Below are 65,146 nucleotides of genomic sequence, written 5' to 3'. Positions count from 1 at the left end.
ATAGTGATGACTTGGTTTTCATGTTTTTTATTATTATTATAATTGTTATTTCCAATGTTTTTGTTTGTTTAATATGAGCGCCTTGAGTCATGATCAATTAGAAAGTGCGCATTAGAAATACTTATTATTATTACTAATGTTAATTTGGCACATGACAAATCAAACAGTAAATGGAAGACACTGGTAAAGCTTAACATAGCCACCTTTAGGCGAAGGAATTAAGGTGAAAACCCATCAAAGTCATCGACACGGCCGTGCATTTCACCAACATTTCTACAGTGACACCTCTGGGAGTATTATACTGTTGAAGCCATGAGTCTGACTTTAATTCATGCTCAATATGTAACATACATGTACACACTGTACAGTAATATTTTATGTACCACAACAATATTAAAGCCTGTGTATAGCTTTGGTAAAGGGTCAATAATGTGATTGATAATCGAATATCATCTAATATGACAGTCTTACTGAAGCGTAGAGACCGTTAGATATTTTTCCAACTGCACTTCTCTGAGAAAATTTCAAATATTCAAATCTTGGATATATAGCGCCCTCTCTCGGCGATGCTTGTTTTAAATTAAAAAAAAGGGCATTCAAGCACTTATCTTATAAATTTAGTGATTAGATATCCAAAAGTTACAGACAAAGAACATATCTTGAAAGTTTCAGCCCATTCCATGGTTTGGAATAGGATTTAATTGAAAGACAAAAACACACAGATATTTTAATTTGATCGGGTGACCCGATCAAGTTAAATTTCCATGTAAAATCGCAAAATTTATCCTGTAAAACACATTATCATTTCATATCCTCCACATCATAACTGTTAAAGGGCATATACATTCATATTAGCTAGCAATGAATTGGAATAGTGATAGGTGCATTTTGGTGGATTTACCAAAACTATACACAAGCTATATTAAGTCACACTTGTACATTTTGGAAATCGACCCTGTCGATTTTGGTTTTTAATACGGATGTAGGCATTCATTGGAAATCCTTGAGGTTTGTGCCTAACTATAAACAAATAGACCCGTATTCTGTAGTCAGTTTTAGCTTAGACCATGGTCTAACTCTGCTAAAATCATGGAAAGCCGAAAATGTCAAAGTTTGTACTTACATTGAATATTTCTTATGATTAACATGCGCTTTCCTCGCTCGTCATGGTGGATAAAGCTATCTTATTCATCCTTCCGAAACAGTAAAGAATGATTTGAGAGAAAAATGAGCTGATACATTGAAATTATACTGATATAGATTTATGACATTATCGGCTATCCATGAATAAACCACAACTTTAAACCCGACCGCAAAATACGGACCATGATATTCACAGTACTTGTATACATGTACATGTATGTAAATGTGCATTGTGAATACAGAACAGCACAGTATACACATCGTGCCTCACTATAACAGTTTAGTACTATATTATGCATTTGCTGATGTGGTTTACGGTACACCATGTGGAGTGTTATAGAAAAAGTCGATAGAAGAAGAGAAGTGGATAGGCGAGAAAGTGGAGATTTGAGAGTAGAGTATTCTTTCTTGAAAATAGTCCTAAAAAGGACTGTAAACCAGAAGGAATGTTGAGTGAGAACAGCTTGATTAGTAGAGCTGATGAGATGCTGGCTTGAGTCGGCGAGTAGAGATGATGAGTAGTAGAGAGACTCAATGTTTCGGACAGGTTGACTGTCCGTATTCAGGAGAAAGAATACTCTACTCTCAAATCTCCACTTTCTCGCCTATCCACTTCTTCTCTTCTATCCACTGTTTCTATAACACTCCACATGGTGTACCGTAAACCACTCCATCAGCAATTGTACATGCCACCATGCAAACCTTCAAACAACATCTATATTTGCTGATTTGGTTTACGGTACACCATGTGGAGTGTTATAGAAGCAGTGGATAGAAGAAGGGAAGGAAGTGGATAGGCGAGAAAGTGGAGATTTGAGAGTAGAGTATTCTTTCTTGAAAATAGTCCTAAAAAGGACTGTAAACCAGAAGGAATGTTGAGTGAGAACAGCTTGATTAGTAGAGCTGATGAGATGCTGGCTTGAGTCGGCGAGTAGAGATGATGAGTAGTAGAGAGACTCAATGTTTCGGACAGGTTGACTGTCCGTCTTCAGGAGAAAGAATACTCTACTATCAAATCTCCACTTTCTCGCCTATCCACTTCTTCTCTTCTATCCACTGTTTCTATAACACTCCACATGGTGTACCGTAAACCACTCCATCAGCAATTGTACATGCCACCATGCAAACCTTCAAACAACTTCTATATTATGCATGTATGTAAATCTGTATTATGATGAAAGTGCACTATATGTATGTGCCTAACTCTAACAGTGTAATATCTGTGTCTGTATGTACATGTATATATATACAGTGCGTCCCAGAATAAACGAAACCGAGATTTAGCGATCATTTTTCATAACTTAATCATAAATAGAATAGACAAATTACCTACCAATTTAAAGCTGAGAATCTCCTCTTTCATCTGATATTACTTAGGTTATTTCTTATTCATGCATGAGTGAGCAAAAACAATTTGAAGAAAGGATACCAAAAACTCATTTGGCGGGGGTATCTGGGTTTCAAAAAGAAAACAACATTTCTGAAAAGTTCAATATCTGCTCTTTAATTTGGTGCCTAAATTACAGAAAATGGTCAAGAAATAAAAAAGTTCTGGTCATTTGAAATAAGGCTTGTATTTCCATAATTTCATGAGATAAACGTGTTTTCACCGGTTTCCCAGAGAAGCTTTCGCTTGGTGAACAAAAGATTTAATGCATGGCTGATCGTCAACAAAACAGAGTGTCGAGTGAGTTTGAAAGCCAGCCTGGAGAACCTCTTCATTTTATGAAATTATTGAAATTCAAGCCTTATTTCAAATGACCAGAACTTTGTTATTTCTTGACCATTTTCTGTAATTTAGGTGTCAAATTAAAGAGGAGATATCGAACTTTTCAAAAATGTGGTTTTCTTTTTGAAATCCAGATACCCCCCGCCAAATGAGTTTTTGGTATCCTTTTTCAAATTGTTTTTGCTCACTCATGCGTGAATGAGAAATAATCTAAGTAATATCAGATGAAAGGGGAGATTCTAAGCTTTAAATTGGTAGGTCATTTGTCTATTTTATTTATGATAAAGTAATGATAAATGATCGCTAAATCTCGGTTTCGTTTTTTCTGGGACGCACTGTATATACATATATATATATATATATATATATATATATATATATATGATGAAAGTGCACTATATGTATGTGCCTAACTCTAACAGTGTAATATCTGTGTCTGTATGTACATGTGTATATATATATATACTGTATGCACACATGGCAGAAGTTCAGTGAAATTAAATTAATGAATACTTGATGGTGGTGTATTCCACTGATATTGATTGTTTTACTAAATACTATGGCAGATGTATTGTGGCTGCAAAATGACGGGAATATCAGTACTTTTTCCTTGATTCAAAAGCTTGTGATTTTTATTAATTGTGTGCTGCAAATCATTCTTCAGAGAATTATTGTATTGAAATCATGAAATTGTACAATGTAGTAGTCGGCTGTTGAATGCAGTGAAAATACGAAGAATTTATATTGCTTTTGTACGTATTTACATGTAAATGTATCTTATATTTAATACGTGTATATGTCAAGTATTTGAAAATGGTTTTGAGAGATTAATGCCTCACGCAACTTCTGGCCGGAATACTTATGTTCTTATATGACTAGTTACATGTACGTTGAAGTTTGGGAAACGACCGCTGCTCAGATCTGAACTGCGGTTTTATACCCCTGATTTGAAAAGCCTCGTTAGAGGATCTGAGATATTTTATTTCAAGCGCTATCAACCCTGTATTGCCCGATAATCACTCTTAACATATCACATTCGCAGGCAAGCATTGAGCCAGGGTGAGATGATAAATAGCAGCTGTGATATTACGTAAGAGCAGCTCTGCCCGTAGTAGGCCCTTCGGAATGAAATTATTGTACATGTATTTGGTATTTAATCACATTTTTATAGGCATATTGTATTTTGAAATCCAATGTTTGTTTTCAATTTTGAATTGAAGAAAATCTGCAGGTCACAGCATTGATTACCTAAATCATTGGAGTGATTAAATGTATCTTTTAAACAAAATGTCAGAATTATCTTTCATTCCATTGTACTCAGGACGAAAACCTTGAATATTTGACTCAAATCTTTGTGGCTTTCAATTCTTGAAAATTTGTACTGTTCGATATATAAACACCATTTTACTATTATGAACTGATGTAAATTCTTATTTATCTAGTTACGTTCAATATGATTTCAATTTTGATTTTTAAGAAGCCGAGTCATACATTATTTTCTTGATTAGAAATGTTCATATTGTACTCATATATTAACAGTACATGAAATACATGTATGACATGAATTTCGTATTTGTATTTATAAATTATCAAGTAGAAATGTACATGTGCTATCTATAGGATGTCCTTTTGCATGTTCAAATACTAACTTCTTTCTGTGGCTTTGATATATCTTGAAGACTCAAACTCCTTTGTAATTTGAAGGACTGACTGCTTTAATTATATTTGTATATTTTATTGTTTACATCTCATAAGTCAGGGGAAAGTTTCATGAAAGGACTAATTGAGTGTTTTATGTGAGTTTCCATAGCAACAGTAAAAACATGCTTCTCTATCTGCAAGTCAGAACCAAGTAAAGTTTTCAGATTTGTCAACTTGTCAAACCACAAATGTTGATGAAACAACGCTCTCTGAGGGGAGCATTTGATGAAAGGATTTTTCAAATATCTGACAAAGTTTGTTTTATCCCACAGTTACCATAGCAACTTTGCTCCTCAGGCTAATCATAATCAAGGAGAGTTGTTGGATTTGATAACTTGTGAGACAACAGATTTCCATAAAATGCTTTCCAGGGGAGCGTTTCATGAAAGGACTTGTCGGACGTTTTATCCGACAAGTCTTGTTTTATCCAACAGTTACCACAGCAACAGTGCCTCTCAGCCAATCAAAATCAGGGAAAGATGTCAGAACTGACAACTTGTCGGATGAAAATATTGATGAAATGCTCCCCTGGTTTTTTAAATCTCATATTATTTCCATTGAACTTTTTTTTTTTCTAGGCAGGCTTGATTTCCTAAATTATGAAAAATGCAACTCAAATTTATTTTCCTTTATCAGGAGACTTATGTAATTTCCCTTTTCAAACTTTTAAAAATGCAACTTTTTCTTTATCAGGAGAGCTGTTTTTTTCACAATATGGTATATACATTTTATTTGTGCATGAAGCTACACCTAAATCCTATACATTTGATATTACATATGTATAATTTGTAAAATTACAATCATTTATGTGAAGGCTTAGAATCAAATTGTATAGGCTCGAAATTATTTTGATTTTTTTTTATTTTTCCATTACTGTATGTCTTTAATAATCAAGTGTGCCATCCATCAATATATTATTTGTATTCCTTAAAAATAACTTAAAAATAAAACTATCCAGCATTTTTATAACTTCATACAGGAAGATTTAAGGCCCTGTTCAAATTAATCCCTTTAGGTCATATTATGAAGTACAGAGAATGAGTTCATCAAATACTGTACTGTACAATGCGGCCCAGAAAAAAAGAAAACGGTAGTACCACTTTCCATTATTTTAAATCAGCATGAATTATGAACTTATGATGGGCTTCAAATAAAAGAAGAGAAGTATATCTTTCCATTCATGTAAATCTCAAACAAATTTATGATCATGACAGCAAAATATTAAAATGAATAACGGTTTCTTTTCTTTTTGAGATGCGCTGGATAACCAAATATTTTAGCAGACAGATATGTTCACACTTTTTTTTATATACGGTATATAATCAGTTTGCATCAGGGTTTATGTACGATGGAAAACAGTGCCAGGTTCATTTTACATGACTGTAAAGTTTAGCATTGTAGGACTTGCAAAGATATTGATAATACAACTCTGCTAAAAAGAAATAAGATGGCAGTCTTTGCCAATCTTTCAATTGCTATAAACAATTTTCTTATGCTTCATAGAAGTGGTACATGTACATGTATTTAGAGCTTATGGTTTGAACAAAGTAAAGTGACATAGGGCTTATAATGCACAGATCAAAATATCAATGGGTTAGTAATAAATTTTGTTTTTATTTAGATGGTAATGACTTATGTATATAAGAGTGGATATTGATTTATATCATGCATGTACATGTACTAATATTTTATCTGTCCAATAATTTTATACACATGTATGTGTTATGCATTGTATTAGATATACATGGAGCTTTCATTTATATTCATTTTTTGTATTTTCCTATTTAGAATTATACATACCAGTGTATTATTTTTTCTATAGAGGCATGTTGATGCAGTATTTTGATTTTCTATCCTTTATTTTTTTATACTTAAGAAGTTATTTTTTCGGGGATGGGAATAAACATGGACATAGAAAATGGCAGTTCTTGACATTCCAAAAGCTTGCCTGAGGCTCTACCAAGTACATGTGTAGCAACAGGTAATACTCTTGTGGTAAAACAGGATTCAGAGTATAGTTAATATATTAGGACCAGAAGTTTGATCAAACATTAAATTTCTACAAAAGCTGTATTTTTTCCACAATTTCTGTATTTTTTATTACACAAACTGATCTTTTTCCTTAAACAAGGTTTGTATCCCCTAGTCATTCTCATGGCGCATTTAAAACGTGAATTAAGTTTTTGTTACAATTAGTGCTTTTGATGATATACATTATTAATAAGAGTCAATAATAATTTAAGTTATACAAACATAGTAGTACATATAAATATATATGCCTTGAACAAAGACTAACAATTTATAGCAACTCTTGAACTTGTGTGCCTTCAGACCTGCATGTACAATGAAGTGCTAGTGAAAATTAGAGTACTGTATATATTTATAATAACATAATCTATTTGATAATGGTAATGTACAATTTAGATCAGTACTTTTATTTAATGATTTTATTCCTAACGTCGTAGGGAAAAGAGAATGGAAATTGATAGTATTCGATTTTGATGTACATGTATTTGTGCCTTTAACATGTTTAATGATACATGTATTGGTTATTAGCTAAATTGGAAATGCATTTGTCCAATCATAGTCACTTGGGTCAAAGAGCTAGTTTGTTTAACATTTGATGAAAACTCACTTTTTCTTATTTATCCAACTAGAAAATATGGAAAATAAACTATTGATTACATTCTGGTTTGCGTTAGCTGCAGCTCGTCTTTAAAGACCTTATAATTGTTAATATGGTGTCCCATCACCGAAAATAACATTTCAAAACCGTTCCTTTGAAGACCAACTTCTTTGTCTCTATGGGGGGGGGGTTCATTGTATTATTTTTGTATGTTTTATAACTAGAGACCACCGTTATTTACATGTAAAGTGTATTTATACTCAGACGGTTTGTATCCAATGATTCAATGTTCAATATTTATGAGATTTGTAAAAATTTATTATGATCCTGTGAAATTATTCTGTGAGAATTCAACCATATATTTTTTATATTCAATTTTGATTATTATTGTATTGCATTGGGATTAAATGCAAACCTTTCTCAACAAAATGATGTGTACTTTGAATTGTTTTTTTTTATTTTTTGTCATTTCAAAGATTTAATTAAAGGAGGTGTAGAAAATGTAAGGACAACACAAGAAAAGAACTCAATGTAAACGAATGCACAATTCAGCATTTAATCCAACATACAGTACTAGGAAACAAAACGTATATCTATCTGAATCTAATTCCTATTTTTGTTTACATCACATATCAACACATACTGTATCAAACAAATTTACTTGCTGGTCCATGTTTACACTCAAGTTTACTCAAGTAAACTATTTACTATTTACAGTACATGATTATGCTACTAGTTGACCAATATTATAGACTTTTTATAGAGCTTTATAGGCAGTGTATCTACATACGTACATGTATCTTATCACATATCAGTACATTGATGTTAACTTATCAATCATATTCAATAGCCATTCTAATCTCATCACAAAAAAATGTGCCTTACAATATCGATTATATTAAACATAATATAGACTTTTTTAAAGATTAGATATGCAGTTTATCTTTTTATTACACATTTCAATAAATAAAACTAATCAATCATATTCAATAACCATTCTATACATTACATGTATAGATTATAAAAAAAAAAACGCCAAGTCAATGTTTGAAAAATTGTCACACTCATGATCATTTGTACACAGATCATTTCAAATGTTAGCAGAGAGTCCATGCTTAATAACTTTTCTCCTTCCTTAAGATATCATAGTTGATACATGTATCACATTTACCTAGAGATTAAATCTCTCAAATTTATTTTCCATTCCTTAGGTCAATTTTTTTCAAACAAATGCCAATCTACTAGTATATGGAGTAGGATCATAATACCATATTTCTTGCATATAAACTTCTTAGCATGATTATTATCTATAAGAAATAAAAACATTTATGTTATTCTCTTATCAGTACTTATTTATTCTCTATACATACATGTAAAATAGTTTATACACGTAGGTCTATTAAAATGTTAATCAAAATATTAGTTTCTATTATATACATATGCATAATTCTAAAGCTTTTGAAGACAAATATTCTTTGTACATGTATATACAATGAATCTGCAAATATTTCATTAAAATATTTCATAAAATCATTTCATCATCAAAACTAAAATAGATATGAAACATATCTAATTCATGTCAATTGTCATTATTAAGTCTTTGCTAATTATAGAAGATAATTAACGTTATGAAAGCTCTATGTAGTTTATATATTGATGATTAACTTTAACATAAAAACAAAATTTTATAGACTTGGAAAGCTTGAAGATCTATAAGAATGAGCAAAAACCTTGCCCTGGTACAAATCAAAACTAATTACTTTAATAACTCAAAGATATTAAAAGTCATAAAATCAATAAAAATATAACACAAGCATTGTCCAATCAGTAGAGTACTATACTGGAGGTAAAATATTTTTAAATAGTTGACAGTTAAATACATAAAAAAGACTTAGGGTCTCATTACATAAAAGGAATACAATACAGTAAATTTGTAATTGTTGAAGAGTTCAGTAGCTAACCAAAATCAATGATCCAATGGTATATGTAATGATACCATAGCCGGTAAACTGTTTTATAAAACGGGATTTAGATGTTTATAATGATTCCACCGTCTTGAAATACATGTAAGGGCGGCGCCACAGGGGGGGGGGGGCAAAGAGTTCGCAGTGTACAAAAGTACAGTCTACAATTCCACTGGGTGAAACAGATTAGTTTTGGCTTCACTATCAAAGCAACTAATATACAAATGTACATGTGCAGACATAAATCCATGCATACATTCTTTAAACACACTTATATGCATAAGAATCAATCAATCACTCATGTAATAAAAATTGGATTGTGCCTACAACTACATGTAGTTATATTTATCTTTCTCTTTTTAATTATATGAAAGAATCACAGATGCACATGTACACTGTCCTAGTACAAGAAATACTTTTGAACCTGCAACTACGCATACCTTCTTAACTTTTAAAGCTTGTATAGAAAAGGATGGAAATGAAAGAGGGATATAAAATCAAGGTGATCGTTTTAACCTGAAATATGGAATGATAGCGTGTCCTGAGTTTGCTTTTGGATGATTCCTCATTCCTTGCTGACACATATTTTGTTTCATCAAATTTCTATGACAATTTCGGTATCAGCCAATGAAGTATCTCAATTTAAGTAGACTGGAACAGTGATAATTGTTTATTTACAATTTTTATGACATGTTACCAGGACCCAGTCTAAGAAAGAATTGTGGTACATTAAAATCAGACTTAAATTTAAATCGATTTCAATTTGTATTTCTTCAGGGGACCGTTTCATGAATGTTGTCAGCACTGACAAACTGACTTTCTTCGACAATGTCTATAGTAATAGTCAGAGGCTAGTGCCTTTCAGCCAATCAAACCCAAAGATTTCAGTGAAATTGTCAGCACTGACAGTTTAGTCAGTGCTGACAAATTTCATGAAAACGCCCCCCATGAGTTTTGCAAGAAAATATTTGCAATCAATTGCAAATATTCTGTTGCAATTTTACAACAGTCGGATAAAACGTCTGACAAGTCCTTCATGAAACACTCCCCAGAATGACACCCACTGTTAGTATTATAAAAAAAATATATTTTAAAAATGTAGGATTTTCACACAATGTGGATCTTAGCAGAATATGTTTCATTTATACTTCAAATTTTGAATGACAACAGGCATGAAGTCAAATGGATTATGAATCAAACACAAACAAGATACTCAAAACATAAGTATTTTTCTTGGCACAATCACACCTTATCCATAAAAACAAATTTGATTCATCGCTTAGATTTCATGAAAGGCAGCAACTATGTCCACATAATTTTCATCTCAAAGGAGTTGTCAACGTTAATTTGCTGAAATATACATTTCCTTATGCATTTACAAGAAAATGGCATCTGCAAAATGTTTCAAGATTTGGTCAGGATTCAAATTTGTAATTGGTTTTCAGGGCGAGTTCGGAAAAGATGGCCTGCAGGCCATGGTCATTTATTAAAGCCTCCATCGCACTTATTCCGAATTAAGCAGAATTGGCCGGAATGAAAGGACTATTGTTCGACCACCAGTTGGTCATTTAAATCTACTTCGAACACCGTTCGAAAATACCCCTCAAATGTTTTGAACATGACCAAAATCTTCGGGACAGCCAAAAGAAATGACAAAAATATTTCGAATGCACTCAGAATGCAGTCAGAATATTTAGAATGCGCCGAGAATGTCCAAGAATGTAGCACGAATTATCAATCTGACTCCATTGCGGTTCATTTTTACTAGTATATGATGATTCACCTGGTCAATATACTGAATTTCAACTCCAGTTTGGTGAATTCATATTAAAGTTCCTCCCAAAAATTTCTAGATGTTTAAAATATTTTTTCGTTCCAGCTTCTGCTTGATTCCTGCTGATTCCTAATAAGTGTGATGGGGGCTTTAGATCTTTGCACAACCAGGCTACCCAACTTGATATAAACATTGAATATTACGTTTTATTGTGCAATGGTAATTCCTTACGGTAGAACCTGCGAGCGGAATTCCTCGTTGCGTTGCTCCTTCATGGCGATCCTGATATCCTTGCGCTCTTGGTTCTGCCGCTCGATGTTGCGAAAGTGCGACCTCCTGCTCAACTCTTTGTTGCGCATCTGCAGGTCTCGTGCGGCCTCCTGCTCGCGGCGCTCGCACAGTCGCTCAACGTGCTGCTGGGAACGCTCTTCCTGTCGCTGAAGTCTAACCTCCTATGGAATCAAACAAAGTTTTCGTAAAATGTTTATTCCCATTTTCTCACTGCAATCTTTGGCCTAATTTGTCATCAGACCCAGCTGCCATTATGATCTGCAAGACCAACCAAACATTTATTAAAGTTTCTTGTTTTTATTTATTCACTGTCATCTATTATCAATTTACAGCTGAAAAAAAATTATTATCAACTTTGTTCATCAAGTGCAGGATTTGAGCCAATGCACCAATGTAGTGAAGAGCTTTAGTATAATGGTTTTACTACTGAACCACAAGCAACTGATGGCATAAAAAATTAGTGTTCTAAAGGCTTTATTTAATTTAATTTCATTTATTTCCATTAAAAACATAAGTAAAGCAAATAAATATAAAATTTAAGAGTACAAAATTGGAAGGGCCCAAGAAAAGCACAGCTTGCAAGTATGCGGCCCTGTACAATATAAACAACTACATAAATCTTATACAATTTTTATACCTCCACTCAAAAGAAATCCTATACCTCCACTTTGTTGTTCATTTTTCGACATCCCACATGTAGGTAGGATCCTTGCCAATTTGAGCACTGCTGCTAAAATAATTATTGGCAATTTTTGGAAAAATTAAATGATTTCAAATCCCTATTTAATGGACAAACAAATAGTGATTGCCTAAAAGCATTATAGGTGTACATGGTGTAATATTGATAAGCAGCCATACCAAAAATAGTTTATCAATTTAATCATTACACAGTGTGAAACAAGTGAATGTGAATGGTTACCTCTTTATGCCGAATCGCATCCCGTAAATCTTGGTCTTTTTGTCTCTGAACGTCCATTCTCTTCTCGTTCCTGGCCCTCAATGCATCGATCCTCTTCTGCTCTCGCGAGTCGTTCTGTACCGCCAACTCCTTCTGACGTTTCGAAATAGTCCCACTAACTGCACTCTTTGCGGCTTGAACCTGCTCCATCTTGGCCTCACTGTCCATTTGACGTTGGACATCGCGCCGGGTCACGTCAGCTGCGTACTGTCTGTGGAAGTAAAAAATAATAAATGCTATTTCATTGAATGAGAGATGAAGGCACTGTATCAAACATCCCGTGGACTGATATTACTTTCAAAAGTGGGTTCACAATAGCTCATATCTGTAAAGCGTTTACAGACATTGTTTCAATATGTTCAGCACTATGATAAAACCGAAATATTGATATTACACTATCATAACAGATTGTGAAATTGTGAAAAATACACACAAGTTAAGCTTAAGATATCTTTAATTTTAAAGAACCTGTCTGAAGTTGTATCTAAAATACAGCATCTCGAGAAAGAGATATAAGATATCAGAATAAACAAATATGTTCATGGTCAAAGAATATACATTTAATTACAAAGTAAACTAGCCATACACATGCAAATAGCAAAGGAAATTAGACACCATTAAGAAATAATAATTATTCATACTGGTGATAAAGACATAAGACAAGCATGCATACATGTCTATATGATACCATGTGTACGTACATGTATTGTGATAGCATGCAAGACATATTAAAGCAAAAAAAAAAACTAATAATAGGACAATAACAATAGAATGAAACCTTTTATTTGTATTCAAAGACTGAATTAAAAAGCTAAAAAAAACATAGAGGCTTACTCTCTATCAACAACATTGAAAGAATCAAATATTTTATTTTCACTGTTATTTTTTAATAATAATTGTTAGAAGTGAGAATCCGCAATTCTTCATATGATTTGCTTTGAAATATAAATTCCTTGGGGAGTGTTACATAAAGCGACTTTTTGTCAGTGATTTTTCCTGATTAATTTGCTCTGAGCCAATCAGATGCAGGAATTTCAGAAGCTTATAACAAGTCAAAAAAAACAAATGACTAGCTGTCTCATGAAACGCTCCCAGCCCTACCTCTGCATAGGTCTAGAGTTAGTCCCCTCATGGTTCTAAGATTTAAACAGATAAGCCTGTATTCTCAAGTCGAGTTTATCATGTGCCATTATGGGAAGCTAAAAAATGTCAAACATTTTTTCACATCATAAATTTCTCATGTAAACTGTGATTTTTCCTGATATGCTTGAACGGTGAATGAATTTCGTTTATTGTTCTATTTATATTTTTTTGGCTGCATGTATTTTATGTATTATGGATTCATGTCATGATTTAATACATGCGTCCCCAACGATAAAGAACATTTCTACGTGTTTTGCTGAATTAGTGCCTTTTGATTTGAATGTATTTTCATGTGAATTTTGTAAGGGTTCTGCAATTCGGCTTTTCAGCAGCTATTCACTGTAGATACCCTAATTGTTGTAATAAACTGTTTTAAATAAATTAAAAAATATTAAATAAGTTTGGGAGGTTAGGTTTTATATTTGGCTTAATGTGAAGATTTTCCATCAGAGCGATTGTCGCCAGAGCAAATGTCATGAAACCCTAGTTAAACCAGAGTTCAGAATCACAGGCCAGAGAATACAAGGAACCAATAGGAAGGTCCCCGTCGTACAAAGATTACGATTGATCCTATCAATCTCAAATATATGGAAATCCATAAATGTCGTAATTTTTTCTTCAGAAAATTTGCTCAATGACTTATGAAAACAAAGAGACGCATACTGATTTTTTAAATTTTTTTTTGTATGAATACACATCATTTCTTGAAAATAATTTGAAGAAACATGTATTTTAGATGTTGATGCTGCTGGCCTTCCATAATTGTGATTGTCGGATTAATTGCAACTCTTTGTAAGACGGGGCCCCAGATCTCTATAAAACTCTACTAACCAAGCTGCCACCTAGCCCAAGTGACACAACATTTGTTCAGGTCCTAATATCTCAGAGGGCATAGGGTTAGAGTTAGGATTGTAATAGAGTTTTTAGTTCAGAATAATGTAAAGATAAGGAGGCTTATTTAGTTTGGGAGGTTAGGTTTTATATATGGCTTAACGTGCAGATTTTCCATCAGAGCGATTGTCGCCAGAGCAATTGTCGCTGGAGCAAGTTGCCACGAGGGGTCATGGAACCCTAGTGAGCCTGATACCCATTCATCCATAACCCACTCTGTCTGATGCATTGTCAAATCAACTGTTTGTGAACCAAATTTTAATTTGACAAAGTGCAAACAGTAAGTAGATGATGTGGAAATACAACCAACTGGGCATTAGTCTAAATGAGAATTACATGTACATGTACACCAAGTGGGTATTACACCAAGCGAAGGCTAGACCAATGGTAACTAGACCAAATTCATAGACCACATTGGGGTTTGTCCTTGTCCATTAGACTTTCTGAAAAGCAGACCAGGGGGTGTTTCACAAAGATTTAAGTATGACTTAAGTCGCACTTAAATGCCGACGCGTACATGATATGCAACGCGCTATCTTATTGATAGTTACGCATTAGTACATGTCCTCATGACACGATCTGACCAATGCAGTTAAGCCTTTCATACTGTACGCAACTCGGTATTTAAGTGCGACTGTAAGTCATACAAATCTTTGTGAAACACCCCCAGATGCTTGTAGACCAAAAGAATATCAACAGCCCTGCAAAGAGTTAGTGCCTACATGAACCTGGTTCTAAGATCTAAACAGACAGAATACAAGAAAGACTAAAGCAGATCTCTATAGATCTCTTCTATTTCAGGGAACAGTTATAAAGTCTCTTTTTTCTGCTTACTGGTACATGCTTGCTTCCGTGTTTATTGTCAAGGATTTTTCAAAGCTACATGTGTGAGTACTGCATAGGAAGCAGAAAGATTCGAGATGGAAAAAAAAGACACGTAGAGCAATCACAAAGAAATGGTGACCTAACATGTACACCTCCAACATTTACACTTGTTTTAATTCATGGACGATATAGAGCAATTCCGTAAAATAATCAACCGTTTTGTACATCCGACCCTGTTTTTCTCAATTCTTGCTTCACTTCATAAACTGACCAAGTTATGGCCATTTGAGGGTATCGCAGACTGTCATAAGAACCAGAAATCAGAGACAGAAAATTTCATGAAGGTCTCACATCCATGGGGACGTACATATTTTATAGAGTTGCCCTGTAGAGTTAGTGTGGGCGGGGTGGTATCTAACTGAGAGACCAGTGCAGCTACAGTAGTCAAAGTAGCAGATTCTGTATCAACCAACAGGTTTCAGAAGGTTCATAAATGGTTGTAAGAAAAGTCTGAAAACAGATTTCTTGTCGCAAAGAATTTTTGGACAATATCAAAGATTTCAACAATTTCTTTGGGAATCCATCTTTTCTGAAAACAGTTGCTAATAATTTTGCAAATCAGTCATACATGTACATGTACGTACATGTAAGCCTTTTCAAACAATTTTCTAAATTCAATTCATACTATCAAATGAAAAGCAGCTATGGAGAACAAAAACGTATAGAATATCTTGAACAATTCAGAAAGTAATAACATTTTTACAGATCTCAAACCAACCAATTTCTAAGTTTAAGAAAATCATACCTGCATCGTTCATCCCTGGCTTCCCTCATTTTATTTTCTTGTTGGCCTTTCATATACCAGGTATACTCTCTTTTGACAGTCTGCATCCGTCGGAACTCGATATAACTCTTCTCTTTTGCTTCCCGTATCTGGTCCCTTGTTCCTGAACAAAATAAAGGATATCATTCACGATAAGATTATTAGTCAGAGGCTAAAATTAATTTCACATGTATATATAATCTTATTTGGCAGAAAAAATGTAGGCCTACTGTCTTTTCTCTGTGTGGTCGAATCAATAAAGTTTCTGGAATATGTTGTATCACTTTCAACACAATATATATCTTTCACTATCTATCACGATCTTTATTTCCTTAACTCTGCTTTAAAAAACACCTTAGCAATTATATTATACAAATAACGCACGTAAGCGCGTGCATGCAGGGCCAAATAATGAACGATGTGGGAGAAGAGCCAACCATTTTGGCGAGATGAGCACAGAGTTCATTATTTAGGTCCTCTATACTCAAGAATGCGTGTATTGTTTGTTTTATATGACCACCTCAAACATGTTACTTAGTTGCCCCGATCGCTATATTTGATCTAAATTCTAGATGATTCCAGCGCTCACACTATCCTGCACTCTGATGTCAGAGTGCAGGATAGTGCATTTGGTGTGACGTCAGAGTACAGGATAGTGCATTTTGGATGCAATGGTGCAATTTGCTGAATATCATGTGATCCGATTTGGACCAATCAGATTACAGAACAATCTTGGCAGTTGTATAATTTGTATCACCTCCATCAACAATAATTTTCCACTTCTCATCTTTACACTTAAAAATTTGAAACCAAGTAAAAATATTCAAAAGATTCTTACCGACAGCATCGGCAACAGTTTTTCCCGGTTTCTGTCGCTGGGCCTGGGGTGGTGGGGGGCGGGGCTGTTTATTCTCCCATTCAATCATGGCCCTGTCGCTCCGCACCTGGGAGTGGTTCACCTGTAGAGGGAGCAATTGGGATACATAACTAAATACCAGTCGGTGGGAATGTCCACATCCTATATATGCCATATATTTCACCCAAATAAATAATTTGTTTTGAATGAATGAAGATATGCGAGGTGCTGTGGCCGGGTGGTCTAAGATGTCCTACTACACCATGAAAGTCTTGGGTATGATTGCAAGCATGGCCCTTGACCATGGCATTTTTAAAATCTACATTGCTCTTTTTATCTTGCATTAAATAAATGAACATGCTTGATTCATTATGGGTACCAATGTGTACACATGCTTAAAAGAAAGGAAGATAGGTTTTAGACCAAAAGTGTATTGAACCCTATCTTGCAGTGGAGGCAATTTCGGGGAAAACTGCCACCTAGTATTTTTTTTAAGTAATGGAAAAAAGAAAAAGAAGGGAGAAAGGAAGAAAGAAAGCTTTAAAAAAAGAGAGATATAGGCCATGAAATTCTATGAAACCCCTCTACTTCAATGGAGAAAATACATAATTTTTACGTCCCTGTCCCCCCTACCCCCCCCCCCCATGAATATACCCTGCCACCATCCCTGTGAATATGGGATAACGTTAATTACCGGAGTAAAGACTGCTGATCTATTGAAGTGACCCTGATCTTCATGGTATGCCGGCTGCAGCTTGGCTTCCATCGGAGCCTCGAGGGCGGTATCACGGAAGGGGCCAACGTGAGCTGTGCGAGGGCGTGGCCTCCGCATCTCCCACTCCACCTGGGCGCGGTCGGTCCGGACAGGTGAGTGGTCATCATCAACCTGAAGAATGAATTTATTAAAATAAAATCTCGTCAAACCTAGTCCTGAATGAAAAATGACACCAAGCGACTCCAACATACTATTTGCAAAGCTTTCAAACTTCACATGTTTGGTGCCTGCTTGGAGCACTTTTGCCCATTAACCATAATCTAGCTCAGCTATTTTTTTAGCTTAAATCCCCGGGAAAAAATTGAATGATTTCTGTCAAAGTGTTAATGAAAGCAAAAGAATCACTCATTTTAGAATTTTAGCTGAAAATACATTTTGTATTGACCTGTTCATAAAATCATGTCTTTGAGCTATCTGACATGCACTTACATACAATGTAATGTTGCATAATTTCTAAACCATGTACCTGGGCAAAAAAAATTTGATCTCAAAAGCTTTGCGAGACTTGGAAGTAAAAACTCAGTGAATGGCATGGTGAAAAAAAATATACGCAGTAGATTTACCCCGAAATATGTTGAGGGTGCAGAAGGCCCCCACCCCACCCTCAGTAAGCTTGGTTAAATGTGAATATTTTACTTTGCATTTTTACTTTCGCAATCTTGCACAACCTCCCCCAATTGCATGCCCCATTAAAAACCAGGCTTCATGAGTGGTGATTATATCAGGGTCAAATATTCGAGTTAAGTACAGTTGGAGCCAAAATCTAAAGAGATTGAGTGGTATCTACCCCAACCCCCCCCACCAAAAAAACAAAACAACAAAATCTACTCTCTTACCGGTGTAAACATGGATGATTTATTCACGGGAGCGTAGACATCTTTATCTTCAAAGACATACGACGACTGAGGAGATGAGTGTAGCTTAGCATCCTTAGATGCTTCCAACGTCATGTCTCGGAATGGACCGACCAGCTCCTGATGCGTGCTTCGAGGCTGCTGCATTCGCCTCCAATACTTCCACTGCGGTCTGGAGCCAACCTCAGCCTTGGCGGACTTCGGTCGTCGCATCCCTTTACGGTAGAGCAGCGAGGAGTCTGTTCCCACGGATGTGTCTCTGAGGGACATTGTCTGAATCCCTGCATCTGCGATGAGCAATTCAGAAAATAAAAAGAGTTGGGGAATAGTTAGTATAAGTTGGCTGCTTAGAAAGATGCCTTGAGCTTTCCTTTGAGGACGATGGCTCCCATTCATGGGGAATATGACATCAATAATAACATAGTTAATGTGATATTTTATCCAGGGTAGCCCCTTCAGTTCAGTAGCTTTCAACAAATAGTCAATAAAATCATTATTTGTTTTGTGAAACACTCCCCTGATCTTCGACAAATATGGCAGCTACATGTTGTTGTATTCATTAATCATTCTTTCAATTCAATTTATTTCATTTTCAACAGAACAAAGTAAAGTGGTCTAAATAATTACAATGAACTTATACCTACAATATAAATTGAGGCATATATGATTTTTTTTCTAGAAGTAAAGCAAAACATAGTATCATATATAAGCAAATATCATAAACATAAAAAAAAGTTCTGAGAAAATGGAGGGATCCACTAAAAAGCAGTACTTGTAAATAATTATTAGACAATTAGCCCTCTCTCTAAAAAAATTATAATCCATATCAACCAGCACAGCATTATTGAACTGATACAGAATGATTAGAAAACATACCTATCAAGGAAGAAATCTCTCGTTTTGATTCTTCAATCTTCTGCTTCATTTCCTCCACCTCCCTCTCCAGTTTCTCCTCTTCCGTTTTAAACTCTTCCAAATCCTGTTCAGTCTTGATGGAGCTGATCCCGCTGTCCAACCCAAAGCTGTCATCGTTGAAAGACACACTCTTCTGCAGGGTTGAGGTCTTCGGGGACTTGGCGCTGGCGTGGGCGTCGCCCCCCTCTTTAAGGATGCCACTCCCCATCATCTTATTGTCCATGAGCTGCTTCATGACCTTGACGTTCAGCTCCTGCCGGGTCATTCCCGTCCCAGGGATCAGCGCATGCATGTCCTCGCTTTTCACCGCGCTCTCCCGGACGCTGCCACCAGTCCTCCCATAGTCCCGAACCTCAGACGCTGTCATCACCATGGGGACGTAGACACGCCCCTTCTGAAGGACCGGTAACCCAACCATAGCTCCATCTTCATGAAGCGTGCTGGGTACGGTGTAACCGCTGATGGAGCGCTCATAGCTTGGGTCGTTGACGACGTAGTGCCGGGCCGTTAGCGGCATTTGGATTTCGATTCGGTGTCGCTCGTATTCGCTGTGGGGTATCCAAATTGCTGTTTGTTTTGGTACCTTGGCAGTCTTACCACTGAAGAAACTTACTACCAGATTACTCGAATCGGCATTACCTTAATCAACAATACAAGAGAAGGGGGTTTAAACAGGACTAATTAATACATTTTCTGTTTTCTAAGGGTATCATAGATGCTAATCAAATCAAAATGTTGGTCTCAAATGTTTCTTCATATCAAAGTTTAATGACTAAAACAATGTTGTTTACTATGCTGTTAATATTTCTATTCTTTATGAATCTGCTGAATTTTGTCACATATATTTTAATATTCATCAAAATTATTGCACCTAGTCTATGTTCTAATGTAATTTTTAATAGTTTTAATACCAACATTTCTAATTATGGTGTTCCATAGTTGTATCACAAACGATTCATGAAAAAAGGAATAAAATCATGTGGCCTGATAATGATAAGTTTAAATGGAGAGCCCTTAGTAATATCAAATGATATAAATGTAAATTAACAACAACAAAAACAAGTCATTCTACAGAAAGATTAAAGGTCAAGTCCACCCAAGGAATATGCTGACTTGAATAAATAGAGAAAAATCAAACTAGCATAGTGCTGAAAATTTCATCAAAATTAGATGTAAAATAAGAAATTTATGACATTTTAAAGTTTTGCTTGTTTTTCACAAAATAGTGATATGCACAACTAGGTGGGTCAGTCGATGATGTCCATTACTCACTATTTCTTTCGTTTTTTTTATTGTTTTAATTATACAATATTTCATTTTAGATTTGACAATAAGGAACAACTTGACTGAAACATATAGTATTAAACGATGCTCATTCCACATGTTCAGGGAGGAATTAATCGTTGTATCACTTGCCAATGAGGAGAAAATTAGAATATTTCATATTTGAAATAATTAAATACAAAAGAAATAGTGAGTAGGTGACATCATCAGTCCCCCCTTGCATACCAGCCAGGATATGCATATAAATGTTTTGTGAAATTAAGCAAAACTTTAAAATGTCATAACTTTCTTATTTTACATCCGATTTTGATGAAATTTTCAGTGTTATGCTGGTTGGATTTTTCTATTTTTATTCAAATCAACTTTCTGCTGGGGAGGACTTGTCCTTTAATGATAACTCACATCCGGTGGACCGTCCCTCTATGCCGTCAAGAACTATACCAGGAGCAAAGCGGTATCCTGCTTTCTCCCACGGAGCCAAGACCTTGTCTCCAGGAACGACTGGGTGCCGCATGGCATCGTTGTACGCCTTGATATCATAGATTGAAGTCTCCTGCAGGAGACGCTGACATTTCCCTCCCGAGGGATCCTTGTCAAAGAACACCAAGAAGGAGCGCATTGCCGATAGCTGTCAGGATTAAGGCAGAAGAAGCAAAGTTAAGATTTTCACTTCAAAATACTTCCGGGAATGGATATTACAGGTAAATTATGAGCCTTTCGATTATTATTCTTTAACTACAGCTCATATACCATTTGCAATAATCAGAATAAGCTGTTTGAAAATTTCAAAAAATGTTGACCAATAACTTCAAGTTAACTTTGAATCAATGACAAACTACTGAATGTTACTATCAAATTTGAATATTAAATTATTGTTACACACTTAAAATGTTGGGCAACATACTTTCTACTGTGTTGTAATGTATGTTGGTAAAAAATACTGCAATTATTATCCACTTGAGCAAATTTATTACCCAATTTGGGCAGATTTAAACAATGGTTGTGTGGCCAGTATGTTGCCCAGGGTTGGTTGAAAGTTGAGCATATTTTGCCCAACTATTTTAAGTGTAAGGGGCCGAGAAAAAATTGTTCCTGCAAATTAAGCTGAAAGAAAAACAATATTTTCTGGAAATTTTGTGTCTTTTTAAAAATTTTCTGAGGAAATCAACCCGTTGAACACTTATTTCAAAGATGCATTGTTACCACACACAACTTGGAATGTAAAAGTGCAATTTTTAGTCACACTTAATTCTTTGTCAAGTACCCTAAGGGAGGTGTTTCTTAAAGATTTAAGTATGACTTAGAGTCTAACTTAAATACCAAGTTGCCTACGGTATGAAAGGCTTGACCGCATTTGTCAGATCATGTCATGAATACGCGCACTAATGCATATCAATAAGATCGCGCATTGCATATTGTGTACGCGTCAGTATTTAAGTGTGACTTAAGTCATACTTTAATCTTTGTGAAACACCCCCCCTCAGATCTTGAAAGAAAAAAAGTAATATCCTTACCCTTTCTCTGATTGTACCAGGACAGTAATAGCCATCTTTCTCTCTTCTTGCTAAAACCTTCATCCCCTCCAACAGTTCAACAGAGCTTATAGGTGGGACTGAGATGATCCGATTTACTGCAGGCTCAGTTCTAAAATATTAAGAATGCAAAATCCATGCTATGATCCAACTATCAAAGGCATGGAATTATGTTAGTAACTGACAACAAATGGGAACATATTCAACCCCATATGTGTTGTACAGTATTTACAATTAAATGGGGGGGGGGGGGGTATCAGGAAGAATATGAAGACTGGCATCCCTAAGAAAAACCTTATTACATGTAATAACCCAACCATATCTGTCCAACATGCCCATTTTTTCCAATTTCTGTTTGTGTTTTTAATTCTCTCTTAATCATTATTTCAACATATCATCTACACATGCATCCAACATTAACTTTATCAAAGAATGAAATATGTACATGTTTATTCTGAAGATATATGTAGAACTTTTTAGCTGAAATTGCAAAGACAAGTACAAATCTCAAATGACACTAACCTGACGGTCTCCCATGCGGTTGCTGCAGGGATCTGAACAACAGTTCTCGGTGCCAAAGACTCCCTGACGATAACTGTTTCTGGAACAGGATTGTGGTCCAAAGAGGTTGTCACGCTGCAGTACTTTACCGGTTTCTCAATATCTTCAGTTTTATAAGTTATTGTGGCACTCTGTCAAGATAATTCAAATGGACAGATTAATATCAGATGTATGATTATAAAGAGATGAATTCTACTTAAAAAAACAAGAACCTGTTTATGGGGACTTCTTCAGTAGAGGGCTAACACTCGAAAAGACTATCAAAATAGAATTGACTTTTATCAACTTGATTTTTGTCCCCCCCCCAAAAAAAAAGAAAGAAAAAAATAAAAAAATAAAAAAGGAATAATAATAAATAAAATATAATATAATGATACATGTAGATAACAATAAAAATAAATACAAAAATAACAAAAAATAAAAAATAAGATTTAAAAAAATAATAAAAGTATAGAAAAAATAAATAATAATATAAAAATAAGGATACTAAAACCTATATTCTGCTTGTGTTTAGCACTTCATACAATGTCTCTATCTTCACTTAAGTGCTTAAGACTTTTATTACCCTGGTTATCTGATCCTGGCTTGCCTGCAACAATTTCTCTATTCCTTGCGGAGCATTCATCGAAGATACCATACTTTGAAAAGGAAGCCATCCTATACCTCCCTTTCTAATTTTTTTTACTCTTTTCAATATTTTTGAATGGGGACTTCAAAAATATATGTGTATATTTGAAATCTTACACAACAAACTAGACTTGAAGCCATTATGGCTTGTATCATTATTATAGGATGAAAATGGGTTATTGAAAATAATCAATTGTGGCAAAATCTGAATCAACTAATCAAGCAAATATTAATATTGCACATAGTGATTTTTTTGTTCAATCGTATACAAGTGACAATGCAACATTATGATTAGTCAAGGGTATGGGAGGACAAGCTGTGTGTTAACAATGGATTGAGCCTCCAAAACCTTTGTTTGATTTAATGTTCCAGTGCAAATATTGCAATGATCAAATGTTGAAAGAATGAGATCCTACTTACTTGTGGAGGGTTATCTAGAGTTGTTTTGATGCTTGTGGCTGGAACTCCACCTTGAACGGAATACGTTGTTTCTTCTGCGATTGGTGGGTTATCGAGGGTCGTCAAAGGTATATCTGTTTCCCGCTGCTTCCTATACATGGCCTTCTGTATTCTGAGGGGACTATGGTCTGACGTCACAACCGCTTCGACTCGCTCAATGGCACCATGTCTGGTCATGCTGATGACATGGAAAGTACCAAGGGTTTGAGCTGCCAGGCTCTCAAGGAACTCCTGTGCGGCTACTTCCGTGTGCAGTCCAGTGAGGTAGATGGCATGAATTGGGCGGCCTTCGCTGACCAGTGCAACTTGCTTTTGGATCTCCCTCGGCTGCTGGTCAGGAAGTCCATCCGAGACAAGGTAAACAGCCTCACAAACAGGGTCAGAGAATGCCACTGTGAGGGCATCCAGAGTGTTCGTGCCATCGGAGCAGGAAAGCTTATTGACCCACTCACTGGCAACCTTGACCGTCGGTGGTGTGCAGCGTACCATCCGATCAGCCCATGGTGTCACGGACGATGCAAACTCGATCACATTGAACATGGAGTCTTTCTCTCGATGCGCCCTCGCTAAGAGGACCTCATTCAGGTGATCTTTGACGGCAGGAAGGTAGGGGTACATGCTTCCTGAAGTATCGATGATGAAAGTCACATTTTTGGCATCGATATCCCCAAACATCGTTTGAGATGCAAAGGTTTGAACTAGGTGTATTGGAGCCATGGTGACTGGCCCCAGACCTGGACAATTCTTCCAATAAAACCTGGTAATATAAAAACAGTAATATACACAGGTCAAACATAATAAAAGTCTAACAAGTAAAGATAGATGCCATGAGGAAGTTGAGCTGACTACTGACAAATAATGTATGAATATGATTCAACTAAACCTAGACAAATGCTGTCAATACCATTACACAAGTACAAGAAGTATAACTATAAGCACTCATTCAATGAACAAGGTGACTATAAGCATGATAAGTTAGGAATAGAACCTTATTTAAATTACCAATCATCAAAAGAAGAGTTAATTCTTATGAGAGAAGGAAAAGAAACACTAACATTAACGCTCTCTATCACAATGTTAAATGAAATTGCATGAGTTTTATTAATTGACTTTGAATGAGTTGAACTTGACTGAATCTTGATAAAAACTTCAAGTTCAATTGCCAACATTTTGCATTTTCCAAACATGTAAAACACAATGCATGACAATATAATACTAGTGTCAATACCTACCTGGCTGAAAGTCTTACTTAGGCCTAGTCAACTTTAAAATGTTCTGAGCTGAAACTGTGAAAGATCAAAAGCTGACAAGATAATCACTCATTTCTTCTGACTGAGCGGCTACTAAACAGGCTCAGGGTCCAGGGAGAAGGGCAGGGCCAGGGCAACAACTCAAGGGCAGGATGCAGCCACAGCACAGGTGCTCGTGCCGTACCGGGCGAACTGGCGTGGCGGTCGGTGGCGAACAGGGACAGGCTCGTCGTCTTCGATCTTCCGACTTCAGAACAGAAGACAATTTTTTTCCAATTCAATTGCTAGTTTTAAACTTTCGCGTGAAACGCACTTACATAAAGGTCAAGTGATGGTGCGGTCTCTTTCACTAGGAATTGTTTCTCCATCGATTGCACGAGGTACAAGGGCACCCATGCGTGGAAAGAAAAGTGAAAAGCTGCAAATATGCAATGCAGTGTTATTGTTTATGTGCGTTGCCATATGCGTGAAAACGAAAGGTTAAACAATAGACAGCTATCTGGGTGCTTTTACCAATGGAGTCAAAGTCGTCAAGACTCTGTCTATCTGGATAATTATTCTTACTTAAATGATCATTACTGTTCATAATGTACACAATGATATAAATTTAAGCATCAGTATTCGGTAACTCTGTCGAAATCAAGCTATACATTTCATAAAAATTTACCGTTGACACTCGCTTGTCAGCAGAAGCTGTCTACTACTAAAATGTAATTTTCATTCGTTAATTGATTGACTCAAAGACTGACAGGAAAATTGACGCAGAGGGCCACTGGCAAATACGCTTCTACAGTCGATTCGACTGATAGTTTTGAAAAGGGTTTTGAAATTTAGAATAAGACATAAGCTATATTCTGTTAAACAGAGTAGATGACCGGAGTGAGGAGAATTACCAGATTACCCATTTTCAAAAAGGAAATTACTAGAAGAGCTTGAAAATAGGTTATTGTGGTTGTTATCGTGGCGACAGGATAGGCTTATTTCATAATTGAATAATTGAAAGAAAGAATGAAAGAAAGAAAGAATATTATCTTGGCAACAAGATAGGCTTATTTCATCACTGAATTATTGAAAGAATGAAAGAAAGAAAGAAACATGGAAAGAAACAATTGAATTATGAATTTAATTATAAAGAAAGAAAGAAGAATGATAAAAAACAAATAAGGGCATTAAAAAAGAAAAGTAAAGTTTCTTTGAGTTGCAACTCACCATGAACATCAGGAAAATTGTATAAACACAGTTAACAATATGGCAACATTATTCCCAATACAAACAATAATACCTTCCGCCCCCCCCCCCAAAAAAAAATGTGTACAGTAAATAAGATGACAGCCTTATTCTCAAGACAAATGAAATAATATCCCCACCCCCCTAAAAAATGCATAAATTAGTACACAGTCAAGAATGATAGCAACCTAAATCCCTATACAACCTCCCCCCCTAGAAAAATGCATGGTAACCGGATATAAATATATTAAATGGGTATTTGATTTCATGTAATGAAACTCCTATTATGCATTTTTTTTCAGTGACGTCACATTTCGGTAGTCCGCCCCTTCACCTCCATTAATACATTGTCCCGCCCTATCTTAAAGTTCAAGTCCCACTCGGCAAATTTGAATCGATAGAGGAAAATCAAACAAATTTCATCAGAATCGGATGTAAAATAAGGTAGTTCTACTATCATTTTTAAGTTTCGCTTATTTTTTACTGTTATATGCACAACTCAGTGATATGCAAATTACAGAGTGGATGATGTAATTGATGTCCCTAACTAACTACCGGTATTTGTTTGAATAATACAATATTTCAATTTGACGATATAAGGACTTATACTTAATCGTAAAGTGTTACAATAATGGTGATTCCACATATTCAGGGAGGAACGAGTTTATTTCATTTCATTTCATTTCGTTTATTTCCACAATAACAGCAAAGATAATTATTTTACAACAGAAATGTGAGTATAGAATAAATTAACAATTAGAAATATTGAAATAGTTCACAAAGGTCCAGTACACAGATATAATATATAATTGAATTTTAGAAAGTTCAGTTTTAACTTAAATGCTAGCTGTATATTGTGGGGAAACCTTGGAAAGCGGAGCTTGTAATTCAGGTTCCCCAAAATAATATTACAGTATCATTAATTAATGAAAATGGTATAAAAAGATACAAACTAGACGGGACGATACAAGACTACACTAAACGGGACAAGTACATCAGAACAACTCAAGCACAAACATGGGACAATGAACAGCCTCCTGCAGGAAAATCATAGTGTAACATTATAGTTATTTATCAGTGTAGTCTTAAGCTTATGTTTGAACGAAAATAAGCTTGGTGTCAGTTTTAAAGATTCATCTAGAGAATTCCAAAAATGGGGACCAGTATAAACAATAGTCTTCTGTTTGTAAAAAGTTCTGAGCTTCGGAAGATGGAAAGATGACGATAATCTGGTGGGGTAGCTGTGCAAAATCTCGTTTCTTAAAAACAGTAAACTTAAGGAAGTTGGCAGCTCTCCTTGGTTTAACTGAAACATAAAGCAGCCCAGGCGAAGAGAGTACAAATCCTGTATTTTTAAAACTTTATTGGAGAAGAACAATTGATCTGAGTGAGCTAATCTGTGTTTATGACAAATGATTCTCATTATTCTTTTCTGTGTAAGTAGTAGTCTATCCAACTGATTTCTAGAGGAACTGCCCCAAGCTAATATCCCATAATTTAAGTAAGAAAGAATAAGGGTATTATACAAATTTGATAAAACGTTTGGAGGCAAAAAAGTTTTTAGTTTGTTTATGACGCCAACATTTCTAGATAAAAGTTTTGATAAATACGTAATGTGCGGCTTCCATGAAAATTTGTTATCTATATATAGACCAAGAAATTTCGTTGAATCGACAATATCGATTAAAATATTATTAAGAAAGACGTTCCTGGGTAGAGCTGTGATTGAATTACTAAAAAGCATGCACTGGGTCTTTGCAACATTTAAAGAAAGTTTGTTACAACAGATCCATTCATGAATACATCTGAGTTCAGTATTTACTATGTTTACAAGAGTATCAGGATTTTTATGTGAAAAGAAAACACTGGTGTCATCTGCATATAATATGAAAGACAAGGCCTTTGATGAATCCTGAAAATCGTTGATATATAGAATGAATAATAATGGCCCCAAAAGCGAACCCTGGGGTACTCCGCAAATCATGTCATTATAATCGGAATTAGAATTGTTTATGGAGAAAACTGTTTTCTTCCAGTAAGATAACTTCTGTACCACTCCAAGGCCTTCCCCCTAATTCCATAATGTGATAGTTTAGACAATAAGATTTCATGGTCAATGGTGTCAAAGGCCTTGGAGAGGTCCAGAAAGATACCAAGAGTGTGAAGGTGGTCGTCAACAGCAGTCGCTATATGATTAATGAAATATAAGATTGCATGTGTTGTTGAATGCTTTTGCCTAAAGCCAAATTGTGATTCTGATAAAAGACCAAAACTCCTCACAAATTTTATTGTACGATTGTATATAATTTTTTCTAAGACTTTGGAAATAGAAGATAAGAGAGATATAGGTCTATAATTACTTATATCGGACGGATCTCCCTTTTTGTAGATAGGAACTACCTTCGCAATTTTCATTCGGTCGGGAACTATACCATTAACAAGAGATAAATTCATGACGTGTTCTAAAGGAATAACAATTTCGTTAATGATATCTTTTAACAAGTCATTACTTATTTCATCATAGCCTGGACTTTTTTTACTTTTAAGTTCTTTTACTATCTTTATGATTTCATTAGCATCGGTTGGAATAAAAAATAGTGAATGTGGGTTTTGGTACTTTAGAAAGCATTCAAAGGTTTTATCTGTGTGTGGTATTTCGTTGGCAAGATTTGGACCAATGCCTGAGAAATAATTATTAAAGTTCATAGCTATATCAAAATTATCATTAATAACTGAATTGTTGATCTTCACATGTTTTATAGTATTGCGATCTTTTTTCTTATTTAAGACATCATTGATTACTTTCCATGTATCTTTTATATTATTTGAACTCGCTGCAAATTTAGAACAATAAAATTTCTTTTTTTTCAGATCTCAAAAGAGTTGTCAAGGTGTTTTTATATTTGACGTATTTTTCACGAGCAGCATCTGACGGGTTTGCACGATACTTGTAGTAAAGGTTATTTTTTCTATTGATAGATCTTAAAAGTGATTTACTAACCCAGGGTTTCGTGGTGTCCGTTTGTTGTTTGGTTTATATTTTACAAGAGGGATACATTCATTAAAAGAATCGAGAAGGATAGTCATGAAATTATCATATGATTCGTTAACATCGTTTGTAACTAATACTTCGTTCCATTTGAGTGAACTTAGCTTATCCTTGAGTTTGGCAATCTTTTCAGGGGTAATTTTCCTAACCATTTTTACATGAGAAGAGTACGAGTTGTTATCAAAGAGAGATGGTATCCTAGCGAAAATAAGAAAATGGTCAGAGATGTCAGACAGAATGACACCAGAATCAATTTCTCTCTCAACGTTTGAAAAAATATTGCCAATTAAAGTTCCTGAATGAGAAGAAAATCTAGTGGGTCTGGTAATCAACGGAATAAATGAAAATGATAATAAAGTGTTTAGAAAATCTTGAGAGAAATTATCCTCTCTGCATTTTAAGAGGTCAACATTAAAATCGCCCATCAAAAAGCAATGTTTATTTTGAAGCAAAGGATTAGAAAGCAGTTGTTGTAATTCATTTAGAAACGTATTATGATCAATGTCATTTCTCATGACATTGAGGAGAAAATCTGAATTTTTCGTAGTTCATACAACAAAATACAAAAGAAATAGTGAGTGGATGACGTCATCAGTCTGTTCATTTGCATTCCGACCAGCATGTGCATAATTATAACTGTTTTGTGAAACAATGCGAAATTTAAAAATGTCATAACTTGCTAATTTTACATGCGATTTTTTCAGGAAATCTTCAGCGTTATGCTTGTCGGATTTTTCCTTTTATTTATATCATTTTTTTGTTGAGGGAGGACTTGTCCATTAAAAATGCGTTAAAAACATAGGCCTACACAGGGGAACGGTAAATTCATTTTTTTATTCCCGAGACACGTTTCTGTTTATTAGAGATATTTTCAAATTCATAAGAATTGTCGGGGATTTACAAGTGAGTCTGTGTATGATCAAGGACTGCAAGTTACGGGAGTCAGGGGAAACGTTTCCGATTTCCAACTGAAGCACAGAAAACGAAAGGTAATCATAAACGAGTATAATAAATAACAAAAATATTGGTAGCCTACAGTGTTCTCACAATATTTTAAATCTCCTGTGGATTTCCCTGAAACCTTCAGCCCTTTTATTTTATTTTATTTTATTTTTTTTGGGGGGGTGCAATTTTACAGCAAAGTTTTCGTCAGTGAACTCCCCCCTCAAAGTAAACATTTGCAAAACTCTTGTCATAGTTAAAAAAAACTTTGATGGATTTTCACCAAACCTTTGCTAATATTTTGTAATAATAATTATTTTTTGTTATAATAATAATAATAATAATATAGGGCATAATATATTGCGCACATATCCACCCTGTTAGGTGCTCAAGGCGCTCCTATATTACCCGGCTAAGCTAGGCGTTCATAGGGCACACAGCTTTTTAAGGAATTACTTCCTACCGGTACCCATTTACCTCACTTGGGTTGAGTGCAGCACATTGTGGATCAGTTTCTTGCTGAAGGAAATTACGCCATGGCTGGGATTCGAACCCACGACCCTCTGTTTCAAAGTCCGAAGACTATTTGTTCATTTTTTTTGTCAGGGTAGATTACCCAGATCTATTAGTCACGCAAAATGATGTTTTGTGTAAAATTTGAAAAGTGTGCAGTGCTCAGCGAGTTTGTTTAAAACCTGGGAAACGTTCATCAATGATTGATAAATAATCATATTTTTTCGTCAACTTTACCGAGATTCACCTACCGTTTTTGGAGTTAAAATTTCATTCAGCTCGACGTGAGAGTATGTCGATATAATAGGTCTAGCGCCATCTTACGATGACTTTGGGTTAATCACTTACAGTAAAATCCAGATACACGTGGTTTACGCAATGAAGAACAGCAGTTTCATTTCATTTCGTTTCATTTCGTTTAGTTTCGTCTTGTTTCTTTTCGCTTCGTTTCGTTTAATTTCAATTTCATTTCAATTCATTTTGATTATTTCCTTTTCAAAAGATTACAATATATCTTGATATAAAGCATTTAAAATTATAAGTAAAATAATGATCAAGATCATCATACAACAGTTTGGGAATGGAGGCGGCTGATGTAAAAAATATATAGGCCTAAATAAAAAAAAAGAAGAAAAAAAAAGGAAATTGTATAGCCTCTTTATTAAAAAATATCGTAATAGTTCAAAGCAAATAATAGTCAAGCACAAGATGACAACTTTGAGAATAGAAAACGGTCAGTCCAGAGAGGTTATTTTTATTGAAAATATGGATCAGGCATTACTTTTAATGGTGAATCATGACTTTGTTCTATTCTTTAACCTACACATTATGTGAAAATAACAAAACAATAACAATTAAGGAAATACAGATTGTAAAGTTCGTGACTTAATGACATAACTTGCCCTATACGAGCAGTGGCGTAGCTAGGATTTTTTTCCTGGGGGGGGGGGGCACCGGCCATTTTTTCCGATTTGTGTGTATGTGTCACAAGGGCGGATCCGACTTTCGCCAATAGGGGACGGGGCCCGAAATCATCTTGACCTATATTTTCCCTGATCAGTCACTTCTTAGTTTTATTCTTATAAAACAACATAAACATGAAATAATCTCCTAAGTCTTATCAAAAAAGTGCGAGCGCGAAGCGCGAGCGATTTTTTTTTTTTTTTTACTTTCATGTACTTTGTCCCGAAAATGTAATATTCTGGGCAATGTTGTAACTTACTCTAGATGGTTACTGCGAACGGCAAGCACGAGCAGAAATTTGTATTAACTGTTCTAGCATTATCTAAAAGGGACCTGTTATGGACTGCTTACAGTTACCCACGAAGACGGTATATATTCCAATAATGCGAGCACGAAGCGCGAGCAATTTTTTTTTGACATTCCGACTTTCTTAAAATATGGTCATTATAAGCAATTTTTGTATTAATAAATCGGATAGGTATGTAACTAAACAATTGATGCGAGCGCGAGAGGAAGAAAATTGAGATTTTAGACCTAAAAGCAGGACACTCTATTCATATTTTGTAAATCATTAATACGAAGTGTAACCGTTAATTGGGTATCATTAATAATGCGATCGTGAAGCGTAAGCAGACAATATTGATATTCTGATGTCAAACTTGATAATTAAAATACATTTTGAATAAACAACATGCAGGCTATCGCGCATGTTTTAGATTTAGACCTAGAATCTGGGCATTCTGAATTCATATGTTTAATGGAACATTATGGAATACACTTAGACAATATGAAAATGCTGATATGTAGACCATAAAACGGACATTTTACAGAGCACTTAAATGTGTAAATAAAAAAAAATAGTGAAAGCTCGATATCCGAGCTAAAATATGTTTTGTATATTGACTTCAAAACTTGCTCCATATCAGCCTATTGAGCAAGATATGAATATCATCGAACAGGCAATTCTGGCCGAAGCGCAAGCAAAAATTTTATATAGTAACATAAAAGATTTTTTTTGCAAGTCTTCCCCTCACATTATTTCATTCACTCGTCTTCCTCCTCTTATTTTTCTCTTCTTTTTTTTCTTCTGTCTTTCTTCTTCTTCTCCTTTTTTCTTTTCTTCTTTCTGCCTTTTTGCTCTGCCAATTTTTTTTCTGGGGGGGGGCACGTGCTCCCAGGCCCCCCCCCCGTAGCTACGCCACTGTATACGAGCCAAAAACAAAGTACCAAATCACATCTAAAGGCAGATTGCTTAATATCCCGACCAAAATCGGAAAAAAATAATAAATCCTGATTTTTTTAGTATTTTAAAATCATAAATTGTAATCAATCAATCAATTCGAAATTGAATACGCAGAATTCATGTTACGCATGAAAATATTCACAGCTCCTGCAGAATCTCCTCCATAAAGACTAATTAAAAAAAAAAAAGCGCACACCAAGTTACCAATAATGCATATAGCATTTCCATTAATTTAAAAGCAGGATAAAAGAGCATTGTAGATTAGATGTCATGCTCACGTGCATAGCTGCCGCGGCCGGGAATCGAACCTCGGACTTTTTCATGTATAGCCAATTAGACCACTCGGCCACGGCACCTCCATGGGGAGCCTTTTCAATAGGGCATTGGGGATGATTTCTTTTAATGGGGGTGCTGATGTAAAATTGAAAAATCCAAAAACGAACCTACAAAAGTTTTCATGACAATAGATATCAATTTTTGTTCCCGAGATATTTGAAAAGCACAGGGGGGAGGGGGTCACAACAAGCAGCACCCCAATGGATTATTTGTTGGTACTACCCCCACCCCTCCGAGGTCCATGCTTTTCGAAAAATCGTGATGAAATGGTATGGATCATTTTTCCAGATTATTATGTCAGTGTATGTCATTTGTATGAATAGTAATATGCACGTAAGAGGAAATGTACAATATAGAAAGCAGCCAAATAATGATCAATAACATGAAATAAGAGCACAGCTCCTAAATCATTTTGTCACACCGAATTTCCAATTTGAGAATTTAAGTTATTTTTCTAGCATTTTTTACTTTTCGATATTGCTTGTAAGGTTTTCTTGCGAAATTCCAATATCTTGTTTGTATTTTTTTTTTTTTTTTTTGGGGGGGGTTGTTACTTTGCACACAAAATTATATCTAATTGGATTTCCCTTTGGATATCGTCGTCGTCTCTTTTCCCACCTTTCGTTTTTTTTTTCTTTTTCCTAATTTGTTATCTGAATATAAAACGGACCAAGTCCATATTTTGGCGAAATCGAGTTAAAAATGACTCATCTTGTGTATAAATAATAAATCTGTAACCATCTCAGAAATGAGAATCTGGTATGAGTGTAAGAAAAGTCGAAGTCCAAGATTTGGGCTTACATTCATATCACAGCGCCCTCTTTCGTCACTTTTACTACAGAAGTCTATCATGGACATAATGGACGTTACAAGCATGACCATAGTCCAAATGATTCTAAAAACGACCCAAGTCCACCAGACAAAAGGCCCCGCCCACGGGTAAAGTGAACATTAATGTACATAAAATATGTACACTTAAATTCATTTCATGATCTCTCCTGATGTTTTTCGGACAAATATAAAAATTGCCCCAAAATATCATTTTTTTTCTAAAATGACCTCCTATGGACTTGGGCATTTTTATATTCATGTAAATGTACATGTTCTTTCTAATTTCTCTCATCTTCTTCTTACAGTACAAAGGTTGGAAAATTATATTTTCTAAAGGTTCACCAAAACGCGCATTTTCACATAAAAATGAAATCACAAAATAAGCGGGTTTTATAAACCTAAACGTCCCAGCCAGAGTCACAGTTTCCTTCAGCAAAACATTATCCACATTATGCTGCACTCAACACAGGTGATGTAAATGGGTAGGCCCTACCTGGAACTTCTGGAAGAACCTTATTCCTTGAAATGCGCGTGCATGTGCTGTGAATAATTATGCCTATACCAAGCTAAAGCCGGGGTAATATCCCAGTCCTTTGGAAGCGCTTACATTTTGATTGAGTTTTAGCAAACAGCTAGGAAATGACTATGTAAACCCGCGCAATATTTTGAAGAAGCCAAACTCAAAGTTTTTAACAAAAGCCTTTCGGGATAATCATTATTTTGTCAACTCTCTAAATTCGGGACATTGCAATTAATGCTTGATACGTTGAATTGATATTCCGACAAAAAAAACATTTTGCTGAAATAACTTCCTATAGGTCTGTATTACAAACTGATGGAACTAACAAAATTATTGAAAAAAAGAATGGAAATGATAAATTAAATGAAGATAAAAGAGTTCTTAGAGGGATTCTGGTCTCGTATTTGGAATAATTTTAAATTTTTCGTTAAAGGTTTTAAATTACATTTAACATCCACTTTCGAACCTTATATGCTCTATATATAACCATTTACATGAAAGTTCCTTTTTGGGAACAAATACGGGAAAAAGGGGGTAAAATTCGCTCTTTTAACCACTTATTCATGACATTATAGCTCATGTGTAGCTGATATGCAACAGACACGGATTCAGCTTTCGCCAATGGGGGTTGGAGTGGATAAATATTTTCATCCACATTTCCCCCGATCAGCCGCTAAAAGCTTTTTTTTTTGAGGGGTACTCTATTCCTAACTAAAGACAAAGATATCTCATAAAACATGGATAAAGTTTCAAGTTTATTTGATTGATTTCAAATGAAAACATATAAAGGATTACATTCAAATAAGATGAACAAAAGTAACAAATTAACAATGTAGTAATAACGATTTATTTAGTTTGTAATGAATAGGTAGAATATTGAATTATTCTGATATGAAGGGAATTTCGACGACAGTTAATGATATGCCAACCTGCAATTTTATCCCAATCATTTCATTGATTTTTTCCCTCGGGAGGGGGTGGGGCAGCACAACTCCCACTCTCAAAACAGCAAACCAATTACTTACAACGATATTTTTCAGTGGTGGATCCGTGGGGGGGGGGGGGTTAAACCCCAACTCGGGCTCCCGGATAAAACTGGGAGTGTGCATGTGATCAAACTCCAACGCCCCTACCCAGTTAATGAGAGTCGCACAAGTAGAAAATTAGTCTATCTAGGGAGGGGGTTCAGTACGTCGCAACCTGGGTCAAACCAAATACCTCGTAGCAAACAGCTAGATCCTCCACTAACTTCACAGGGATTGTGGCAGATTAGGAAAATCGATACTGATAGTGGTTCTGGAAGTCGGACATTCTTCAAAAAGGATGCTAACAGTATAATTGGTGGACAAAACTATGTTGAAGCTCAAGACAAGTTCATGATCATGTACCGTTAATTTGTTATCTGGACCGTTATACTTGGTCTCTCACTAATCTTGTACGGTAATCCGTTCATCCCGTTTTACCCCTCCTCTGAAAAGAGAGGGATCAGAAAGCGATTACCTTTCCTATGCTATGTATCCGACCAACTCCCTCCCCCAAAAAAAACAACAACAAAAACAAATCAACACAACAGGTGTAAAATGAAAATGCCCAAATTCCTTTGATGTCCCGAAAGCTTGAGTATTGATCCATCCATATTCTGGACAATGTTGTCCACGCAGTTTTCGTGACTGTACCCGTATTCAGCGAACGGGCGCGAGGCCGAGGCGTGCGATTCGCATTCTATATCCATGTGTTTGTGCAGCACTCATAGCATTGCACGGCGCCTGTGCAATATCTCGCGTTAGATCAGAAATACCGGTATGGCAAGGTGAAGCTTGAAGACGATGGACGACCGTCAGTCGACCCGATATGGCCTAAATAAAGGATATTTTAATCTTGACAACTCGGATTATAACGGATATATAACTGGCACAGCATCACAAATGGAGAGAAGGAATTACAACCCATATGTGGCCTGGTTCGGGCTTAAAAACTTGAGAAATATCGGGGCGGAAAGCCGGTCGGCTTTAGCAGCTGGAGTTGCGGGGATCGCTCTTCTTCTGTACATTTTACAAGATTCTTTCATAACTGCATTGCATGTTTTATGTGGACTTTTTGCCCCAATGTTCAGTGTTATCTGTGCATTTTATTGGCTTGCTATTTATCTACGGAAATCTTGGACTGGAAACAATGTCTACGTTTTCTTCATGGCCTGCTATGTCGGGGAAATTTTCGGCCAAATCTGCTTCGGGGCTTCGAACTTGTTCAGCCCCTGGCTGGTGGCGAGTGTTCTCGCCTCCGCCTCGTTGGTCAGCATGACATCCACACTTTCAACCCCACAAAGTGCGCTAGTTATCAGCTTTTTGAGTTTCATGAGGTTTTTAAGTGGCTCAACCCTCCATGGACTCCCCATGTGGATGAGGCCGTATCTCGCCTATTTCTGTGGAATTGTAGGGTGTGTTTTGTCGAAGTACACAGAAGCACACCTCTTCCGACACAGTTCGATCGTGGCACAGTTCACCAACGACGGCAAAATTCCAGTCCTGCGGCGTAGGCGCACCTCATCGCAGAGCTCCGTTGCGAGTCACAGCCATAAAACCCGGCGGACTTCTTTACCGGCGTTGATACAACGTCCACAGGTAAATTAATGCGAATTAATTAAGTACAAAGACCATGCCAAGATCTTTTTATTGTGTGTTGTTAAGTGTAGACCCTCTTAATTAAATGACGTCATACTTCAGGCTAGTTTATTAACACTGTCTTGTTGATTGCTTTTGAAGTGATGACTCAAATTTCAAGGACCAGTCCAGGCAGTGAATGAAAAATAAGGTTATGCCAGAATATGTTGTGTGTACATGTGAGAATGAGGTAGGCTTAAATATTTGTTGATGTACAGTACATGTAGATCTAATAGTTTTCCTTAGACAGATAGATCTAGATGTGATATTTTTTTATGCTACATGTAAAGTTATATTTCAATTTAATTTTGGATGATTGTCCTTTCTTTTGTACAGTTACATGTGGTTACATTACATGTACAATCAAGACCAAGTGTAATTTGCAAAGCTGGGTGCCACAGAGTTCGGGGGGGGGGGGGGGGGCACAGCACCCCACCTTTTTCCCAAACCATGTACAAAAATATAAAAATGGCCATCAGATTCTGATTTTGCATGATCAGCCCTCAGGGCCTCACTTTCAAAACTGTTTCTGTGTGACCCCTGTATAGAGTATCAATTAAAGGGGAAGTCCAGGGAAAATATATTTAAAAATGTTGGTGAAGAAGTGATGAGAAAATGAATTGAATTTCATTGATTTTTTACCATTCGATATGTAAAAACAGCTGCTTTCGTATTGTATATATGTGATGCACAAATCAAATAATTTAAATATTCATACATTATATTTTTTCAATTTTTTAATGTTTTTTTTCAAAATTCTGCAATCTTTATTATTATTATTTTTCTTTAAATTTGATTTTTTTAAATTTTTGTTTCAAGTATGAGTATACTCTGTATAAAAGAGGACTGCACTCAATGGAAGAAAAAGGGCTTGAAACTTTATAATCCTTTGCATCAATAAACTTGCCCAATGCGGCTTGGATTACAGGTGCATGCCACAATACCAATGTACAGTAGATCTACATGTTCATGTACATACTACATGTACATACTGGTACATGTACATGTAGCCTACATTGTAGTACAATGTAGGCTATTGTACACATATAAAAAAGACTTGAAAAGTTGAAAAAACATACATGGTATTTCTGCAAAGTTGATAGTTGGTGCTGAGAAAATGTATTGTATTTGTAATGGCTGAGGTTAAACATTTCACAAACTATTTGAGAATCATAATCCATGGTGAGTATTGGTGACAATATATCAGTTCAATCCAAACCTAAATACACTGTAGTGCAAAAATTTGTGTTGGATTGATTAATAATGTTTGATGTACATGTAGGTACTAAAAAGTCAGATGTAAATAATTCAAGTCATGGAATCAGGGTTCCATAGAGGGAAATGTCTGCACATTTATGCACTCATGATGCTTTGTTCAAGAATGTTTCCCTTTTTCTGGAATCTCCTCGAATTGATTTGAGGCTCTATTGAAATCTGCATGCATGAATGTGCACAATGCAATTGCAGTACATGTATATTGCATGTATTCCAAGCTCTTGTACATTACATTACATTTACATGTACATGCGGAATTCAAGATGGAAAAAAAAAGACTGAGGGGCAAACATATCTTGGCCTTGTGTCTCATCAATACCAGCCTCCATATAGTGATAACTCACTCTGTAGATGTTGTTGGTCACCTGTCTCCTCTGTTCACCTTGTCTATGTATTAAAGGTTGTGAAACCTGTGATGTCAGTGAATTGGGTGTGTTCACTCGATGCTTTCTACCTTAGGAATTGTTTTCAAATACGTTACATTCTATTACTTCGCCCTTGTGCTTTAGTTCAAGTTTTTGTCAGTAAATGTGACCGTCTTTTGATTGATACTATGATAGGCATTGTACATGCATTGTACGTGTTTATACAGATACCTGTAGCATCAATGGTGCACTGTGGCAGCTTATAAAAGCTCAAGCTGTCTTCCAGTGCTCAGAGAATTCAAGGAATAATATTAATAATCCTGTAGGTCCATGGGTACTCATACACCTCACCTGGGTTGAGTGCAGCACAATGTGGCTTTAATCTCTTGCCGAAGGATAACGCGCCATGACCTTGATCCGAAACCGTACCCCTCTGATTAAAATGATTTTTTTTTACCCAGACCCAGAGTGGAAATATATTTCATACACATGACGTTACCGTATGTACCAGTACACATAATTGATGATCAAATTTAAATGTCAGGCATACTGTAGCATGCCCTGTTTGGGATGCAGGTTTGCATTCTCGCAGCTGTTATTTCTCAATTGTTTTTTTCCTCCATTAATGTTATTAATTTGTGCCAGGTAAAGTTCATTACATTTTAATTTGGAATGCCCTTGACCTTTGTGAAATACATTGCTCTAATAGGTCACACACTTATGGAGAAAGCCGCAGATGTGAAGTTGTGTACAGTGGACACCCATAACAGAGCTGAGTGTACCCATATGTTGTGTGTCTGGCTCTAGAAACGAACCCTAAAACAGGCATGCACGTTCCAAAGATTTTGCAAGATCACTTTATTATACATGTACATGTATACTGTACAAAGTAGGCTTGAGTTTAGGTCCCATACATGTACATGTATGTGCACATAGAGATAGTACATGTAGGGTTCGATAAAATGTACGTTAAAATATAGTGAGCGATGATGGTACTGATTCTGCTGATATTGGTGATGATGATGGTGGTGATGGCGATGGTGATGATGATGATTATGATGATGATGATGTAATGATGATGATGATGATGGTGATGATGATGTAATGATGATGGTGTGTGATGGTGATGATGGTGATCGATGGTGATGATGATGGTGGTGATGATGATGATGATGGTGATGGTGATGTTAATGATGGTGATGATGATGACGATGGTGATGATGATGGTGATGATTACGATGGTGATGATAATGATGATTATGATGATGGTGATGAAACTACATGTACACTGTAGACCTACATGTACAATGTACATGTACATGTAGACAGGCCTACATTTTACATGTATAAATGAAACTTTATTAACCATGATTTGTAGGAAATTGACTTGCTTTATTAATATGAAACTACATGTACATGTATGCACAGGTGTAAACATGTGTACGTGCACATGTAGCATGTAGGTGTATGCACATGTATCATTTGGATACCACAACTTTAATACCTACACTGTACACCTGTACATGTTCAACAGTAGTGTCAGTTACAGCACTGTATGAAAAAGCTTGCCTAGTTCATTTTTGTTCACCTACATGTACATGTAGCTAATGCCATGTGCTTGTAAAAAAAACAGTCATAAACACCCTTTTTAGTATTGTGTTTGGGCCTTATATATCTGCAATCTACATGAAAATGTAGCATGCAAATTTGTGCACAGTGTTTACATGAATATAATACTCTTTTTCAGTACATGTAGTATTTTGCAATATTATAAAGTCAATGTCACGTTCACACGTTTCAATGGCCATGGGTGATGAACAAGGCTTTTGAAAATGATGCGGTTGGTTGATTGTTTTGAAAGTACATGTATGAAACTGCAATCAAGTCATTTGTAAGCTAACAAGTCCATTAATGCTTGAATACAGTGTGTGTATTTAAAACTATTGTTCCTTTTTTGTGAGACTCCTTTTATAATAGAAAAGAACAAGAAGATCACAGAGATACATGTATACATTTATGTACATAAATGTTGTTGAGAAAGAGAGTGACAGACGTGCAGAGAGAGAGAGAGAGATAAAGTTCAAGTCTATCTTCTACACTTTTTTTGTAATTTTAAGTTGAATAATGAAAAAGAGCAACCTCATCAAATTTGTTGTTGTCTGTAGCAACTCACACTGCTCCGGTCTCTCAAGCCCCATTCAGGTGTGTGAAAAAGTTCTGCAGCGTTTTTGTTGAGACGTGATGATCACAGCACTTATTAGTGCGCTTTGCGTGATCATGGACTTACATGTACTAGTCCAATGTACATATACATGTAGGTCCATCGTCTGATACAATTTGTTTTTGGGCCCCGTCTTACAAAGAGTTGCAATTGATCCGACTATAAACCACGTCAAATACTGTACGGAAGACCAATGCCAACATCTAAATGCATATATTTTGTTCAAAATGTACATGTATTCTAGATATAATGAATATTCATAGTACATTCATAATTTTCTTGAAAATTCATTGTGCTTCTCTTTTCATATAAAAAGGACATTGTGCATTGCCTACAAATGTATCTTATGACATTAATGGACCATATTAGACAAAATGGTGAGTGGACGAAATGGCATTAAGACCATGTGGATAGTGGACGAACTGATAGTAGACCAAGTGATAATAGACATGGCCATCAGTGCAGAAGACTATCTGTTGTGTTTGGGGGGGGCAATATATGTCCCCCTAGGAAAGGAAAAAAGACACTCCTCTGCACTGACCTCCATGATAATAATTAGACAAGTTTCTAATTTGACCAATTGGCATTAGACCAATTGGAAATACTAAAACCTGTAGGATGGGGGGTCGGGTGTCCGGACACTTTATCTTTTTGAAGCCTTCTTTTTTGTCTGTGGATAAAATATGAATCCATTACTTGTAATCATTTTCTATTTTGTTCTTTATAATATTTCCTAACATTTTGTACTAAAAATTGATGAAACTTCGCTGGTAAATTTTTCCAAATGACATGCTAAAATTGATCGTCCGGACACACAACCCGTACGGATACACAACAACGTGTACACATCCTCAGAATCTGCACGAGGCACGCACAGAATAGAAATGAATTTCAGATCGACAAATAGACTCCATGAAAATATGAGATATTTATTTGCAAGATTGCATATTTCTCATCCTCGTCTTTCCCTCATCCGATAATTTAATCACATCTCAATTGTCCCTGCTGTCAATCAAAGCTACATGTAGGATTCGTTATTAATGCTGGTATATGAATTCTCACAACGTCTCCTGATAAGAATCAATACAATGTCCGTGTACGTGGACATTTAATAATTTATGTAATAATGAATTGTGAATAACAATATTACATGTAGTAAACACTGTACAATACATGTACATGTAGTTGGATTTTGTAATCTTACGATACGTACATGTACAAAGTACATATTACCCCAGTTTTTAGCTTGAGCTGAAATTTTAATTCACAGAGTTCAATTGAGGAGTCTTACCAGTTAGCAGGAATGACTGTTATTATCAAATATTATCATTGTTGTTATTATCATTATTATTGTTGTTATTTATTATTGTTATCATCATCATCATCATCATCATCATCATCGTCATCATCATAATCACCATCATTACATTCATCATCATCATCATCATAATCACCATCATCATTACATTATCATCATCATCATAATCGCCATCATCATCATTACATTCATCATCATCATCATCATCAGGAGTATTACTGTAGTAGTAGTACCAGTATAAAGGTCTACTCTTTGCTTTGATTTTGAGAAACTCAGATACGGTACTGTACATTGTAAAGAGTGTGAATTGTGTTTTGACACCTTTACATGTACATGTATATCAAGTAAATGCATACATGTAGGTGTTAATGAGCACTTGTTGTACTGTATACAGTCTGTAATATTCAGATGCTTGCCTGTGGTGCATCACAAAAAAAAGTTGCATGTAAACAGTGAATTCTAATTCCCTTTTCTTCTTTCTTTTTTATTATTAAACAATAATGGCTGATTATAAACGGTTCAGCAGCATCCAGGCCTATAGTTCTGCTACCCAATTAACGTCAAAAAGGGATCAATCAAATTGATTATTTTTTCTCTATTGGTTGTGCCGGCATGTGCATACATTGTACACAAGAGGGTGCCCAGCAAAATGCATGCAGGCCCTACAGTGTACATGTACTACTGATAAACAATTTGTAGTCAGTTGAAGAAGTGTTGGATATAAATTTTGTACGTATTGTACTGTACATGTATATGTACAATGTACGTTGTACATGTATATGTACAATGTATGTTGTACATGTATATGTACAATGTACGTTGTACATGTACATATTCCTGTACAGTACATGTTAGTCAATAAACCAAGAGTCGCAAGCAGACAAAAAATTGACCAACATGCCCACGTCACAGGATTATAACATACAGTACTTCATATGTAGATTTGAGATATCCTGCTTTGTACTACATACATGTACATGTATGCAGTTGTCGTTGGTTGATTATTGAAAGGTTTGAAATATATCATGTGAATGTTAAAGACAAATAAAATTACTTGCTGTAAACACTGATTTTTGAGAAAGTCTGTAAGAACCAAGGTAAATTTGTCACAGTATCATCCTAGATCTAGAACGCATACATTGTACATGTAGTATAAAACATACATATAAACAATAACTTTGTGAAATCATTTAAAGCTGAAAATTATAACACTAGATCACAGGTACATCACAAGTGTGACAGTGCATTTCTATTGCTTAAAAAATGGCCTGACAATTTCATGCTTCTTTTTGCTAATTTTTCAGCAATTTCACACTTTTTTCCAGAATCCTTTGGCCAGGGTGCTACATAAGCACTTACCTGATTGCCCGGGGCAAGTAAAAGTCGGGCAAGTAAGAGTCGGGCAAGTGTTTTGAAGTTTAGACCAAAACTACTTGCCCGAATTGGGCAAGCAAAATTCTCTCAGTAGAATTAGGGTTGATATGATATGCTTACATTTATTTTGGTCATGGCAGGCAAGATAAAATCACTTTGGAAAAGGAAATGCAATAACAAGGTAGATTGTTCATTTCAAAAGAGGAAAAAAGGTCAATGGTTTTATACAAAATCTTGAAACTTTATTTTGAAGAGGTAAAACTTTTTTTTCAAGCGAAATAGATTTTGGGGCAAGTACATATTCCAAATAATTAAAAATTTACCTGCCCGACTGGGCAAGTGCTTCTAAAAGGTTATGTAGCACCCTGCTTTGGCTCATATTTTATTCATACTGTACTACCATGACTACATCCTGCGTATACAGAAACATGGGCGTTTATCATTAACTTCATTTTTATGGATTCTGTACAAACTCATTTTGAAATCATTACCACAACTGGCATTTACAATGTATCTTTACATTCACGCAAGTACGTGCAGCCTACAGTCCTTGGTGACATTTAGATTATTATACTGTATTGCATTTGGCCTCCATTGAAAACTCAGTGGTAAAAAACATTATTAAAGTGTAATAAGTTTTAATAACTCACTTAAATACAAACATGTATGTGTTTGAACTCATTTTGAGAACATACATGTACAAACACATGTATGACCCTCTCTAAAAATGACCCTTTCACCAGTCTTATGGCAGGAAACTTGTTCATTGTCCATATTAAACAGAAAAATTTATAGAGATTAATTGTATGCTTGATTTTCACAATTAATTGTACATTGTAGTCAATGCAATCAATCAGTCATAAAACAAGGCTCCACATGGTTTATTTTTTCTTGGTTGCCCAAACAGTCCACAAAAATCATCAATTTCATATTTTTTGTGGCCCTCAGAGCAAATTTGGTGGCCCTTATAAAACAATAAAAAACATTGCAATTTGTAGAAACTTTGGTAGCCCAACAGGGCGACCAAGTGTGGGCTTTTAAAGAATTTTGGTGTCCACCGAAATCATCAATTTCATATTTTATTGGCCCTCAGAGCAAACTCTTGATGGCCCTTAAACAATAGAAAACATTAAATTTGGTTGCTCCGGGCACTCCGGCCACTGCTAATATCGAGCCCTGCATAAAAGAAATGTGCATTATTAAAGCTTTGTGCTGTGGGCCCCAGATTTTATTACATGTACTGTACCTGATGGGAGAGGGTGGGGAGTATATAATAGGGGTTGCCATCTACTTCACTTGGATTCAATAAGAGGTTGCTCTGTGACCGGTGATTGATAATGTCACAGAGAGAGATATAGAAAGACAAAGAGAGACAGGGAAAGAAAGAGAGAGACAGAGACAGACAGATAGAGAGGGGAAAAGCAAGGAGAAAAAGTGTGATACCCTGCCCGTAGGGGCATCTCGTTGCCATAACAACCAATCGAAGCTCCTCCATCAAAAATGTCAGTGGGGGCGAGATGCCTCAAAACTGAATGGGGAGACAAATTACTCCAGCTATACTAGCTCGTCTAGCATTGACATGCACAGCGTTATATGTTCTTTTATTTACAAAGAAAGTACAATGTACACCAATGGAGATGTACATGTACAAAAGGTTCCAACAATGTCGGCCTGTCCACATGTACCGTCTTTGATGTAAAAATTTATTTTGTTAGCTTAAAGTTTGACCAGCCACAGAGGTACATGTATTTCAGTTCATCCAGGCTGGTCTGCAGAAAAAGACTTTAAACTCAATATGAATTTGAGAATTTTTAGGGCTGTGAGAATTCAGCTTTTTTGCTTTCGATTTTTAGCTTAATTTCAGCTCACTTTCGTCTTTTAAATGATTTCACCTTTAATATTTTAGCTTTCCTCTGATATGGGAGTACTTTCAATTTCATTTCCTTTCATTATCACTCTTCAGCTTTTTTTTATAACTCTTTATTTGTGCATTCTGAACAGAAACAGATCTATAAAAAATGGAAAACTGGGGCTTTTTGAAGTTGGCATCTTTAATTCATGTTTTTAATATGAATAGGATTCCATTGGTATCAAAAAGAAACAGAAAGAAGTACTCCATCTAAATCTGCAAAATTAATTACAAAATGAATACCCCTTTTTAAACAAGGGTAAACTTTCATAAAAGTATTTTTTTCTAACTTACAATGTAGAGATCAATAAAGTGGGATGCACCTCTCTCAGCCATTGATTTGTCATTGCACCTGTATATATATTTTATTAGGATCTCAAGACAAGAGGCAAGCCGGGTATTTGTTTCCCATGTCACACTTGGGTTGTCTACTGAAGCTTTGTGTTGATACTCCTAATCCCCTCAAACTGGATCTGATTATGTGGATTAAAACTGTACAAAACTAAATTGATTATCAATTGCAGTGGCTGCATTGAAGGATGTAACTGATACACCATCAAGGGAATTAAAGGGTCCTATTCTGATGCAAAAAAAACATGCAGGAAACATTTTTGAAGCAAGCATTTATGCAAAATATATATGTGCATTATGCAAATATACATGATGCAAAACATACATGTACAGGTACATGCATGTATACGCATGGACGCATACATGTTGAAGCGTCGTGGTGTAGCGGTTCTGACTCTCGCCTTGTAATCAGAGGGTCGTGTGTTCGAATCCCACCATGGCCTAGCGTCCTTTGGCAAGGCGTCAATCCACACTTTGCCACTCTCCACCCAGGTGTTAAATGGGTACCCAGTAGGATGTGAAAGCCTATACATGTATGTAGTATGCCTAGCAATTGAGTCTTGGAACTCTTGTTGGAATGCTCCCCAAGGAGTGGGGAAGGTGCATACATGTACATTGTATGCGGGCATGCAAGGATCCGATGACCGGGGTAATATGTCTGTAAAGCGCTTAGAGACGTCGTTCCGATGTAGTGCTAGATAAATGTGGAATATTATCATTATTGTTGGAGTACATGTTCATGCACATCAGAATTCCTTGTTGTTCGACTTGTCTACAGTCATGAAATATGCACGACCCTCACATTTCACACTCACCACCTGGTAGAAAGGAATTCCTCGAAAGCTTGAGCACTTTAAGGTGGCTGTGATAAGCCACGTTAATCATATGCAACACTTTAATTAGAAACGTTGTGCTCCATTGAAAGATTCCTTCAAAATTTCAGATGATTTCACCGAGATTGGCTCCCTCAAAACTGTACAAGGCAAGGCAACTTTAATAAATTTCACAGCAGGTACTTTTTACTAGACATTTCATTCTTGATGTTTTTTTTTAAATCATGTGAAAATTTTGGGTGCAAGTCTTTTGCACACTTTCTGTATAATTTCCACAACTTAACCAAAACTAATCATAAGCGATTTTGAGCATTTTTTAATATTGACACGCACATATTATAGTTTCAAAAAGTACATAATGTCATTTTATTTTTATGGGCAATGATTTTTTTTTTTAGACAGGGGCTATTGCACTCTGTTGAAAGCAGAGGAAACCTAATAGTGTGAGTACCATTGAATACCCGAAGGCTTACATGTTGATTGTACAAAAAAAAATTGCTTGTTGGTTGTTTGATTACATAACGACCCTTTTCAGCGGGTATGAAGGATGTGAGAAAGGGGTAAAAGCCCCTGGACAATTGGCTAAGCCTTATCCCTCCTTGAAGGTGATTAGGTAGTCTTCCCTTTCAGACCATAGTGGAGTTTGGACTCCCCAGAGTAGCCCTACACAGCAAAAACTGTGGTGTTAACCGGTGTACATAGAGGACCACACCAGTTATTTTACACCGATGTTAAATTGGTGGTGTTAGTTTTACACCTACAGGTGTTATTACAACATTTTTTGTTGTTACATTTACACTCTTTAGTGTTATGTTTAATCTCTAGGGTGTAATTTTAACACCTCAGGGTGTGGTCCCCTATTAACACCAATTGATGTCAGTTTTAACACCGCAGTTTTTACAGTGTATCTGAAGTCTGGTTTAAATAATACATTGTTTAACTCTGTATTAAAATTATAGGAAAAACTTTCAGTGGCTCCTTCTGTTTAATAGCGCACTGGCTTAATTTTCTTACAATGTATTGCAAATACCTTGGACTCTATGGACATTTCCAGGGCTATTTTTTATGTTTTATACATGTAGCTCTTTAAGGGTGAATTTGCCTGTGCCCCTTGTATTTATTTTCCTTGGTTTTAACTGACAATTGTCTGATCCTACTAAAATCCTTGAATCTCATTAACTCTGGGAGTTCATACTGGTATATTAAACTACAAGTAGCCTACATGTACATGTGTGTGATGCAAGTCTTGGCCTTGACCCTGGCCTTGTCCTATGGTTGAGTCACTGTAAAGCAAAGTTTTCATTCAGTGGCCTCACAAGCCTCGGTCATGACTCCATCCCGTAAACCATACTCACAAACATTCTTGCTACAGCACCGATCCTTTAATTTGGGTCTGATCTGACGAGACTACTTTAAGTAGTCCTGAGCAGATAGGTGTTTGTTGTATTACCTCTGCTAGTCTTTTGTCCTTTAAATTGGTCTAATAGTCAAGCCAGCTTAAGCCTTAGCATTGTTTACCAAGGACTTTGTTTTGTGAGAGGAAGTGGGGCTGTTAACAGTTATGTGGTGCGAATGTACAGTTATATTTACATGTACCTGTTTGCAGTGTGAATGTACAGTTTATTGCCTGGCACAGTCATATTTCCCTTTGAACAGTGTGAATGCAAAGTGTTAATATTGCCCTGTGATTACCAAAAACAGTTTGAATGTACAGATTTAGGACTATATATCAACTCCCTGGTTATATTGCCCTTTAAACAGTGTGAAAGCAAAGTTATATTGCCCTGTGTGAACAGTGTGAATGTGAAGTTTTATTGCCCTGTTGTTGGTTGAGTTGTTGGTGATAACCAAGAACAGTTTGAATGTACAGTTACATCAACTCCCTGGTTATATTGCCCTCAAAACAGTGTGAAAGCAAAAAGATATTGCCCTGTGTGAACAGTGTGAATGTGAAGTTTTATTGCCCTGTTGTTGGTTGAGTTGTTGGTGATAACCAAGAACAGTTTGAATGCATCAACTCCCTGGTTATATTGCCCTCAAAACAGTGTGAAAGCAAAAAGTTATATATTGGCCTGTGTGAACAGTGTGAATGTCAAGTTTTATTGCCCTGTGATATTACATGTATAAACCAAGAACAGTTTGAATGTACAGTTACATCAACTCCCTGGTTATATTGCCCTTTAAACAGTGTGAATACATGGACATATAAAATTATATTTCCCTGTGAGAACTGAGAATAGTGTGAATTTGCTAGTATTGTAGCAAAATTATGTAGCCAAACATATTTTCTTGTAATGTTTTCGGAAGTATGGTCTCAGAAATAAGTTTTCTGAAGAATGAAGGATCTGATCTGAAATATTGGGCCCATGCTCATGTACAGTAACTGGTCGTGTTGTGTCCTTTTATATTAAAGTTTCAAGCATCAATTGCTCCACAATTTTCTTTGGTATGGTATTGAAAAGGAAGGTTTGTTTGGATATAGATAAATGGGTTTTTTGAAGGAAGGATTGCATTGTATTCAAGGCCTGAATGTTTTGAAGAGAGAAAAGTATGATCAATTGGCAATAGAAATTGACAATATGAATGATACCGCAATGTGTTCAGGGTTGATGGGGCCTGGTGGGGGATGGTTCCAACTGCTGCAGTAGTGTGTAGACACGTAATTCATGAATAATCACTGGTTTGACAGTACTTTTAGTCTGTTAATCTTAATTTTAAATGTGATTTTTTAAAAAGAGAATTGCAAGCCAATATCAATAACATGACATGTATATTTTTGGAGCCTACACATTATGCATGTATGCGCTGCAGAGTATACATGTACATAATTCTTGACTTGAAAAGAGAGATTCAGGAATACCTTTAATTATGGAGGACCTTTGCGAGGAATGTGAGTGTCTTGAAACATGAAGCTCCAGGCTCGGCATTCACCCATTGCTATGCGCACCTGCCTCATTTACCATTCCCATCATGCATTGCCTGACAACGACAGTGTTTGATGAAGAGATACAGCTCCCCTGCCTGACATGTTTACCATGTAAACCCTTTCATACTTACAAATTGCCCGCTTGGAAGCTGGAGTTGATTATAATATTATTATAAAGGCCTGTACTTATGCATGTTCTACATTGTACATGTATCTGTGAATTGAATACGATTTCAGACATTCAATTATTTTTGTATTTCTACGTGTACATTGTGCTCGCGTTTCTGCAGGAATACAAGAAGCATTTTTGTAGGGCCTTGGTAATCATTCATCATCCATGGACTGGGCTCGGTAACACAAAGATTAGCTAACAATCGCTTAATGAACTGACCAATCAAGATCAATATTACACATCCATTTGGCGCAAAATACTGACCAGGAACCAATCAGAAGTGTTATCTCTTATTTGCTATTCACAAAGCTTTGTGTAATATGGGGCCCTGGTTGCATGGAAGGATCCTTGTAGGGTTATTTTTTGTTGTTGCTTACCGTATCTATTTCATAAGCTACTGAAATCCTTGCATCTGATTGGCTCAAAACAAATTAGTCAGTGAGAACAACTGACTACATATATTTGCTGCATGAGTGAAACACTTTCATGTACAAATGTACTTGTTTTTTATTAATGAAGATGGATGTATCATCGTTTGTAACGAAGGTTGTATGATAATGATGCATACAGCATATAGTGTGTCCAACCATTTCAAGCCCAACCCTGTCCAAGGATGATTTTGTTTCGAGCCCAAGGATGATGGTAGTCTGCAGGCACAAACCCAGGTGCTGATCCAGCTTGAATATAAAGACAAAATACCATTTTAGGGGCCATATTGTTTTTGCACAATTGTTTCCCTCTCAAAACTATTGTGTTCAATCTGGATCTGCGCCTGCACGAACCTAGTCTGCAGGCACAGACCCCGATTGAATCTTTGATCAGCAAGTGTGTCTCCACTCAAAGACTAGCACAGTATACAAAACTTGCTGTTCCTGAGCGAGAGGGCCTTCAGTACACAAGGCATGAGTAGGCTGTACATTCAGACCCTTAACTCGAGTGAAGGGTTTGCACAACAGACTAGCAAAAACCCTGATTGAAATGTTAATTTACCAGTGGATCTTCACACAAAGACTAGCACAAATACAACACTTATGGCCCTCTGTACGCAAGTCATTGTAGGCTACTTATTCAGACCCCTATCGAGTGAAGAGCTTTCACAACAGACTATTAAAGATGATTCTGCATATCTGAGGAATCACTTGGCTGAATCCTCCTTGTATGAACGGTAGTTTGCACTATGGATCCAGGGTGAATATGAGAGAATCATAACGAGATCATTCCAGAGTTTAGACGGATTCAGGAGGCGATGACAGTTGGGATTAGTTGGATGCCTACCGTTCATCTACTTCCTACATCCTACACATACATGTAGGGCCTCCAGTGTACCTGTAGTTCAAACCTGCCTTCTTATAGTAGCAGTTCAGCCTATCGCCACTCAGTCTCATACATTCAAATGTTATTGAAAGTTTTCCCAGGCTGTTTGTATATATGATTGGTCTATATTTTTTTTGGTGCCAGTCTCGCCTTAATACCCAATTTGATTAGTGGTCCAGGTGGGTGTTTCATAAAACTGTTCATAAGTTAAGAGCGACTTTAAGAACAACTGGTGATCCCTTCATGCGGTAAGTGGTATATTGTATTGGTGATGGTATAGCGTAAGAAAGGTTCACCAGTCGTTCTTAAAGTCGCTCTTATCTTACGAACAGGTTTATGAAACGGCCCCCCGGTCTACCGCTACTATAAATTGCCCAGTATACAGCGAGTAGTTGGCAGATGGCAGTAGTTCTAATGTCTTGACCTATTTAACATTATCACATTTTATTGAAAAAAAAATTGATTAATATCTTGTAGCCACTCTCTGAAATTGTCTTCTTTCAATTAAAGCACTTTGAAAACTATTAATACTGTACATGGTGCTGGCCTACATAACTTTATGATACACAAAATGTACATTGTACATTACATCATGTACATGAGGTCAAGTTTCAGTATAGTCTTTAAAATGATTTATTGGAAATTGCCATGCATATTTATGTGCAGGTGTTGTTGCTGACATGTTTTTTTTTAAGTTGTTCTTTCTGGGGAAAGACAGGATGCTTTCATACCCTCCTTTACATGTAGATAACAATTTTGTGCAATCAAACATGTACATGTATTGCCCTAATAATAGCAAACTAGGTAGTTTGTACTTTTAGGTATTAAATTATTCTTTTGAGAGCAGCAAGGAATTTTACAGGGTCTTTTTTTGTTGCAAATTACAAGAACTATTGATGTGAGTCATGAAGAATCCCACATTCTTTGTCTATGAATTTATTCAAAGCAAAGTGCAACATATTTTGAACAGTGGTCTTTATACATGTACATTGTTCAAGATGATCTAATCATGTGTCACCCCGAAGGTCTTTTAATTTAAGTATGTTTGTAGGGCAAGGTCACTCTTCTGTATGGGACTCCTCCATACATTGAGGCCTGCATGTATACATGGGATGAATTAAACAAGGGCACAAAAAGGCCAATTGGAGGGGCATTGAGGCCAAGTATAATGGTTCCATGACATTTGCTCTGGCCACAATTGCTCCGCTGCAAATTTCACACTTTAATGGAATAGCCAGTTTCAAACCGGGATTTAACACCATACCCCATCCTAAACCAAAACCTAGCATAAAACCTTATTGCAAACAATCCTAACCTTAAATCTTAGATGAATATTAAAAGCCCGGAGCAATTGTCGCCTGAGCAAATGCTGTGTCACCATTATAAAAGGGCGACCAGGACCATATACATGTAGGCTTTATATAGTACAGTAGTGACCTACATGTAGGACTAATTCAAGCCCTTCACTTCCTTACATACATGTATAGGCCTATAGGGTGTTTTCGCAACCGTGACAGACACATTCTACAATATAGAAAATCTATTGGCAATAGCCCTTCATGACAAAGCAGTCTTTGTCAAAATCAGTGAATCAAAGTAGTAGTTTCATCATGGAAACTGGACATATACAACATGTAATTTGTAATTTTTTGTCAATTTTTGACAAAGACCACTCAGCTGTTCATTGCGATTTGACGGGCATTTGCAATAGATTTTTTACATGTAAGTTGTAGAATTCATCCCGATTGCGAAAAACTTGCTAGTAGCTGGACGTCACAGAAATGCAGTTCAAGTCTTGTTCCTGGCTTAAAAGATTTTATATCTGCTTCATGCAGGAGTGGGTGCTCAAATAATTCTATAAAATAATCAACCTTCTTGCACATCCGACCCCCATTTTTCTCAAGTTTTACTTCACTTCATAAACTGACCAAGTCATGGTCATTTAATTACAGATGGTCAAAAGAACAAGAAATCAGAGACAGAAAATTTCATGAAGGTCCCACATACACTGTATAGGTGGTTGGATGTATATTTTTAAGGAATTGCCCAGCACTGGATATGTATTTTATGTATTTTGAGGCTCAACAAGTCCTCATAATTTTGAGGTAAAGGTATTTTCATGTTTGTGCAGGTGTGAATGTACATCTAGAATGTATTAAACCTATAGTAGTGTACACTGTACATGAAATTCTTGCACACTTTCAGAGGATGTGATAAAGAATTGGGGTCAAACTATCATAGATTGAGAGGTGTCTGCACGTAGACAAGCTTGGTTCTGGCAATCTGTGTTTTCATATGATTTTACTGACATGGTTTTTACATTGAACAGGTGTTATTTGTTTTGCTTTGATCATATAGGCCTATGGTGGTTATGGTGAAGATGATGATGATGATGGTGATTATGATGATGATGGTGATGATTATGATGATGATGGTGATGATGATGATGATGATGATGATGGTGGTGATGATGATGATGATGATGATGATGATGATGATGATGATGATGATGATGGTGATGATGATGGTAGTGGTGATGATGATGGTTGTAGTGGTGGTGATGGTGGTGATGAATATAATGATGATGGAAATGGTTACGGAGGATGATGATATGTTATGGGAATGTTATGATGAGGATGATGATCATGATGGTGATGATTATGATGATGGGCAGGTAATGAAGATGATGGGTATGATACAGTAATGTGATGATAGTGATAATGATGATGAATTGATGATGGTGATGGTGGTAGTGATGATGGTGGTGATGATGATGATGGTGATGATGATGGTGATGATGATGGTGGTGGTGATGATGATGGTGATGATGATGATGATGATGATGGTGGTGATGATGATGGTGATGATGATGATGATGATGGTGATGATGGTGGTGATGATGATGATGGTGATGATGGTGGTGATGATGATGATGATGGTTGTGATGATGATGGTGGTGAAAATGTTATTGAGGAAATATGACACCCATGTTGGCAATTAATGTGTTGACAAAATTACATGTAGATAATTTGTTTTATAGGTTAAATATTTTCCACTAGAGACAATAAAAATTGATGCAAAGTCATTAATATTTCCTGCAACACAGTTGCATAAAATGCATACTGTAAATTGAAACTACCTTCCTCCTTGTTTTTCTTCTATGTTATAAAGTAAAACTTTCCTGAATTTTCCCTAAAGACATCAGAGCATCTTGGTACATTAATTGATTTTATACAAATGTACTCGAGGGGAATTATTTTTGCACATGTTTCTACACGTGGCCCCCATCAATGGTCGATCTGGTGACGGACGGAGAAAAAGAGGATGCAATTTCCGGCAATTCTGAGATAAAATGAAATGAAGATTGCCCCACATGGGAAATAGTAGTATTGTATTTTGTCTTCGGCAATCCTGCCTTCTGCTTTAAATTGTACCAAGCCATTGTCTTGGAGCACAGACATAATCAATCTTGAAGTGTTAACAACTTTTCTTTCAAATTATTTGTTCATATTTACACTGTGGTATAAACGTTTGGAGACTTCATGTATGAAATGTGGATTTCAAAGTTGCCTCTCAATATTTTGCTTTTTCATTTGCACATATTTTCATTTTTGTATAATGTAGAAATAAATACTGTAACTTCCAGGTAAATAATTCTTTTAAACAATATTTAGATAGTGATTAGCTTTAATAGCACAAAAATGTCTCTATAGGGGCTCAAGAAAATCTAAAATGTATTACTAAGCCAATTTTTAACAAGTGAAATTTGATGCCTGATAAACATCATTAACAAATTTTAAATACTCTAGTCGAAATACTGACTAGGATTTGATGCAAGCTTAATACTAAAATGTATTACGAAGCAAATTTTTAACAAGTAAAAATTGGAAGCCATGATAAACATGATCAGTATTGAATTAAAAATTCTTGAACTAATGACTACTTGAACTAATACCTCCTAGAATAAGACAGGATTGCATTTGGTCTTGTGCTACTTGGGATCACTTGGCCTTGTACGTGCAATTGAGAACTGTTTTTGCTGTAAGCGATACAGAATTGAAACTCTTGTTAGAGATAGAACCTACATTTATGGCAAGGCCTGTTTTCACCAGACCAAGCAAAAAAATGATTGTTAATTCTGATTCAAGAAAACTGCTGGGGCCATTTCATTAAGCTGTTCATACATGTAAGTTAAGAACGACTTTAAAAACAACTGGTGAACCTTATGCGGTAAACCATTGCCAATTATTATTCAAAATACATTTTGATATTTACCACAAAAAAGGATCACCAGTCATTCTTAAAGTCGCTCTTCATTTACGAACAGCTTTATGAAACACCCACGTGATCCGAACAAAATGAACAGGACATACACCAAGCTATCATCATAGAAGAACATCTTTATGATTGATTGCATTGACTACAATGTACAATCAATCATGAAAATCAAGCATATGATCAATAACTCAATTTTGTGTTCTAGGACCCAAGTCATGTTGTGTACAATCACACATTTGAACAAAATTTGTATTCAAAACACTTTCACCACACATTTTTTCATTACTTTTTGCTCTACCAGATTTTGCTTTATGAATATTTCAATTTTGGTCTCTGATCATACATGTATGAATGATTCAAGCTGAAGAAAAATATTAAACACATGAGCTACATCAAATTCAAAAGTGGGGAGCATTTTCATAAATAGTTTTGTTTGTGATTTTTACAGGCTAATTTGCTCTTAACCAATCAGATGCAAGGGTTTGCAGTAGCTTTTAACAAGTCAGTGAAAGTCGCTGATTATTTGTCTCGTGAAAAGCTCCCATGGGCTGATGAAGACCGAACCACAGTGAAAGCAACTTGCATCTCCCTTGCAAGAGGAAGATTTCGCTTTTATGCTCAATATCGTATTTCATCTTGGAAAAGTGCCTATAAATCATAAAGCATTTTGATATTAGAGGATCGTGGAATCTCAGTTTTGAACGTGATATATGAAGAAAATCTTTATACACACATACCCTATATCACAAATTTCACATTTTTATGTTGAGAAAAAGGATTGAAAAACTATTTGAGACAAATCTGTAAAGTACATCTCTATTGTTTGCCTCGCCTGCATAGCAGAGCAGGCTATAGACGCCGCTTTTCTGACTGCAACGGCGGCATCGTCATCATTGCAATTTTAACCAAGGTTAACTTTTTGAAATGTCATAACTCTGAAAGTATACAGATCTACATGTAGTTTGTTAAACTTGGATGTACATGTAAGAGTATTGTACATCATTGATTGTTTTTATGTCACACAACCAAAGTCAAAGGTACATGTACATGTAATAGTGTCAATGAAATTGCAGTCTTGCTATTGTATGATATAAATGTATTTTTGTCTTGCACCTGCGAAGCAAAGTGAGACTATAGGCGCCGCATTTCCGACGGCGGCGGCGGCGGCGGCGTCAACATCAAATCTTAACCTGAGGTTAAGTTTTTGAAATGACATCATAACTTAGAAAGTATATGGACCTAGTTCATGAAACTTGGCCATAAGGTTGATCAAGTATTACTGAACATCCTATTAGAGTTTCATGTCACATGACCAAGGTCAAAGGTCATTTAGGGTCAATGAACTTAGACCATGTTGGAGGAATCAACATCGAAATCTTAACCTGTGGTTAAGTTTTTGAAATGTCATCATAACTTAGAAAATATATGGACCTACATATGTAGTTCATGAAACTTGGACATAAGGGTAATCAAGTATCACTGAACATCCTGCATGAGTTTCACGTCACATGACCAAGGTCAAAGGTCATTTAGGGTCAATGAACTTTGGCCGAATTGGGGATATCTGTTGAATTCCCATCATAACTTTGAAAGTTTATGGATCTGATTCATGAAACTTGGACATAATAGTAATCAAGCATCACTGAAAATTTTGTGCAAGTTTCAGGTCTCATGATTAAGGTCAAAGGTCATTTAGGGTCAATGAACTTTGGCCGAATCGGGGGTATCTGTTGAATTACCATCATAACTTTGAAAGTTTATTGGTCTAGTTCATTAAACTTGGACATTAGAGTAATCAAGTATCACTGAACATCCTGTGCACGTTTCAGGTCACATGACCAAGGTCAAAGGTCAATGAACTTTGGCCGATTTGGGTGTATCTGTTGAATTACCATCATAACTTTGAAAGTTTATGGATCTGATTCATGAAACTTGTACATAAGAGTAATCAAGTATCACTGAATATCCTTTTTGAGTTTCAGGTCACATGATCAAGGTCAAAGGTCATGTAAGGTCAATGAACTTTGGCCATGTTGGGGTTTTTTGGTGAATAACCATCATATCTCTGTAAGTTTATTGGTCTAGTTCATAAAAAGTGGACATAAGAGTAACCATGTATCACTGAACATCTTGTGCGAGTTAGAGTAGTATTCAAAGTCAGCACTGCTGCTATATTGAACCGCGTGATGCAGGTGAGACGGCCAGAGGCATTCCACTTGTTAAGCTAAATAATTCACAGTTCTTTTCAAAGTCAGTATACATGTATGCTGCTTCTATATTTAGTCTGTAATGAATCAAGACTGCCAGAGGCATTCTGCTTTTGTTTCTCAATGCTCTATATGTAACTTCAAAAGTTGTTATTAAAGTTTTCTTTGACTCTTAGACTTTCACGTGCACCCCTAATAAAGACATTTCTTCATTGCCTCTTTAAAAACAAAGCACAGTGATTGATCATGCAATTTATTTTTATGACTGATTGCACAAAGTGATCAATGACATCCATCATAAAAATATCTTGATTTCAATATCGTTTCTTTTACGTTCCCCCTCTTTTTGAAACATTTCTTCAAAATAATCTAAGGCCCAATTATCACAATATTGGTAACAGGTTCCTAGAAATGACCAAAAATATGTAGATTATGGAATTAAGCATGTTTTTCAAATCTCGGTTTCTCAAAAAGTAGGGTCCATGCTCAAAGAAAGTGATGTTTCCTTGGTAACTATATTTTGGTGAACATGCACATGATTGTGGTGTATGGTGGGTTTATATGCATCCAAGTGATTACTTTCAGTGTTTGCTGTGCAAATCATTTTGCAAAATGAAAGTGGTCTGAATATGCATCCTAATGGCCATAAATGAGTATTGTTTATAGGAGATCCCTGCTAGTCTTGTCTGAACATGCACTTGTTGATCAAGTATCTGCCTGCAGACTACCAAATGCCAAGGATGATATAGGCTGTTGTGCAAATCCCTCACTTGAGTTTTGGGTCTGAATATGCAGACTATAATCCCTTGTATCCTAAGGGTCCTCTCGGCTGTATTGAAACAACAATTTTTATACGTGCTACTAGTCTTTGCATGGAGACACACTTGTTGATCAAAGTTTCAGTCAGGGTCTGTGTCTGCAGACTAGGGCTGATGCCATGCAATCCTGACTGGTTGCCAACCAATGTAAGAAGAAGAATGTGATATGCTCTGTTTGCTTGAACACCTTCAACAGTATGCTGTGAATACCGAAGATGTAGGAATTGATAATGAAAAGCAGTAGAAAGACTGAGCTTAATTTAAGCTGTAGTTGTACATGCATACTGATGGAAGAACAGAACAAATTTGATAAAAAGGAGATGAGACATTCACTGTGTTTAATAAAAATTCACAAAACTGAATCATTCGCAAAATTGAACACATTGTTTATAATTTGTTTACACTCAAATGCATCCTGAACGTTATTTATCTAAAATGCATAATGCAATTACATGTACACTGTACACCTTAAAAAAGTATAGAGTGCTTGTGGCATGAAGGGAAAAGCTGGGGCATGCTCTGGCATATATTAAAGAAGAGTTAATGAGAGCAGGAGACTTAAGATGTTGGAAGCGAGATGACTCAATCACTTCAAATGATGAGAGATGACAGATGGAGGAGGGGGTGGTAAAGAAGGGGGAGGAGGGGAGGGGGGTGGAGGTGGAGGAGTGGTGGAGGTGGTGGAGGAGAGCTGGAGCATGCTTTGGCATAATGAAGTAGAATAATGAGAGCAGGATACTTGAGATGTTGGAAGCGAGATGATTCGATCACTTCAAATGATGAGAGATGACAGATGGAGGTGGGAAGGACTAGGAGGAGGAGGAGAAGAGGGAGGAGGATGGGGAGAAGGAGGAGAGGGAGGGGGAGGAGCAGGGGGGAGATTGGGATGTTGAAGGGGAAATGGAGTACCAAGAAGAGGAATATATGGAGGAGGCAGAGACGGGAGAGGAGTATGAGGAGGAGGACGGGGAAGGAGGAAAGGAAGGAAAGATTGTGATGTTGAAGGGGAAGGAGAGAAGGAAAAAGAGGAAAAGAAGGCAGAGGCAGAGATAGAAGAATATGAGAAGGAAGAGGGGGGGGGGGGGGGGAGATTGAGATATTGAAGGGGAAGAGGAGTACCAAGAAGACAAATATATGGAGGGCAGGAGGCGGAGATTTGAAATATGAGGAGGAGAAGGGGATAGAATGAGGAGAGGAGGGAAAAATTGTGATGTTGAAAGGAAGTTGAGAAACAAGAAGATGAATATATGGAGGAGGGGAGTTGGGAGAGGAGTATGAGGAGGAGGACGGGGAAGAAGGAGGAGAGGAGGGGAAGATTGTGATGTTGAAGTGGAAGGAGAGAAGGAAAAAGAGGAATTGAAGGAGATGGAGGGGAGGAGGTGGAGGTGGAGATTGAGGTAGGGAGGGGGAGGGGAGGATTGCAAACTGCAAATTTCTGATACAACCTTACACTTGATTTGAAACTAATTTTAGCTGTACCTTAGTTTTTTTTCACTTTTTGTTGCAAGAAGCAAATCAGCTATACATGTATTACAAATTTGAAATTAAATTTAATTGAAAGACATCAATTTAGTGATCCTATTAAAGAAGATGTTTTGCAAGTGCAAGTTTCTTGCACTTTTTGCACTTGCAATTTTCTTGCAATTGCCAATACATGTACATGAAAGTCACCCTCTCCGGTGATGTGAACAGGTTGTTGATTGTCTGAACATTTTTAAGCAAATCAAAATCGGTTTCCACGGATGAAATGGCAGGGCACGTCATCACTTGGTAATAAAAGTACTGTTTGGTCCACCCAGTAAATATTATTTTAGAGGCTATACTTTTTTCTTCTCCGAGATTGGAAACTGTCATTTATGGTTAGAAATGATTTATCCCTTTTACTTTTCAATTGTCATGAGGAGAGGAAGTTCCCTGTCATGTCAAAATAAACTTACATGGAAAGGGTCTGGTGACTTAAAGCTCTGCGATTGATCTAGTGTTGATATCTGTGAATGATTGCATTGATTAGTTTGTATGATCGATCGTAATCGCGAAACGATCAACCATCATTTTTATGTTACGTTGCTCAGATGGAGCATGATGGGAGGGGGGGATATACAGATGTTTATTTTTTTGTGAGGAAGGAACAGTCATTGTTTATTATTGTGAAAACAGTTCATGGCTTTATGAATTATGGAATTGTTGGGGAATTTATTTTTGATAGGTCGGACTTCCCTTTTGACAGGGAAGTTAAATCTTAGATTAGCTTCGATTATTTAAAAAAGAGAAGTCCGCTTTGGATACAGAACGCAAAGGAAGGAAAAAGACAGTTCTTTAAAAAAAGAGCAAATTCCTGTTCAGAAAATGAAACGAGATTTTCTTTTCTGTGTTGAGATCCAACAGACCCACATTGGCAACAAATTTGTAACATAATTGGTTGTACCCTTTGGTTCCACGATATTTGCTCTGGCGACAATTGGTCCACTGTAAATTCCACACACTATCAGAATTTCAAATGTCAACCCTTTGTTTAACTCTAGTCTATACCCTATCTTAAAGGACAAGTCCACCCCAACAAAAACTTGATTTGAATAAAACGAGAAAAATTCAACAAGCATAACACTGAAAATTTCATCAAAATCGGATGTAAAATAAGAAAGTTATGACATTTCAAAGTTTCGCTTCATTTCACAAAAACAGTTATATGAACGAGCCAGCTACATCCAAATGAGAGAGTTGATGATGTCATTCACTCACTATTTCTTTTGTTTTTTATTGTTTGAAATATGATATATTTTGATTTTCTCGTCATTGTCATGTGAAATGAAGTTTCATTCCTCCCTGAACACGTGGAATTCCATTATTTCAACATTTTGTGCTTAAGACAAGGTGGTTCCGATCGTCAAATTCGTAAAAATTGAAATATTGTATAATTCAAACAATAAAAAACAAAAGAAATAGTGAGTGAGTGACATCATCAACTCTCTCATTTGGATGGAACTGGCTCGTTCATATAACTATTTTGTTAAAAATAAGCGAAACTTTAAAATGTCTTAACTTTCTTATTTTACATCCGATTTTGATGAAATCTTCAGCATTGTACTTGTCTGATTATTCTCTATTGATTCAAATCAACATTTTTCTGAGGTGGACTTGACCTTTAAACCTAATCCTAATTCTAAAAACTCTACTGCAACCCTATATTCTCGACAAAATAAAGCCCGGAGCAATTGTCGCCAGAGCAAATGTGTCACCCTTCGCTTTAAAGGACAAGTCCACCCCAACAAAAACTTGATTTGAATAAAAAGAGAAAAATTCAACAAGCATAACACTGAAAATTTCATCAAAATCGGATGTAAAATAAGAAAGTTATGACATTTCAAAGTTTCGCTTCATTCCACAAAAACAGTTATATGAACGAGCCAGCTACATCCAAATGAGAGAGTCGATGATGTCATTCACTCACTATTTCTTTTGTTTTTTATAGTTTGAAATATGAATTATTTTGATTTTCTCGTCATTGCCATGTGAAAGGAAGTTTCATTCCTCCCTGAACACGTGGAATTCCATTATTTTAACATTTTGTGCTTCAGGCAAGGAGGTCCCAATCGTCAAATTCGTAAAAATTGAAATATTGTATAATTCAAACAAAAAACAAAAGAAATAGTGAGTGAGTGACATCATCAACTCTCTCATTTGGATGTAACTGGCTCGTTCATATAACTGTTTTGTTAAAAATAAGCGAAACTTTAAAATGTCATAACTTTCTTATTTTACATCCGATTTTGATGAAATTTTCAGCATTGTGCTTGTCTGATTTTTCTCTATTGATTCAAATCAACATTTTTCTGAGGTGGACTTGACCTTTAAGTGTCAAAGATGAATTTTGGCCGGTAGACACCAAAGTGCATTGTGTCAAAAATGCATTTTTCATCTAAAACTCTGACCATGAGTATTGTGTTTGAAAGGAAATGAAATTAGGCTGAATTATTCTGTTGTTGTGTGACCATGATGTCATTTTGAAAATGAATTTTGGCAAAAGGAGGGATTTTCCATGAACTTGCTTTGAACTTTATCTAGGCTCTATTCCTATGTAAATTGGCTGCAAGTAATAAATATCATTATACAGGTCAGTAGCTTGTTTTTTATAGACAATACAATCAGAGAAGCAGTTTATGCTTTAGTAACAAATTTAAAGTGTGACTTTCTTATTTTTCCCCCACTTAATTGTGTAGTAGGATATATAGCATTGAAGCAGTCTACATGTAATTTGCTGTCACCTGAAAATAAGAGCATCATTCAAACACTATGTAAATGATGCTGAAATAAAAAGATACAAATGTCTCTTTATTCTTGGAGCATAAAAAACCCTTTTTACCAACATCAAGTTAAACTTCTGAAATCATGGCACATGATTGTTTCAGAATTCAGAATGAATCTGTTCTATTAAAATATCAGTGTTTGCTGTTTAAATTAACCTTTATGAAATAATGTGTACAACTGTAGGTACAGGGGTCCGTTTGTTGTAGCTCTGAAATTTATTTATTTAATTTATTTATATGGAATTCTTGACTGAACCCTATTACCATGGTAGTTGCCATAATGGCAAAGTCACCGTAGTTTTATCAGGGAATTATTCCCTGATTACATTTAACTTTTTATAACATGGGCCTCTGGTGTGTACATGTAGGCCTGCCTGCTGCATAGCACAAGTTTATATACCATGGAGGTTTTTATGGTTATATTATAACATGAGCAACATGTTGTTCTAGATCCTTACTGTGTATATTTTGCCTTTTCACCTTGACTCACATGTATTAAACTCACCTGCATGTTTGACAAATTGACACTGTCATTTATATCATGCAATAGTTTCAACACCTTGCACCCCTTGCTCACCTGCATGTACTATGATAATATCCTCACCATGCAATAGTTTTGATATCACGCCTTACCTTCTCCAGTGCCTCATGTGATCTTCTTCCTAGAAGGTGTATTGGGTTTTGTGTTGCAGATTTACAAAAGTACAAGGTATACCATAAAATGTGTGAGTTTAGAGATTTCCTATATTATTCCTCTTTGAAACAATGGGTGTTTATAAAAGTGTAAGGTGCATCATAAAAAAGTATATGATATGAGAGTCCAAAGTGCTGCTGCATAATACAGTAAAGTTTTTTGGTACAGAGAAAAATATGTGTAATATTGCAAGTTCATCCTAATCCTAAGCATGTATAGGCCTAATGTACACTTTGTGTTCAGTTTGAGGTATTTGTGATATTGAACACCATACATGTAACTACAGGGTATGTCATGAATATACATGGATTAGAAAATGCATGTTAAGGAGCATTACCCATTTGCTTCGATGGCTTCACCTGTAAGGTGTTGTGAGTTTGTGTACAGTACATACATTTATGTTGCAGAATGATATACGACTGTTATTGCAGTACATACTACAGGGTGCATCATAAAAAGCTTAATTTTAACATTTTGTAATATATTTTTGTGTAGTAGAATAACCTAACCTTAAATTACAAAGTGCTTTGATATAGTATCATGTATTATCAAGTAGATATGACTAAATCCTATGGATGTATCGAGAAGAATCGAATATTCTGAAAATGTACAAAAAAAAAACAAACGCATGAGCAGGTTTTACTTGGCTATTAATTTGAAGTACCCACAACTAATTTTCCGCAGTTCATTGTGGAGTCTTTTATTGTAAATGCACATGCAATTGCAATGAAATTTAATACAAAAGGAATTTGGAAATGAGAACACTTGTTTGATAATACAATTTTACAGCACTTCATGGAATCTGGGTTTAACAAAGAAGCCAAATTGAAAGGGTACATGTATATTTATGACATTCATATAATGCAAGGACAACTGTATATCAATTACTGATGGGGCCACCCTACTAAAAAAGACTTATAAATAAAATGAATATGAATAAAAAATGGACTATTAAAGTCATAAATCTAAAGTGATAATCATACAAAAGCAGTTTGGACTACCCTCCAGCGTAGCTTGACGTGTGAACATGAACGTTTTGGAATAAGCGATAATCGCGTTTATACAAAAGCAGTTTGGACTACCATCCAGTGTAGCTTGACGGTGAACATGACCGTTTTGACCTATAAAGCGATAATTACGTTTGTACAAAAGGAGTGTGGACTATCCAGCATAGTACCACGTGTGAACATAACCGTTTTGTCTCCGAGGCCTACTGTGCAAACATTACCTAGCGTAAATGAGAATTCCAAGCGAGCATAATGTCTGCGTGATAACAGATCTCATCACAACAGATCAGCAGCCCCCTCGATTGGCCGACAGCCCCGTCGTCGATTAAGAGAGATTTCAACACCGATGAATCGATGTGGCGTCTCGCTTCTCATTCTGTGTTGACCACCGACAATGCGTTGGCTATTAATGTTCCAGGCTTGGCGGTGGAGCATTTGTTGATGCTTATCCGTGGGGGAGATCAGTATGTTTTTAAAGAGGCTGTCGATGATATCTACACACCCTTTCTAATTGA

At 36.0% G+C, this 65,146-nt stretch overlaps 2 protein-coding genes across 4 annotated transcripts; one reads left to right on the top strand and one right to left on the bottom strand.

Moving 5' to 3' along the window:
* Positions 1 to 6,472: 6,472 nt before the first annotated feature.
* Positions 6,473 to 25,451, bottom strand: LOC121405694. 3 transcript variants are annotated; one of them, XM_041596600.1, is made up of 13 exons: positions 24,964 to 25,451; positions 23,693 to 24,488; positions 22,607 to 22,776; positions 22,067 to 22,196; positions 20,955 to 21,180; positions 19,230 to 19,907; positions 18,336 to 18,640; positions 17,419 to 17,610; positions 16,707 to 16,827; positions 15,851 to 15,992; positions 15,055 to 15,114; positions 12,148 to 12,397; positions 6,473 to 11,389 (listed from the first exon to the last, which is right to left on the bottom strand). In XM_041596600.1, the coding sequence occupies exons 2-13, from the start codon at positions 24,446 to 24,448 to the stop codon at positions 11,165 to 11,167; spliced, it is 3,255 nt and encodes a 1,084-aa protein (XP_041452534.1). In that variant the 5' UTR covers positions 24,449 to 24,488; positions 24,964 to 25,451; the 3' UTR covers positions 6,473 to 11,164. The 3 variants fall into 3 exon arrangements, with proteins under 3 accessions (XP_041452534.1, XP_041452533.1, XP_041452535.1); XM_041596599.1 differs by having other exon boundaries at positions 25,299 to 25,451; XM_041596601.1 differs by lacking the exon at positions 15,055 to 15,114 and having other exon boundaries at positions 25,299 to 25,450.
* Positions 25,452 to 36,356: 10,905 nt separating this feature from the next.
* Positions 36,357 to 37,430, top strand: LOC121406356 (cGMP-inhibited 3',5'-cyclic phosphodiesterase A-like). The gene has a single exon (XM_041597392.1). The coding sequence runs from the start codon at positions 36,432 to 36,434 to the stop codon at positions 37,233 to 37,235; it is 804 nt and encodes a 267-aa protein (XP_041453326.1). The 5' UTR covers positions 36,357 to 36,431; the 3' UTR covers positions 37,236 to 37,430.
* Positions 37,431 to 65,146: the final 27,716 nt, after the last annotated feature.

The sequence above is a fragment of the Lytechinus variegatus genome, chromosome 19 (genome assembly GCF_018143015.1).
Source record: "Lytechinus variegatus isolate NC3 chromosome 19, Lvar_3.0, whole genome shotgun sequence".
Classification (NCBI taxonomy): domain Eukaryota; kingdom Metazoa; phylum Echinodermata; class Echinoidea; order Temnopleuroida; family Toxopneustidae; genus Lytechinus; species Lytechinus variegatus.
This window is presented reverse-complemented; position numbering and strand designations above follow the sequence as displayed.

What these genes read in the sequence shown, in the direction of transcription:
- LOC121406356 (XM_041597392.1), top strand. Translation starts at nt 36,432, where the DNA reads ATGGACGACCGTCAGTCGACCCGATATGGCCTAAATAAAGGATATTTT.
- LOC121405694 (XM_041596599.1), bottom strand. An exon ending in GATCAGCAGTCTTTACTCCG is followed by an intron (nt 16,828 to 17,418) that starts GTAATTAACGTT and finishes CTCCCTCTACAG; the next exon opens with GTGAACCACTCCCAGGTGCG. An exon ending in AACTGTTGCCGATGCTGTCG is followed by an intron (nt 15,993 to 16,706) that starts GTAAGAATCTTT and finishes TATTTTGTTCAG; the next exon opens with GAACAAGGGACCAGATACGG.